This window comes from Salmo trutta, chromosome 29 (assembly GCF_901001165.1).
Source record: "Salmo trutta chromosome 29, fSalTru1.1, whole genome shotgun sequence".
Classification (NCBI taxonomy): Eukaryota; Metazoa; Chordata; class Actinopteri; order Salmoniformes; family Salmonidae; genus Salmo; species Salmo trutta.
In genome coordinates, this window is record NC_042985.1 from 21,902,062 (window position 1) to 21,974,150 (window position 72,089).

General features: G+C 42.4%; 3 protein-coding genes across 5 annotated transcripts; all 3 read left to right on the forward strand.

The window, feature by feature from the left end:
* The first annotated feature begins 4,195 nt into the window (after positions 1-4,195).
* On the forward strand, positions 4,196-6,125 carry LOC115167582 (intestinal mucin-like protein). The gene is made up of 7 exons (XM_029722155.1): positions 4,196-4,334; positions 4,524-4,707; positions 4,795-4,984; positions 5,176-5,354; positions 5,448-5,517; positions 5,608-5,738; positions 6,094-6,125. Exons 1-7 carry the CDS (start codon positions 4,296-4,298, stop codon positions 6,123-6,125), a joined length of 825 nt encoding a protein of 274 aa, XP_029578015.1. The 5' UTR covers positions 4,196-4,295.
* A 19,830-nt stretch (positions 6,126-25,955) lies between these two features.
* Positions 25,956-41,102, forward strand: LOC115167584 (mucin-5AC). The gene is made up of 32 exons (XM_029722156.1): positions 25,956-26,081; positions 29,013-29,075; positions 29,168-29,429; positions 29,570-29,684; positions 30,156-30,246; positions 30,336-30,442; positions 30,569-30,782; positions 30,884-31,009; positions 32,159-32,276; positions 32,440-32,578; positions 32,780-32,890; positions 33,148-33,217; positions 33,341-33,478; positions 33,578-33,742; positions 35,256-35,350; positions 35,449-35,575; positions 35,782-36,034; positions 36,199-36,248; positions 36,359-36,397; positions 36,519-36,619; positions 36,819-36,970; positions 37,074-37,212; positions 37,299-37,409; positions 37,550-37,729; positions 37,849-38,088; positions 38,213-38,369; positions 38,607-38,735; positions 38,941-39,088; positions 39,436-39,479; positions 39,574-39,834; positions 40,523-40,892; positions 41,099-41,102. Exons 1-32 carry the CDS (start codon positions 26,009-26,011, stop codon positions 41,100-41,102), a joined length of 4,392 nt encoding a protein of 1,463 aa, XP_029578016.1. The 5' UTR covers positions 25,956-26,008.
* Positions 41,073-57,688, forward strand: LOC115167138 (intestinal mucin-like protein). 3 transcript variants are annotated; one of them, XM_029721257.1, is made up of 20 exons: positions 41,073-41,230; positions 51,422-51,685; positions 51,796-52,001; positions 52,434-52,605; positions 52,725-52,972; positions 53,180-53,363; positions 53,522-53,723; positions 53,934-54,106; positions 54,236-54,305; positions 54,407-54,528; positions 54,736-54,767; positions 55,080-55,248; positions 55,402-55,506; positions 55,649-55,689; positions 55,886-56,008; positions 56,149-56,247; positions 56,341-56,469; positions 56,678-56,717; positions 56,918-57,041; positions 57,230-57,688. In XM_029721257.1, exons 5-20 carry the CDS (start codon positions 52,757-52,759, stop codon positions 57,441-57,443), a joined length of 2,043 nt encoding a protein of 680 aa, XP_029577117.1. In that variant the 5' UTR covers positions 41,073-41,230; positions 51,422-51,685; positions 51,796-52,001; positions 52,434-52,605; positions 52,725-52,756; the 3' UTR covers positions 57,444-57,688. The 3 variants fall into 3 exon arrangements, with proteins under 3 accessions (XP_029577117.1, XP_029577115.1, XP_029577114.1); XM_029721255.1 differs by lacking the exon at positions 41,073-41,230 and adding an exon at positions 45,525-45,592; XM_029721254.1 differs by lacking the exon at positions 41,073-41,230 and having other exon boundaries at positions 51,201-51,685.
* Positions 57,689-72,089: the final 14,401 nt, after the last annotated feature.

Below are 72,089 nucleotides of genomic sequence, written 5' to 3' on the forward strand. Positions count from 1 at the left end.
CCCTGACTCCCACAATGCTCCAGGGGTGGGGGCGGGATCTGTCTGTCGGTCGGACGGTCTACCCATCTGTCTATTTGTTGCAACCTAGGTACATGTTATTCTTTTTAAGCAAATGTTAGACTGTAATTTTGGCAATGTGGTTGTATGCTATTAGTGTGAGAGATTAGATTTTTTGGGGGGTTCATCAAGTGTAATTCATATGTAACTTAGAGGGTATCAATGAGCTACAAATATTTGCAGAAGAGAAGGGCTGATATTGAATTATTTACACCCAGCAGGGACTGTGAGTCACAGCTTCCTTAAGCTCCCTGCGGGCAGCCGCTCCACCTGTGTATCTAGAGGTGGGTAGGGCTTTTGAACCAGTACCTTGTCATTGGTGATAGAACCCAAAGTACGAACTGATAAACGAACATTCCACAATTTATCAAACACTTTTTTGAGGTTTCTGAATTCTTTATAGCTACACGTATGTATAGAAAATCTCTTCACATTTTTTAAAAGGATATTGTTATGTCTTGGGAGATTAACAAAGCCTTGCATAGTATTATTATTTAATTTGCTCAGAACTAATATAGGCAACGGCATTAACATCTAAAGTGGGAATGAAAAGCTCTCACTTGTAAATTTAAGATATGCAAGCAAACATTTGAGTTGCTTTTTTTTCAGTTGTCAACATCATAACGTCACACCAAATGTACAGTATGTAGCTACCACACTTTGCTTAGTTATGGTTACATATTGCTTTGTCTGCTCGGTTACAAAAAAGACTAACGCCAGGTTTGTCTCAGTGACACGCAATGCACATTGACAATCTCCTCCCAGAAAGAAATCCCTACTCCACCCATGGAGTTTTAACCACAGACCTGTGGGTTCCAACTGTAAAATGAAAAGCTCTGTGTGTAAAATATCGACACGGTGTGGAGAGAGGGAAACATTACTGATCAGGGTTTTCACTGAGCAAGTGTTGTATTAGGCTAAATTTATACTCCCCTAGACATACCCAGTAGAGGCTTTGTGACTTCTCACTACACAGAGGGCAAAGTACAGAGATTTTGTTGCATGCTGTAAGTTAAATCATAAAGTATTGGTGTCTTGCTACGGTGAATGTTTGGTGGAGTATAAACCCAGCCTCAGTTAGATGTTTGTTCAAATACTTATGAAACCTTCAAATGGGAGGACTAGATACATAAAGTGCTGTCATTTCTAAACTGTAAAACAGATATGTATGAAAATACCCTCAAATAACGTTGACATTCTGTACTGTTGCCTCATATACAACATTTGATCTCAAATCCAAAGTTCTGGAGTATAGAGCCAAATTAAACATTTTAGCTTCATGGTACAAATAAATACCAAGGGGAGTGTATGTATATATATATATATATATATATATATATATATATATATATATATATATATATATATATATTGTTTTACAGCTGGATTGATTGAGTCTCTGTAAGAATGCCAAAGTGATTCTCCTTTGCACTGCTATTGAGAAATTGTTGTTCTGATATAACTCATTGCTAAATATAAGGCCGACTGACCTACATATCAGGGAAGTCCCCCATCAAATGATTACTTTCAAATTATAATTCTATCACAACAATGACATTAAACAGAGCTTTATTACTTCATGAGTGCCAGGATACAGATCCTGTTCTTGGAAACGTAATGCTTACACATTTTGGCAGTGCAACCATTGCTATGACCAGCCTACATATTTACCCTGGTGAGTCTAAGGAGTGGCAGCGAATGAAGTGGGAATGACCATTTAATGGCCATTTTTTCAAGTGATTAATGAACTATGGGATGATTAGATCGCTACACCATTAAATTAAGAGGTTAGGGCATCAGTGAGGAGTCCAATTTCTCTGGTCTTATATGGCTATGACATGTCTTCCTGTTGATTAAAGTAAAATGTTGACATAATTTCAAGATGAATTGAAAGCTGTAATACAGTACATACAGCAAGACATAAAGCAATACAGGCTTTATTAAAGGGGAAATTCAGGATATTACAACTTGTTGTTAGATGGTTCCTCATCCTAATAGTAGCCTGTGGGCCAGGAGAAACTGTAATCCATTCTCTAAACAGCCACTATAAAAAACAGCTAACTTTAGCTAAAATGTATGGAAGGGATGGGGGCATGTGTGCAATTGTCAAAATGTCACGGTCAAATAACTGAAATAATCGTCATAAACTCAGTAAAAAAAGAAACGTCCTCTCACTGTCAACTGCCTTTATTTTCAGCAAACTTAACATGTTTAAATATTTGTATGAACATAACAAAATTCAACAATTGGGACATAAACTGAACAGGTTCCACCAACATCTGACAAACAGAAATTGAATAATGTGTCTCTGAACAAAGGGGGGGTCAAAATCAAAAGTAACAGTCAGTATCTGGTGTGGCCACCAACTTCATTAAGTACTGCGGTGCATCTCCTCATGGACTGCATCAGATTTGCCAGTTCTTATTCCACCAAGGCACCTGCAAGTTCCCGGACATTTCTGGAGGGGAATGGCCCTAGCCCTCACCCTCCGATCCAACAGGTCCCAGACGTGCTCAATGGGATTGAGGTCCGGGCTCTTCACTGCCATGGCAGAACACTGACATTGTAACGGTCGGCGTATATAGTAGACCAAGTCACAGCGGGTTGAGTGCTCATTTTTTACTTTTATTTGAACACTTAAACAACAAAACAAACGCACAGTAATGCAGGCTAAACACAGCAGTGCAAAAACAACTTCCCACAAAGGACAGGTGAAAACAGGGCTACCTAAGTATGACTCCCAATCAGCAACAACGATGTACAGCTGTTCCTGATTGAGAGCCATACCAGGCCAACACAAAGAAATACACAACATAGACAAAGCATAGAAATACAAAACATAGAACATAACCAAAAACCCCGGAATACTCTAAACAAACACCCCTCTACATAAACACATATCCCAACAAACCCCGAACCACATAAAACAAACACCCCCCTGCCACGTCCTGACCAAACTACAATAACAAATAACCCCTTTACTGGTCAGGACGTGACAGACATTCCTGTCCTGCAGGAAATCACGCACAGAACTAGCAGTATGGCTGGTGGCATTTCCTGTAATATCTGGTGGAACAAGAGAACCAATGATTCCATCCACAGAACACGTTCATTGTTCTTCTTGCCATTTCAATCATAGTGATTTCCCCATTGGTAAGTTTTTTTTATTTTCCAACTTTCCAAGTTTTAACATGTTTGTTGTATATTACCATCAATTCAGCCATTGGTTATGTTAAATTTGTATGGAATTATACAAGTTCAATTGGAAAACTTGTAATACTCTTTGAAATACTTTCAGGCTCAATTGTTTACAATGTCTCTGACCATGATGGATGGTGTTACATTGGTCTCTGCAACAAGACTTGCCAATTAGATGTCCATTCTATCAGTTGTCATACTACAACAACCACTACACACTTTCCAACTAAAATAACAACAATAGCACATACAACAGAAACACCATCCACCCCCCAAAATATCCAGCTGAGAAAAACTGTGACCATGACCATCCTCCAAGACAGGTATTAACTCTGCTATTGAAAATACATTTTGTGGAACCATTCCATAGGAATTACTTCATAGACATTCCCTGGAAGCCAAATATTTTTCAGTGTTTGTAGAACGGTGAAAGCTGGATACATAACCAGTGCACCAACGGAACATGCGCCTACGGGAAAGTTATCTATGAGCATGTACATTGTGAGACTCCGAAGCCTATAGCATGTGAAAATAACTATCCTCCAATCAAAGTGTATGACGAATCTGGATGCTGTTTCCACTATGAGTGTCAATGTAAGTTCACAACAAATTAAAACAAGTGTTTATTCTTTGTGTCACAAAATCCACTTTTACTATTGATTTTAGTTCAAAATCTGAAAAAGAATCCTTACTCTTGGCTGGTTTAGAGTTATCTAATACTGTAGTTACCAGCAGTAAATGTATATAAAAAAAAAGATTTGAAACATTTCAGCACAGCACTAATTCCACATCTGTCTTTTTAAATGCTAATTGTTCTCCCGTCTTTCTAAGGTATCTGCTATGGTTGGGGAGACCCTCACTATGTCACCTTTGATGGAACATACTATGGCTTCCAAGGAAATTGTTCTTACGTCTTGGTCAAAGAAATCCTGCCAAAGTACAACTTCAGTGTGGTAATCGACAATTACTATTGTGATGCCCCAGATGGACTTTCCTGCCCTCAGTCTCTGACAATTTATTACCAATCTTACAAGATATTCATGACCAAGAAGGACGTTGATGGAGTTTTCACATGTCTGGTAATTAAAATGTCTTGAACATACAGTATCTGAGATATTTTAATTCGTTTTTCGTTTAAGGATTCACTTTTTGAATAGCTTAGCTTCCTCTATGTATTAGATATAGGAGACAGTTCTAGAATACTAATAGGTATACAAATATTGAATTATTGTAACCATTTTGTCTATCTCTTAATATTTTTGACTTAGATTTATGTAAACCAGCAACGCATCATCCCAGCATATGAGACCAAGGACTTCCGCATCACAGACAACGGAATTGAAACCCTTTTAGTCATACCAGCAATTAATGCCAAGGTGTCTTTCACTGGTCTTATGTTTAGCATATACCTGCCCTGGGACAAGTTCAGTGGCAACACTGAGGGACAGTGTGGTGGGTACAGGTGTTTTATGGTCACTCTGTTACCATGATTACCCCATGATGTCTCATTGTCTAACGATGGTTTTCAATCTTATTCAGGTACATGTGACAACAACCGGACAGATGACTGCCGCTTGCCAAATGGGACTATTGATTCATCTTGTCCAGACATGGCACACCAATGGCATGTTGCTGACCACAATAACAGTCAGTGCACACCACCACCAGAGCTGACACCAACACAACCACCAGGCTGCGATCCACCCATTTGTCATCTCATTCAAAGCAAGTAAGTAGCAATTAGTATTCACAATAAATCTCCTCTGTAGTATCGATAACCTCTCAATCAGAATAATCTCAGTGCGAACAATAACTTGACATACTAAAACACGGCAATCATTTGACAAAGCCTGATGACAAAACAAAGTGAATTAACATATTTAAGTATCTACTCTAACTGAAGCGTGACGTCTTTTCAAGGGTCTTTGAGAGTTGCCATAAGATAATCCCCTACGAGCCATTCATTGTGGCATGTATCTTTGATGCGTGTTATATGGATGATGTTACCATTGGCTGCACCAGCTTGCAGACCTATGCTGATGCATGTGCACAAGCAGGAGTCTGTGTTGAGTGGAGAAATTATACAAATGGACAATGTGGTAAGTAGGTGACTCCGCAAGACCATAAAGCTCAGACAGCCTCTCTATGATGTAGCTTATTGGTTATTAACCTTTTTATTTCACCCGCTACAGACTTCACATGTGAGAAACCCAAGGTTTATAATGCCTGCGGTCCACAAGTTGAACCAACCTGTAATGCCTGGTATGTATAATGCTGTTGTTGTTCAGTGGGTGGGTATAACGATTAGGAAAAGTCTCTCAGCTATTGAAACTTTTTTGAATATCTCTGCATGTACAATTTCAAATTCATCCAGACTCAAAATGAGTTCAGCGTCATGGGAGATATACAATTGGAGGGATGCTATTGCCCTCCTGGTACCACTTTGATGAGTTCCAGCTCAAACTACTGTATCCCCAGCTGTGGTAAGAATGGTCAAATAACAGCATTGTATATTGAGGGTGTGGTGACATACAGTATGGTGTTGTGATAGTAGCTACATCCTGCTGACCTTCACTTTGGGAAGCACAAAGTGTTAATTGTTCATTGCCACTGTAGTTGTCTTTTGAACGCTGGTTCAGCTTTTTGTAAAACAACAAAAAAACTGTTTTACCACAGCATTTTTCACAGATACTTCAATGGTGTGGGTTTTGGTTTATATTGATTTATATAGATTTTATCAAGTGCTTCCGGTCCGTACAGTACATTATCAAAACTAAGTAGTGGAATGTACTTCAATGACTTCGTTTTTAATGAATTTTTTTCTCTTTGGTTCATCAGATATTTGCCCGTTGCCGAATGGAAACAGGTAACATTGATATAATTTCTCTCACAGGTTTTAGCAGGGAAGAGAAACTATTAGTTAATGACATACACATATTGTGGGTAGTCACATCATGTGGGTAGTTCACTTTTGACAATCATGTATAATAAGGTGTGCAATCGTAAAAATAATTATAATATTAATTTATTACATTTCTATAGCGCTTTTCTTAGAACCTCAAAACGCTTCAGCAATTTATGATTCCACACACTGAATGATTGAACTTTGTACTGGTAGTGTCCATACAAACCTTGATGTGCTTAAATTGTTCCTCATTGCAGGCTAATGAGACCTGGGTGAGCAGCTGCCAGGATTGTGTGTGTGACCCGTACAGTCTGGAAATCCAGTGCCAGCCTGTGGCATGCCAACACCAGCCTCCTCTCATCTGTGATCAGGAGGGCCAAGTTAAGGTCGTAGAAACCATTGACTGTTGTCAAAAGGACACATGCGGTGAGTGACTTCTTTGGATAATATGCTCTTTATGGGGGCTTTGGAACAACTCTGTAAAAACATTTACATTTTTGGTGATTACCTAATATATGCAACCAATGTGGCCATTTGCATGTTTGTTTAAACAATAGTTGCTTCTTTCCGAACAGAGTGTGATGTCACACGATGCTCTGCTTCCAAGATAACTTGTCCAGTCAGATTTGAGACAGAGGCAACTATGGGAGTCTGCTGCCCAACTTATCAATGCGGTGAGTATGCATCTGCATGTGCTTGAGTGTGCGTGTACAGTATTTGTGCATACCATAGAAATCCCAACATGTTAGTTGCAGTATTGAATGATTATCCATGTTCTTTGCCCCACAGTGCCAATGGATGTCTGTGTGTTTAACACTGAATATCAGATGAGAATGCATTCTATGCGATGCTCATTTTGGCCAGTCCCACCACTTCTACAATTTTGAACTAAACTTGTGAAAAGAGGACAATGTTATTTTACTTGCATACATGAATAAAAAATGAAGTCAAACTAAATGTATTAAAACTCTCCTGTCACGGTTGTCGTAGGGTTGAGACCAAAACGCTGTGGGTATATGTACACTCATCATCTTTTATTAGGATAAAGAAGGTAAACCAAAAACAAAACACGTATACAAAAACACGACGATAGACAGTCCTGTAAGGCATAACGCTAAACACGGAGATAACCTCCCACAAAGTGACAGGTGAAAACAGGCTCCCTAAGTATGACTCTCAATCAGCAACAACGATGTACAGCTGTTCCTGATTGAGAGTCATACCAGGCCAACACAGAAATACAAAACTAGAACAGCCCCTTAGAAATACAAACACAAGAACATACTCAACACCCCGGAACACATAAATCAAATACCCCTCTACAATACACACACCCCGAACCACCTAAATCAACTACCCCCTCTACATCGACACTTACACCAATAAACCACAGAAACACTCTACACAAAATATCCCTCTAACATATACACAAAACCATGAAAACAAATACCCTCTGCCACGTCCTGACCAAACTACAATAACAAATAGACCCCTTTACTGGTCAGGACGTGACACCTCCATTAAGCAATTATAGGCATCTGTCTGGGTGCTAACAATATTTTTTTTGCAATCCTTTTATGAGATTAGACATATTAGATTAGATATTGCATTTTCTCATTCCAGCCTGGTGCCAATGTTCCCGAGAACAACTGTAAGAATTGTGTGTGTGTGGTGACAACCTTACTTTGCTACCTGACAACTTTACGGTTTTTACTTTTTAATTACCGTTTATATTTTTAGTTTTTCCCTCACTCAACTTTTTTTCATTCAACTTTTTCACTCCGGATGTTTTATCTGGACATGGTTCGTCAGGACTTCCAACAGCCTAAGCTAAGTAACATTATGCCTTCTAATTGCAGTCGCTGTACTCATAATATTCAGGAGAACGATCGCCTTATGGCGAGGATAGCTGTGCTGCAAGCCCAGCTTCAGACGCAATCGTTAGGCAAGGGTAATTTCAGTGTAGGAAAGGATGAAACAGCGTCTCTGCCACCAGTAAGTACAGATAGTAACGTTAGTATAAATCCCCTCGCACGGTCCCCGAAGCCGGACAACTTTCTCATGGCTTCTGGAGGGAAATGCAGAAGGAATGTTCAACCGGTGTCGCTCATTCAACCGACAAACTTTCAACCAGTTCTCCCCATTAAGCAGCGTGTCGGAGTCAGAGGCCGAGCCTTCTCTGGTCTCTACTCCTCCCGTTCCGGGGTCTGAGACGCCGAAGCTTCCCACCGTTAGCTCTGACAAATTGAAAACCCTAGTCATTGGCGACTCCATTACCCGCAGTATTAGACTTAAAACGTATCATCCAGCGATCATACACTGTTTACCAGGGGGCAGGGCTACCGACGTTAAGGCTAATCTGAAGATGGTGCTGGCTAAAGCTAAAACTGGCGAGTATAGAGATATTGTTATCCACGTCGGCACCAACGATGTTAGGATGAAACAGTCAGAGGTCACCAAGCGCAACATAGCTTCAGCGTGTAAATCAGCTAGAAAGATGTGTCGGCATCAAGTAATTGTCTCTGGCCCCCTCCCAGTTAGGGGGAGTGATGAGCTCTACAGCAGTGTCTCACAACTCAATCACTGGTTGAAAACTGTTTTCTGCCCCTCCCAAAAGATATAATTTGTAGATAATTGGCCCTCTTTCTGGGACTCACCCACAAACAGGACCAAGCCTGGCCTGTTGAGGAGTGACGGACTCCATCCTAGCTGGAGGGGTGCTCTCAATTTATCTACGAACATAGACAGGGCTCTAACTCCCCTAGCTCCACAATGAAATGGGGTGCAGGCCAGGCAGCAGGCTGTTAGCCAGCCTGCCAGCTTAGTGGAGTCTGCCACTACCACAGTCAGTGTAGTCAGCTCAGCTATCCTCATTGAGACCGTGTCTGTGCCTCGACCTAGGTTGGGCAAAACTAAACATGGCGGTGTTCGCCTTAGCAATCTCACTAGAATAAAGACCTCCTCCATTCCTGCCATTATTGAAAGAGATCGTGATACCTCACATCTCAAAATAGGGCTACTTAACGTTAGATCCCTCACTTCAAAGCCAGTTATAGTCAATGAACTAATCACTGATCATAATCTTGATGTGATTGGCCTGACTGAAACATGGCTTAAGCCTGATGAATTTACTGTGTTAAATGAGGCCTCACCTCCTGGTTACACTAGTGACCATATCCCCCGTGCATCCTGCAAAGGCGGAGGTGTTGCTAACATTTATGATACCAAATTTCAATTTACAAAAAAAAAACGACGACGTTTTCGTCTTTTGAGCTTCTAGTCATGAAATCTATGCAACCTACTTAATCACTTTTTATAGCTGCTGTTTACAGGCCTCCTGGGCCATATACAGCGTTCCTCACTGAGTTCCCTGAATTCCTATCGGACATTGTAGTCACAGCAGATAATATTCAAATTTTTGGTGACTTTAATATTCACATGGAAAAGTCCACAGACCCACTCCAAAAGGTTTTCGGAGCCGTCATCGACTCAGTGGGTTTTGTCCAATATGTCTCTGGACCTACTCACTGCCACAGTCATACTCTGGACCTAGTTTTGTCTTGTGGAATAAATGTTGTGGATCTTAATGTTTTTCCTCATAATCCTGGACTATCGGACCACCATTTTATTACGTTTGCAATCGCAACAAATAATCTGCTAAGACCCCAACCAAGGAGCATCAAAAGTCGTGCTATAAATTCTCAGACAACCCAAAGATTACTTGATGCCCTTCCAGACTCCCTCTGCCTACCCAAGGACATTTGAGGACAAAAATCAGTTAACCACCTAACTGAGGAACTCAATTTAGCTTTGCGCAATACCCTAGATGCAGTTGCACCCCTAAAAACTAAAAACATTTGTCATAAGAAACTAGCTCCCTGATATACAGAAAATACACGAGCTCTGAAGCAAGCTTCCAGAAAATTGGAACGGAAATGGCGCCACACCAAACTGGAAGTCTTCCGACTAGCTTGGAAAGACAGTACCGTGCAGTAACGAAGAGCCCTCACTGCTGCTCGATCATCCTGTTTTTCCAACTTAATTGAGGAAAATAAGAACAATCCGAAATTTCTTTTTGATACTGACGCAAAGCTAACTAAAAAGCAGCTGTCACGACTTCTGCCAAAGTCGGCCCCTCTCCTTGTTCGGGCGGCGTTCGGCGGTCGACGACACCGGCTTACTAGTCACCACCGATCCATGTTTCCCTATTCGTTTTGTTTTGTCTTAATTATACACACCTGTTTTCAATTCCCTTATTATGTTCCTTATTTAACCCTATGGCTTCCCTTTCTGTTTTGTCCGTGATTGTTTTGTGTCAGTGGTTGTTGGAGGTGTTTCTCCTAACCCTGTTGTTTTGCTGTTGGAGATTTTTGATTGTGTTTTTTGAGTAAACAAGACTGTTTGCACTCATACCTGTGTCCTGCGCCTGACTCTGCTACGTCTCCAAACAAAATCGTTACAGCAGCATTCCCCAAGAGAGGATGGCTTTCACTTCAGCAGAAATAAATTCATGAACTTCTTTGAGGAAAAGATCATGATCATTAGAAAGCAAATTACAGACTCCTCTTTAAATCTGCGTATTCCTCCAAAGCTCCATTGTCCTGAGTCTGCACAACTCTGCCAGGACCTAGGATCAAGGGAGACACTAAAGTGTTTTAGTACTATATCTCTTGACACAATGATGAAAATAATCATGGCCTCTAAACCTTCAAGCTGCATACTGGACCCTATTCCAACTAAACTACTGAAAGAGCTGCTTCCTGTGCTTGGCCCTCCTATGTTGAACATAATAAACGGCTCTCTATCCACCGGTGTTTCCAAATTCACTAAAAGTGGCAGTAATAAAGCCTCTCTTGAAAAAAACTATCGACCTATATCGAATCTCCCATTCCTCTCAAATATTTTAGTAAAAGCTGTTGCGCAGCAACTCAGTGCCTTCCTGAAGACAAACAATGTATACGAAACGCTTCAGTCTGGTTTTAGACCCCATCATAGCACTGTGAAGGTGGTAAATTACCTTTTAATGACCGAGGCTCTGCATCTGTCCTCATCTGTCCTCATGCTCCTAGATCTTAGTGCTGCTTTTGATACCATCAATCACCACATTCTTTTGGAGAGATTGGAAACCCAGATTGGTCTACACGGACAAGTTCTGGCCTGGTTTAGATCTTATCTGTCGGAAAGCTATCAGTTTGTCTCTTTGAATGGTTTGTCCTCTGACAAATCAACTGTAAATTTTGGTGTTCCTCAAGGTTCCGTTTTAGGACCACTATTGTTTTCACTATATATTTTATCTCTTGGGGATGTCATTCGAAAACATAATGTTAAATTTCACTGCTATGCGGATGACACACAGCTGTACATTTCAGTGAAACTTGGTGAAGCCCCAAAATTGCCCTCGCTGGAAGCCTGTGTTTCAGACATAAGGAAGTGGATGGCTGCAAACTTTCTACTTTTAAACTCGGACAAAACAGAGATGCTTGTTCTAGGTCCCAAGAAACAAAGAGGTCTTCTGTTGAATCTGACAATTAATCTTGATGGTTGTACAGTCGTCTTAAATAAAACTGTGAATGACCTCGGCGTTACTCTGGACCCTGATCTCTCTTTTGAAGAACATATCAAGACTGTTTCAAGGGCAGCTTTTTTCCATCTACGTAACATTGCAAAAATCAGAAACTTTCTGTCCACAAATGATGCAGAAAAATTCATCCATGCTATTGTTATTTCTAGGTTTGACTACTGCAATGCTCTACTTTCTGGCTACCCGGATAAAGCACTAAATAAACTTCAGTTAGTGCTAAATACGGCTGCTAGAATCCTGACTAGAACCAAAGAATTTGATCATATTACTCCAGTGCTAGCCTCCCTACACTGGCTTTCTGTTAAGGCAAGGGCTGATTTCAAGGTTTTACTGCTAACCTACAAAGCATTACATGGACTTGCTCCTACCTATCTTTCTGATTTGGTCCTGCCGTTCTTACATACATGTACGCTACGGTCACAAGACGCAGGCCTCTTAATTGTCCCTAGAATTTCTAAGCAAACAGCTGGAGGCAGGGCTTTCTCCTATAGAGCTCCATTTTTATGGAATGGTCTGCCTACCCACTCATCTCTTCAGTGGGTCCTATGATTGAGTGTAGTCTGGCCCAGGAGTGTGAAGGTGAACGGAAAGGCTCTGGAGCAATGAACCGCCCTTGCTGTCTCTGCCTGGCCGGTTCCCCTCTCTCCACTAGGATTCTCTGCCTCTAACCCTATTACAGGGGCTGAGTCACTGGCTTATTGGTGTTCTTCCATGCCGTCCCTAGGAGGGGTGCGTCACTTGAGTGGGTTGAGTCACTGACGGGGTCTTCCTGTCTGGGTTGGCACCCCCCCTTGGGTTGTGCCGTGGCGGAGATCTTTGTGGGCTATACTCGGCCTTGTCTCAGGATGGTAAGTTGGTGTTTGAAGATATCCCTCTAGTGGTGTGGTGGCTGTGCTTTGGCAAAGTGGGTGAGGTTATATCCTTCCTGTTTGGCCCTGTCCGGGGGTATCGTCGGATGGGGCCACAGTGTCTCCTGACCTCTGCTGTCTCAGCCTCCAGTATTTATGCTGCAGTAGTTTGTGTCGCGGGTGCTAGGGTCAGTCTGTTATATCTGGAGTATTTCTCCTGTCTTATCCGGTGTCCTGTGTGAATTTAAGTATGCTCTCTCTAATTCTCTCTTTCTCTCTCTCTCTCTCGGAGGACCTGAGCCCTAGGACCATATATCAAGACTACCTGACATGATGACTCCTTGCTGTCTCCAGTCCACCTGGCCGTGCTGCTGCTCCAGTTTCAACTGTTCTGCCTGTGGATATGGAACCCTGACCTGTTCACCGGATGTGCTACTTGTCCCAGACCTACTGTTTTCAACTCTCTAGAGACAGCAGGAGCGGTAGAGATACTCTCAATGATCGGCTATGAAAAGCCAACTGACATTTACTCTTGAGGTGCTGACTTGTTGCACCCTCGACAACTGTGATTATTATTATTTTATCATGCTGGTCATTTATGAACATTTGAACATCTTGGCCATGTTCTGTTATAATCTCCACCTGGCACAGCCAGAAGAGGACTGGCCACCCCTCATAGCCTGGTTCCTCTCTAGGTTTCTTCCTAGGTTTTGGCCTTTCTAGGGAGTTTTTCCTAGCCACCATGCTTTGACACCTGCATTGCTTGCTGTTTGGGTTTTTTGGCTGGGTTTCTGTACAGCACTTTGAGATATCAGCTGATGTAAGAAGTGCTATATAAATAGATTTGATTTGGATGCCCAAACCCATCTACATATCATTGAGTGTCAACCTACTGAATGTGATACTCACTGCCAGCAGGTATGTGATCTTTATTGACACATCTACACACTTTGGCCTCATATGTAATTCAACCAACTTAGTCTAATATTTGATGAGTTCTTAGCAATTTCTAAATATTATAATAACCCTGATTCCTATGTGTCCACTATTGAGCTACTTCTGGATAAGTGTAATTTACTAGTAAGTTACCAGGATCACACATTGGTATAAGAGAGATCATGTGCACATCATAAAGGGTTTCTCTCTCTGGTCTGTCTTCTTCCTTTCAGGGCTATGATCATCAAGCTGTTCCTGGGCAGTGTTGTGGGAAGTGTGTACAGACAAGCTGTGTGGTTATGCTGCCAGATAATACCACACACACTATTCAGGTAAAATAGCATCAGGCAGCATTATTTATCTCCCACAGATTCGCAAATTGTATATACCTTTTTTTACAATTCGTAAAACATATCAGTCCTATTTCACTTGATTATTTAAAAACACCAACATGTAATTTTACTGTAGTAATAAGGTGTTATGCAAAATAACTATCTTAGCAATGATATAGTATATCTTATCTTACATCATTTGAAGAATCTCCTGTTGATATCTTTCATATTCTTACCTCTACAGCCTGGTTCTGTCTGGGTACCATCTGGAGACAAGTGTCAAGTTAGAGTGCGTAAAAATTATGGGCCAACTCATCCCAATCGAGGCTAAGACGGTGTGCCCTGACTTCTACCCAGAAGACTGCATACCCGTAAGTTACAATAACCATCAGGCAAATGATCTTGGTCCGGGAAACTGCCCCATTTAAAAACAACTGGACAATGTGCAAAATCATACTTGTGATGTACAGTTAAAACATGCCCAGTCACTCAGACCAAGGCCTGTTGCTTAATATAGTATACCTACTGTGTATTTATGTGAGGTTATTGACACCTACTGCTTAAAGTGAACAAAGCAAGAACACTGCACTGAAAAACATGTGGAGACAGTTTGGTAAACGCTACATCAGTGACTTATAAATGTTCTTGTTTTTTCTTCCATTTTCTTGTTTTTAAGGGAACTGAAGTTATTGCTCCAGATGGTTGCTGCCATGTCTGTGAGTGTCTTTTTAACACCATCCTTTTTGATAGACATTTGTAAATCATTCTTGCCCCTTATCATGCACTGGAAAAAGTGTTTTAGCTATTGCCATGGTCCTCAGGATGATTAACGGTAATTCATTTGAAAATGTCACTTTTGTGTGCAGGTATTTCAAAAACCATGCAATGTGACAAGCCATGCAAGCCATGCAACGTGACAAAGGGCAAAGTGTACCTGGACAGCAATGTCTGCAAACGAGGTGGAAGTGACAACATGCGGTGGATCCTGTGGCACCTACGCCATGTGAGTATTTTGATCATTCCTGAAATATTTTAGTAACACTAACACATTAATCCTCCCATAAAACAGAATTGGGCTGCCTGTCTAAATGCAAACTACAAATTATATTTTCAGTAATATGTTATGTTACAATGGCTGTGTTTACGAAGGCAGCCCAATTCTGATATTCTTTCCAATTATTGTCAAAAGAGCTCATCTGATTGGTCAAAAGATCGGCATTAGGCTGCCTGTGTAAACGCAGCCAATGTTATCTAATGCTACCATCATTACTTCCACATAATGACATCGCCTCTCCTTTCTATTTTCAGGTATTCTCTTGAGGCCAACATGATGGAGCGCTCTTGTACCTGCTGTTGGGAAGTATCCACCACCCTTTTTTAAATTTGTATTTATTTATTTACTTAACCAGGTAGGCAAGTTGAGAACAAGTTCTCATTTACAATTGCGACCTGGCCAAGATAAAGCAAAGCAGTTCGACACATACAACAACACAGAGTTACACATGGAATAAAACAAACATGCAGTCAATAATACAGTAGAAAAATAAGTCTATATACAATGTGAGCAAATGAGGTGATATAAGGGAGGTAAAGGCAAAAAAGGCCATGGTGGCAAAGTAAATACAATATAGCAAGTGAAACACTTGAATGGTAAATTTGTAGTGGAAGAAAGTGTAAAGTAGAAATAATGGGGTGCAAAGGAGCTAAATAAATACAGTAGGGGAAGCGGTAGTTGTTTGGGCTAAATTATAGATGGGCTATGTGCAGTGATCTGTGAGCTGCTCTGACAACTGGTGCTTAAAGCTAGTGAGGGAGATAAGTGTTTCAGAGATTTTTGTAGTTCGTTCCAGTCATTGGCAGCAGAGAACTGGAAGGAGAGATGGCCAAAGGAGGAATTGGCTTTGGGGGTGACCAGAGAGATATACCTGCTGGAGCGTGTGCTACAGGTGGGTGCTGCTATGGTGACCAGTGAGCTGAGATAAGGGGGGACTTTACCTAGCAGGGTCTTGTAGATGACCTGGAGCCAGTGGGTTTGGCGACGAGTATGAAGCAAGGGCCAGCCAACGAGAGCGTACAGGTCGCAGTGGTGGGTAGTATATGGGGCTTTGGTGACAAAACGGATGGCACTGTGATAGACTGCATCCAGTTTATTGAGTAGGGTATTGGAGGCTATTTTGTAAATGACATTGTCGAGGATCGGTAGGATGGTCAGTTTTACGAGGGTATGTTTAGCAGCATGAGTGAAGGATGCTTTGTTGCGAAATAGGAAGCCAATTCTAGATTTAACTTTGGATTGGAGATGTTTGATGTGAGTCTGGAAGGAGAGTTTACAGTCTAACCAGACACCTAGGTATTTGTAGTTGTCCACATATTCTAAGTCAGAACCGTCCAGAGTAGTGATGGCGGGCAGGTGCGGGCAGCGATCGGTTGAAGAGCATGCATTTAGTTTTACTTGTATTTAAGAGCAGTTAGAGGCCACGGAAGGAGAGTTGTATGGCATTGAAGCTCGTCTGGAGGGTTGTTAACAGTGTCCAAAGAAGGGCCAAAAGTATACAGAATGGTGTTGTCTGCGTAGAGGTGGATCAGAGACTCACCAGCAGCAAGAGCGACATCATTGATGTATACGGAGAAAAGACTTGGCCCAAGAATTGAACCCTGTGGCACCCCCATAGAGACTACCAGAGGCCCGGACAATGATTGCCTCGCCAGGTGAACCAGGCGAGGCAATCATTTGAGAAACCAAGGCTATTGAGTCTGCCGATGAGGATGTGGTGATTGACAAAGTCGAAGCCTTGGTCAGGTCAATGAATACGGCAGCACAGTATTGTTTCTTATTGATGGCGGTTACAATATCATTTAGGACCTTGAGCGTGGCTGAGGTGCACCCATGACCAGCTCTGAAACCAGATTGCATAGCGGTGCGGTGGGATTCGAAATGGTCGGTGATCTGTTTGTTGACTTGGCTTTCGAAGACCTTAGAAAGGCAGGGTAGGATAGATATAGGTCTGTAGCAGTTTGGGTCAAGAGTGTCCCCTCCTTTGAAGAGAGGGATGACAGCAGCTGCTTTCCAATCTTTTGGAATCTCAGACGACACGAAAGAGGTTGAACAGGCTAGTAATATGGGTTGCAACAATTTCGGCAGATACTTTTAGAAAGAAAGGGTCCAGATTTTCTAGCCCGGCTGATTTGTAGGGGTCCAGATTTTGCAGCTCTTTCAGAACATCAGCTGACTGGATTTGGGAGAAGGAGAAATGGGGAAGGCTTGGGCAAGTAGCTGTGGGGGGTGCAGTGCTGTTGACCGCGGTAGGGGTAGCCAGGTGGAAAGCATGGCCAGCCGTAGAAAAATGCTTATTGAAATTCTCAATTATAGTGGATTTATCAGAGGTGACAGAGTTTCCTATCCTCAGTGCAGTGGGCAGCTGGGAGGAGGTGTTCTTTTTCTCCATGGACTTTACAGTGTCCCAGAACTATTTCTCCTAAATGTAGGAGAAATAGTTTCAGCTTCTTATTCAATTTTTATTTTATTTTAGCCATTCAAAACACATAAATAAAGTTGGCAACAGGCTATTCATATATACCACGTTCTTGTTTTCATTCCTTTTGAAATTAAGTTGGGAAATATTTGATTGCAGACACCCAGTTCAACAATGGCTTATCCTCTTCCAGATAAACAACCACAATTCAAAGTGTCAAACACTTATTTCAATTTGAGTTGGTGTTAGGTTAGAGAAACGGATCAGTAATCTAAAGGTTTCTGGTTTCAGATCCCTGGCGCCACTTCCTACTGTGGTCCTTGAGCAACGCACTTAGCTAACCTCTACATATCTCCAGGGACAGGTCTGTGCTCCACCCTATACAGTACTAAAGACACATTTTCCTCTTTGATGGACTAATAAAGTATTTGTCCTAACTCATCTCTCATATTAAATAAATTATACAAAATAGAAACTATATTGTCTGGGCAATAATAGTCCTTTGGTTTCACCGAAAATAAAAACCAGATAATTTCATTTTGACTGTACCAAGTGTACAAAAGGGAAATACACGGGGCATGTGTGATTATATAAAAGAAATGGAAATACATGGGGTATGCATGATTACATAAAACAAACACAGTATTATTATGCACTTAAACTATTTCTTTCAAATGTTTTTGATTGTGTTTGTCAAACTGCGTGAACAGAAATGGGAAGGTTTCCACCTTAGTTGGAGGGAATTATAGAAGTATTTTGCTATTATAACCAGTCCACTGTTACTTATCTTACTGATGTTGTTGCCTTTCAACAATCAGACAAAAACTGGATAGACATTCAAATCAAAACTAATATTGCAGAAAATAGCACTCTGCCTGCTTTATAACATGATCATGTTATACTGACTTGTCTACAACTGGCATAACAAGTGTTGGTGTCCAAAGGATCATTTTGCTGACAGCTTTTGGTTAGTTGAGGCTCTTTAAAATGATAAATACTCTCTACAGTTTCTTGAAACCCCTTACCTGAAACAGAATGATGAATTATGGAATAATGGGCCCTTCAATTGTCAAGGCATTTGACAAACATACCATTGATTTCAATCAAAGTCATGGACAGGACATGACAGATTTAGAAGATTATACCTTGAGGTGCCATAGGGTCACGGTGGTTTGGATATACATTTAATTTTTAATTAGATCAATAATTGTATTCATGCTGGCTCAACATTGAAAGTCCCACCTATGTAGGCAAACATTCCTGTGAGATAAAAAGTATGCAGTAGAACAGGAAGGGTCAACTTAATAGGGACCCCATTGCCCAAAGGCCATAATACTAGGACTGTTTATTAGTTTTACCCAGCTCCAGGCACTGTATACTTGCTGCCAAGTCATCAAAAGGAACTCTGAGCTCACAGAAAGTGGGTCATATGTATAACATAATTAGAACAGGCACAGTAAAATACCCATTAAATAATATAAGGGTCAAATAAATAAGCTAATGTATTTTTTTCTTAAACATACAGTAGTGTTGTTAGGGAACTTCTCTTTACTAGCATATATAGCCAATAAAACAGTAAACATATGTTGCTCTACTGTGTGCTCCACCCTGGAAAGTTAATCCTGAGTCATTTCTCCCACTCTATTCAACATGTTTTAATATTACACTTACTTTTTCATAAAGGTTCCTGTATCAACCTACAACAATCTAACCTTTAGTTACACTTAACATTAAGCTGTCACCCATAAGTCATCACAGTTTGTTTGAGTTATTCAGAGTTCTCATCAACTTGCGCTGTATAATATTACTTCTGTGTGCTGAATTGAGGTTGAGAGTAAACTCAATCTATTTACCCAGAGCTTGTGTAATAATGGTCCTATACAAAAACCAAGTATAGCTATGATGGTAGAAAATCCAAATACGTAACCCAGAGCTGCTGAAATCATCAAACATTGTTGAAGCCTTTGTAAGGTTGAACAGCACACAGCCTCTGGCAAGACCTAGGTGGGGATGGGTGGGGAAGGATGGATAGGCTATTCAGTCAGTGAAGGCTTTGTTAGGAAAGAAACCACCTGGGGTGTAGACACAAGGGCATATGCTATAGCCTAGGCAGTGTGAAAGACATTTAAAGGCTGGGCCAATTATCAGTCATAAATCAGTACATTGTAATACAATTTGGTTTAATGAGGTTTGAGGTCTGTCTGAATTCCTGATTGACCACTATGAATATCCCATTGTCCAATGTAAAGATGGGTCAAATACGTAAAGTATTAACCTGCAAACATGCAACAGATTCAACCCTATAGCAGATTAATGCAGACAATCATATGCAGATATGATCATTTTACACATAGGTCGACTCTGTCAGCAATGGATAATAAAATCCCTATTAGGCAAGTTAGATGATTGACTTAATAAAAAAAAGGCAATTCTTCAACAGATGTTGATCAACTGACGGTACAATATTTCATGTCATGTGTTACATTCATCACAGGAAAACCAAGCAGTATTTTGCTTGGTTTGAACACAGAACTGCTAAAGTGAAGGAAACACCAACATAGTGTCTTAATAGGGCATTCGGCCACCATGAGCTGCCAGAACCGGTTCAATGCACCTTGGCATAGATTATACAAGTGTCTGGAACTTTATTGGAGGGATGCAACAACATTTCTATCATGCCAAATTCCATAATTTGGTGTTTTGTTGATGGTGGTGGAAAGCACTGTCTCAGGCTCCACTCTAGAATCTCCCACAAGTGTTCAATTGGGTTGAGACTGACACACACACACACACACACACATACATACAGTATGGTGGAATGTTAATTGCTTAATTAACTTAGGAATCACACCTGTTTGGAAGCACCTTCTTTCAATATACTTTGTGTTCCTCAATTACTCAAGTGTTTCCCTTATTTTGTCAGTTACCTGTACAATGTTGGTAAAAGAAATTAGTGTCAATGAAATATGGAAAGGCATTGTCACGCCTTCTCCCACTCCGGCGCTCGATGTCGCCGGGTTTACTAACCACCGGTCTTGGCAACCCATCATGACGCACACCTGGCAACCATCATTATGCACACCTGGACTTCATCACTATCTTGACTACTTCTCCTTTATCTAGCACTCTGTAGCCTCACTCATCAGGCAGTATTGGTTCTGTTTTCTTGTCCAGACGCTGCTTTTGGTTTATATCGCGCCTTGTTCGTTTTTATTAAACACACCAACTGCACCTGCTTCCAGACTCCCTGCATCTCCGTTACAGAATACTACCTCAGCAAATGGAAGCAGCAGGTAATCAAGACATCTCCCAGATGGTCGATGAACAGGGACACCTACTTCGCCAACACCACGACCAGATGGTGCCACTGGGGACGGCTATGGATGAGGTCCTCCGCATTCTTCAACGCCTTGGCATTACCCGAGGGGCGTCACCTCCAACTAGCGTAGGATTCTCTACCACGAGTCGACCCATCGAGCCAGTACCCCAGCCTATCCAGTGCCCCCACCCAGGTCAGTGACGCCTGATTCTCCCTCCCGGACAAATATGACAGGATTATCTAAATCCTGTGGCTTTCTATTCCAGTGCTCCCTCTATATTGTCCATCAAATGGGAGCCCCCACTGCCGAGAGGTCCAAGGTTGCCATGGTTATTTCCCTGCTGACCGGACGGGCATTGGAGTGGGCTACGGCCGTCTGGGAGAGGAGGAGCTGGGTTCCTACGAGAGGTTCATGGCTCTGTTCAGGAGTTTCTTCGATCATCCACCGGAGGGTGGGGGGGGGGCATGCCAAGACAACACCCTCTCCGCGGCTGAGTGACGGTGTCGGAGACAGCTTTGGCTCTGTCCCTATTGTGGTCAGGAGGGGCACCAGCTTCAATTGTGTCTGATATGTTCCAACCCAGGGTTCACGAGAGCAGAGACCATGATCATCCATCTCCTGGGTTAGGCGTGAGTATTCCATCACTTTCTGCCAAACCCTTTCTAGTATCGATTTCACTGGCTGCCTGTCCCTCGTGTGTTGTTTCTACAGCTCTATTGGACTCCGGTGCCACAGGGAATTTTATGGACCAGGCCCTTGCCTCCTCCATGAACATCACCTTTCCTCTCCTTTTCTGATTCAAGTGCTGGATAGTGGACCACTGGGATCTGGGACTATCACACACATCACAGCACCACTCACCCTCACCGTGGAGTCCATACATCAAGAAAACCTTTCCTTTCTTATCATCAGTGCACCCGTACACAAGGTCGTCCTCAGCCTCCAATGTCATGACCCCACCATATCATGGTCGAGGATGACAATCACAGACTGGGCACCTGAATGCCGGATGACCTGCTTTCCCTTCCCCTGTGGTTCCACGTCGGTCGAGAGTCCTGTGGTTGCCCTTCAGCCCAACATCCCGTAGGTATATCAAGACCTGCTGGAGTTTTCTCCAAGACCCGTGCCATCTGTCTCCCTCCTCATCGCCCCTGGGACTGTGCCATCGATCTGCATGTAGGCTCTGCACCACTGGAGTGACATAGTGTGGGGCTTAAAGACACACAGAGCCTACAATGGCATCACCATAGTCTCTTGGCTATGGTTCAACGAGATGCCCCACTTGACCATAGCTCGCTCGGATTGACTGCAGCGACCGTGCAAAAAAGTAGGCCCAAAATGAAGCCTGGCCTAATTTTGAGGTGCTTTTGGGTGACAGTGGCAGAACCGTTAAGTTTAGAAACACAATTCAACCACAGGAATGTTCCTAAGGTCCTCCCAATCTGTGCAAACCTTGACCGTGTGGAATTAACCCTTAACAGTGAAAACAGGGTGTTTTCATCTAACAGTTAACAGTGACATCTCTCCCCATAGGAATACATTGCCTGCTCTCTTAACTTCAAGCTGAAGCCTATGTGGGTTATGATTGCCATATCAAACTGTCTTCGATGACAATACATCAGGCCACTATAAGGATTACCTGTGTTGATTCTAAGCTTCCTGGAGCAACCCGGAAGTGGTTAAATTCACCCTGATTTTTTTTTTCTTCACAATCTGCAGTTAGAGAAAAACACTGCATTCAACCCTCTATAAACCAGTCAGTTCTTAACGTAAAGACTTGAAATTCAGGATTTTATAAAAGCCTACCCCAATGAGGATATGTGTTTACTTCCTGTGCCAACCGGCAGTGCCTTAAATTGGGGTCATAGGGGCTGTTTCGAAGGGTTAAAAGGTCACATCTTTCCAAAATGTCATATGTGTGATTAGATGAACTGTAAATGATGAACTGTAAATCAGTTATTTCTCCCATCAGATGTCCAAGAAACACACACACACACACACACACACACACACACACACACACACACACACACACACACACACACACACACACACACACACACACACAGCCAGGATGGAGTAACACAGTGTGGGGCTTACAGACACACTGAGCATGCAATAGATACCAGCGTACGCACCATCAAATATCTGTCAAACCAAGAGCTCTGAAACTTTAGAAACCTGTTCTAGAGCTTAAATCGGTAGTGCACGGCGAGTTATGTGGCTCTAGAAGGTTCTCAAAACGAGAAACCGCCTCGTCCATTTGCAATAACTTCAATTCATTTTGAACGTCGTGAAAATGACAACATTTAGAAAAGTCCTAGAATCACAAGACTGGTCCCTTGAAACCGCCTCGGCCCACAGGATGACACTTGGCATTTGCCATGTTCCGCTTGCAATTCGGTTTTGATGAACTGCCGTCCATTTGAGTAGTATTTGCGATTGTGTATATGGTTCGACCAATGCCAATAAGTTGCCATTCATTTTTGTCCCTTTCATGGGGGTCTTCCCTTACCTTCGTGGTGGAAGTGGACGCTTCAGAAGTGGATGTGGGGGCTGTCCTGTCCCAACGACGAGGTAATCCACAGAAATTGTATCCATGTGCATTTTACTCAAAGAAACTGCCTCTTGCAAAGAGAAACTATGATGTTGGAGATCGGGACCACATGGCGGTGAAGTTGGCAGTAGAGGAGTGGAGACACTGGCTGGAGGGCACCAAGGATTTCTCATCCTCACTGACCATCAGAACCTGGAGTACATACGGACAGCGAGGCGGCTGAACCCGTGCCAAGCAAGGTAGGCCCTTCACTAGAGTCAACTTCACTCTGACATATTGCCCAGCTTCAAAGAACATCAATGCCCTGTCCCATCTCTTTGATTCGGGAGAGGTTCCTGTCCTGACTGCACCCATAATTCCACCCACTTGAGTCGTAGGGTCCATGCTCTGGGACATAGATGTGGACATTCGCCAGGCCCTGGAAAGGGAACCCGCACCTGCTACCTATCCTCCTGAGCACACCTATGTTCCCACGGGGATAATGGAATGGCTGTGGACCTGGGCATGCACAGCTGTCGTCGCTGGACATCTAGGTATCACCTGCACAATTCAATCTCTGGAAACTACTGGTGGCCCACCTTGGCGCCGGACATCACTCGCTATGTCAACTCCTGTTCCGTATGTGCCCAAACTAAATCTCCTTGGCACGCTCCAGCAGGGAAACTCCTTCCCGTGCCTCAACGTACCTGGTCTCATCTGTCTATTGATTTTTGTCACTGATATCCCCTCTGATTGTTTCACCACCATTTTGGTGGTTGTGGACAGATTCTCTAAATCCTGCTGTTTTAACCCTCTCTCTGGTCTCCCTGCCGCTCTCCAGGTTGCTGAGGCACTGTTCCAGGAGGTCTTCTAGCACCGATCTTCCAGAGAAGCAGGGGGTCATCGTCAGTCTCAGTTCTTAGTCTAACAGGCAGGTGGAGAGGATGAACAAAGAGCTGGGGAGGTTCCTGAGGAGTCACTGCCAGGACCGGCAGGGGGAGTGGGCCCAATTCCTTTCCTGGGCAGAGTACGCCCACAATTCATTGCGTCACTCCTCCACCGGGCTGACTGCCTTCCAATGTGTTCTGTGTTCCCTGGACATCGAGGGGAGCCCTGCCTATGCCATCAGATCCCTCCTGGATTCCTGATGTCATGTGGGCCGGCTCCAGTACCTGGTGGACTGGGAGGAGTACGGTCCAGAGGAGCAGTGTTGGGTCCTGGTGGACGATATTCTAGATCCCGAGATTTCCACCTTCGCTGTCCGGACCGGCCTGCTCCTTGCCCTCGGGGCCGTCCCCCTGGCCGGCATCCCCCTGGACCACCGGTCCTGGCAACCATCATTACACACACCTGCGCCTCATCATTATGCACACCTGAACTTCATCACTATCTTGACTACTTCCCCTTTATCTAGCACTCTGTAGCCTCACTCATCAAGCAGTATTGGTTCTGTTTTCTTGTCCAGACACTTCTGTTGTTTTGTATCTCTCCATGTTTATTATTATTAAACTCACCAACTGCACCTGCTTCCAGACTCCCTGCATCTCCGTTACAGGCATGCAGGTAGAGCAAACTTCTTTAATGGGTTTTTAGTAAAATGTTAACTTTTTGGTCGTTTAGTGTGATTTATGTTTAGTAAAAGAAAATTGAGCATATTTCCAGTATGTTGAGACTTAAATGTGTGCTTAATAACCATAAGCCTTAAAATGACAACCACCAATTGAACAGGGATGGTTTGACCAAAAAATGAATGTTACATTTTCAAACATAAATTTGGAAAACGTAGATATGCTACTAAACACATGTTACTAAAGTTAATTTTGCAACAGCATAGGGGGTATGTAGCACATATTCCCATCTAGTCAGTCCTGTTGAATTATCATTTTTAAACCAAAAAGAGTAGGTTGATACTATTGAGAGACTAAGAAATCTGAAGTGATTAACATTATAATACTTGTGAATTTCTTCACATCAGTGTGTCAATTATTTCAAACAATGGATCATTTATTTTTTTTATCAGGATGCAGTTCCTGGATCAGCTTGGTGAGTCACACTAGACTATGAATACAATTAGTAGGATTACTCCTTTGAGCAACAGCAGAGAGACAAATGTTTGCATTTGGACAATGTGTGCTCAAGATACTGAGCCAATAAAGTGGATTAATGTATTATTAATCTGTTATACATTGCCAGAGTTTGGGATGGCCATGGAGATGCACCTTTTTGTTCTATCAAATCTCACTACTTATAATGAATGTATCTGTAATTATACATTAAAATATACATTACATAAAGAAAAAGCATATATTGAATTGTGGACCCCAGGAGGAGTATCTGCTGCTTTCGGGATAATGGGGATCCTAATACAATACCAAATGCTTAAACCACTGGAGTGGAGATGCTGCCTGAGATAGATACTGAATGAGGAAGGAAGACACCTCTCCCTGTAAAAAAGGAAATCACAGACTATTAAGTAACTTCTCTTGCGCAATATAGATGTGTAGGTCTATAATAAAGGACATTATGAACCCCCTGAGTTTATAATAACAATAGGGGTACACAACTAATCCCAATAATAGAATACTTAATAAAAATAGCTAAATCTGTATGTAAATGCTCATGCTTAATGTACTAAAAAACCTCATAAGACAGAACATTCAAGTCTTAAAGTCGTCATTGAGTCATGTTTAACCTGTGGCCCCACCTTTGTGTTAACCTTTAAGGTCCCTCCTCAAATACAGGTTGTTATAAAAACCAGATCCATCCTAAGCACCTCTCTCATATCACCTGTGTAGGACCTGTTCACGACCCACAGGATCACCATGGGGACAACCAAGAATACACCGATATGGAGGCTGATATGCCTGGCATTACTGATCAAATCAACACAAACAGGTTGGTAGAATATTCATTCATTAGCCTAAATCAGAAGGAAAGGTAACTTTCAGATTTGATAATATCTCTCTCTCTATATATATATATATTTAATGTAAAATCTCATTATCAAAAATATTTGTGTGTTAGTACATTTCTGAATAGCTAACACATAAATATTTTTGATAATGAGAATTACACAGGGAAAAAACAAACATACAGTCAATAATACAATAGAGAAAGTCTATATACAGTGTGTGCAAATGAGGTAGGATAAGGGGGTGAGGCAAATAATAGGCCATAGTGCCGAAATTATTACAGTATGGCAAATTAAACACTGGGGTGATAGATGTGCAGAAGATGAGTGTGCAAGTAGCAGTACTGGGGTGCAAAGGAGCAAAATATATAAAATAAATAACAATATGGTGATGAGGTAGTTGGATGGGCTATTTACAGATTGGTACAGGTGCAGTGATCTGTGAGCTGCTCTGACAGCTGGTGCTTAAAGCTAGTGAGGGAGATATGAGTCTCCAGCTTCAGTGATTTTTGCAGTTTGTTCCAGTCATTGGCAGCAGAGAACTGGAGGGAAAGGCGGCCGAAGGAGGAATTGGTTTTGGGGGTGACCAGTAAAATATACCTGCTGGAGCACGTGCTGCGGGTGGGTGCTGCTATGGTGACTAGGAAGCTGAGGTAAGGCGGGACTTTACCTAGCAACGACTTATAGATGACCTGGAGCCAGTGAGTTTGGCAACGGATATGAAGCGAGGGCCAGTCAACAAGAGCATATAGGTCGCAGTGGTGGGTAGTATATGGGGCTTAGGTGACAAAATGGATGGCACTATGATAGACTGCATCCAATTTGCTGAGTAGAGTGTTGGAGGCTATTTTGCAAATGACATCGCCGAAGTCAAGGATTGGTAGGATAGTCAGTTTTACTAGGGTATGTTTGGCAGCATAAGTGAAGGATGCTTTGTTGCGAAATAGGAAGCCGTTTCTAGATTTGGATTGGAGATGCTTAATGTGAGTCTGGAAGGAGAGTTTACAGTCTAACCAGACACCCAGGTATTTGTAGTTATCCACATATTCTAAGTCAGAACCGTCCAGAGTAGTGATGCTGGACGGGAGGGTAGGTGTGGGCAGCGATCGGTTGAAAAGCATGCATTTAGTTTTGCTTACATTTAAGAGCAGTTGGAGGCCACGGAAGGAGAGTGGTATGGCATTGAAGCTCGTCTGGAGGTTAGTTAACACAGTGTCCAATGAAGGGCCAGAAGTATACAGAATGGTGTCGTCTGCGTAGTGGTGGATCAGAGAATCACCAGCCGAAAGAGCGACATCATTGATGTATACAGAGAAAAGAGTCGGCCCGAGGATTGAACCCTGTGACACCCCCATAGAGACTGCCTGAGGTCCGGACAACAGGCCCTCCGATTTGACACACTGAACTCTGTCAGAAAAGTAGTTGGTGAACCAGGCGAGACAGTCATTTGAGAAATCAAGGCTGTTGAGTCTGCTGATAAGAATGGGATGATTGACAGAGTTGAAAGCCTTGGCCAGGTCGATGAATAAAGCTGCAAAGTATTGTCTCTTATCGATGGCGGTTATGATGTCGTTTAGGACCTTGAGCGTGGCTGAGGTGCACCCATGACCAGCTCGGAAACTAGATTGCCTAGCGGAGAAGGTACAATGGGATTCGAAATGGTCGGTGATCTGTTTGTTAACTTGACTTTCGAAGACCTTAGGGTAGGATAGATATAGGTCTAGCAGTTTGGGTCTAGAGTGTCTCCCCCTTTGAAGAGGGGATGACCGCGGCAGCTGTCCAATCTTTGGGAATCTCAGATGACACGAAAGAGAGGTTGAACAGGCTAGTAATAGGGGTTGCAACAATTTTGGCTGATAATTTTAGGAAGAGAGGGTCCAGATTGTCTAGCCCGGCTGATTTGTAGGGGTCCAGATTTTGCAGCTCTTTCAGAACATCAGCAATCTTGATATGGGTGAAGGAGAAATGGGGAAGGCTTGGGCAAGTTGCAGTGAGGGGTGCAGGGCTGTTGACCGGGGTAGTGGTAGCCAGGTGGAAAGCATGGCCAGCCATAGAAAAATGCTTGATGAAATTCTCAATTATCGCGGCTTTATTGGTGGTGACAGTGTTTCCTAGCCTCAGTGCATGAGCTTGTTTATGAGATTGTTTCCATCTAAATTTGAAAATGTTACACATTTGTGGTGAAAAATCTATAACCTTTTAGAAATCTTTATAATTAGTGATTGTTATCAAGAGTGGTTGTAGCATAGTTTATAGTGTTATAAATACATAAAGCACTCCCCCCACTGAGTGTGTGTTGGTACTTTAGATTTTGTTTGTTGATCAGGAACAAAAACAAGAACAGAATACAGACCAAACTCAAGTGTATATCTTTAAAATAACAGTTGTGGTAAGTATGTCAAATGTCTGATATTACTCAAATAATACTGAAAGGAAACATCTGATGCCTAAATATGTAAAATAGGAACTGAACAGTTGTCGGAATTCAATGTGTTTAGTTTACAAAGCAGATGACACTTGATTAAGGAATCTTCAGGTTTGTTTTATTTGTCAGATGACCTGTTAGCCAGGGCTGAGCTTTCCAAAAGCTTTGATCACACCTATGCAATTCATAGAGCATCAAAGTACTGTGGTTCAGGCACAGAAGACTCTGCAAACGCAGGAACATTCCCTTTAAAATTAAATTGCACGATAGCACTGAACTTCGGCGATACGGATTGAATGGAGCCTTAGGTTCGCTGTCAATATTGAATGGGTCACATCATGCCTCAAATGTCCCTTTGTCTGGACATACTGCTGTGCAAATCAAATACACTTCTAAAAGCGCAGTGCAACAATCTATATCTGCAATGATTAAATTCCATCCGGAATGTTCATATAACACTGTAAAATACTCATGAATTGCTTTTTTTCAGTGAACCCCACAACAAGTGTAACAATCATCCCGACAATGATCACAACGATACCCACACTTTCAGGTAAATCTCTGACAGAATGCACACTGAATAAATGACTGGGTATCCATCAATACGCTAAGAAGGAACTGACGTTTGTATTCCTTGTCCCTCAGGATTGAATGCCTCACACAATGACCAGGTCTGCAGCACATGGGGTAACTACCATTTTAAGACTTTTGACGGGGACTTTTTGCAGCTCCCCTCCACCTGCAACCATGTTGTGACCTCACTGTGTAAGAGCAGCTATGAGGCTTTCAACATCCAGATGAGGCGGCAGGTGGTGGACAACCAGCCCACCATTAGCAAGATCACCATGAAGCTGGATGGTGTAGTGGTGGAGCTATCCAAGGGTGTTGTTGTGGTCAATGGGCAGACGTGAGTTTCCCTGTCATTTGACTGATTCGCCATTCTGCAAGCACCTCTCTTGAGGATTTTATGTGCTACATTATGGAATTTAATAAAAATTACAATCATAATGTATTGGATGACCTTTAAACATCTTCTTCCTCCTGAAGGGTGACCCTGCCGTTCAGCTTGTCTGGAGTCAGCATCGTGAAGACTACATCCAATGTGAAGGTCGTAGCCAAACTGGGGCTGGTTGCTGTTTGGAACAAGGATGACTCCCTAATGGTAAAATACCTGCATTTCTAATTTCCCTCTTCAATGGTTGATTAGTTAATAATGTTACATTTTTCTTTAGATTAAAAGCATAAAATCTTTGTAATCATTGGCAATGATCAGCAGTTGATCGTGAGTGAGAAACACCTATTTTTGGCTGCACCTTGTTGGTTGAAGCACTGTCTACTCCCCTCCTAAAATATTAATATTGAAAGGCAGAATTAGCTGAAGAACAAGGATGAATTAAACAGGATATGTGAAGATATATAGGCTATACACACACAGGCTAATGTTCCAATGTTTATTTGATGAAGTGTTTGCAAATATTTGTTGATTTGAATTACATTTTCTGTCACTCCCTAATATAAGACAAACAAAAAGATAGGTTATAGACATGGAGGATAGCCAAGACTGAACACGTGAATGGTGCTGAACAGGATGAGATTTTGTGGACAAAACACATTGTATCTGGTCATTCTACAGATTGAAATGAATGAGAAGTACAGAAACCAGACCTGCGGACTGTGTGGTGACTTCAATGAAGTCCAAACATATAACGAGTTCATCATCAATGGTAAAATAATTTCTGAAATTTCCAAAACTGAAATTTACATTATATACTGTAGGTGGAAAAGCAAATGTTCAATGTCTGTGTTGTTGCAGGTGGGAAACTCTCTAGCTCTGACTATGGAAACCTCTGGAAACTGGATGGCCCTCTGGAAGTCTGTGAGGAGCCTACGCTAACTTCTGTGGAGAGTTGTGGAGATGAGGTATTCAAATTCAAACCACAGAACAAGAGTACAAAACAATGTTAATAGAAGTTGGAAATAGCAATTCATCCATGTGATTCAACAAATGTTTTCTATATGGTAACCTTTTGTGGTTTGTCTCTGTAGGAATTTTGTCGGCAGCTGTTCTCCAGTGCAGCTTTCAGTAGCTGTGCTAATTATTTGGACATGGACGCCTTTGTCGAGACCTGCCTTGCAGACCTGTGCCACTGTGATAACAGCACCAACTCCTTCTGCCTGTGCAACACCATCTCAGAGTACTCCCGTCAGTGTGTTCATGCAGGGGGGAAGCCCCAGCAATGGAGGACTAAACAGTTCTGCTGTAAGCATGCAGATACTCTTCAACATGCCCACCAAACACTAAATGATCACGTTCACAATCTATTTTAAGAAAATAGTTAATCACAATGTTTATTTTCTCAGATAAGACATGTCCCTACAACATGGAGTACCAGGAATGTGGAAGCCCCTGTGTTGACACCTGCTCCAACCCAGAAGCCAGTCAGATGTGTGAAGACCACTGTACAGACGGCTGCTTCTGTCCTCTAGGTACCACACAGGTTCAACTCAAATCAAATCAAATTTATTTATAAAGCCCGTTTTACATCAGCTGATATCTCAAAGTGCTGTACAGAAACCCAGCCTAAAACCCCAAACAGCAAGCAATGCAGGTGTAGAAGCACGGTGGCTAGGAAAAACTCCCTAGAAAGGCCAGAACATAGGAAGAAACCTAGAGAGGAAGCAGGCTATGAGGGGCGGCCTGTCCTCTTCTGGCTGTGCCGGGTGGAGATTATAACAGAACATGGCCAAGATGTTCAAATGTTCATAGATGACCAGCAGGGTCAAATAATAATAATCACAGTGGTTGTCGAGGGTGCAACAGGTCAGCACCTCAGGAGTAAATGTCAGTTGGCTTTTCATAGCCGATCATTCAGAGTATCTCTACTGCTCCTGCTGTCTCTAGAGAGTTGAAAACAGCAGGTCTGGGACAGGTAGCACGTCCGGTGAACAGGTCAGTGTTCCATAGCCACAGGCAGAACAGTTGAAACTGGATCAGCAGCATGGCCAGGTTTACTGGGGGCAGCAAGGAGTCATCAGGCCAGGTAGTCCTGAGGCATGGTCCTAGGGCTCAGGTCCTCTGAGATAGAGACAGAAAGAAAGAGAGAATTGGAGAGCATACTTAAATTCACACAGGACACCGGATAAGACAGGAGAAATGCTCCAGATATAACAGACTGACCCTAGCCCCCCGACACATAAACTACTACAGGATAAATACTGGAGGCTGAGACAGGTGGGGTCGGGAGACACTGTGGCCCCACCTGACGATACCTCCGGACAGGGCCAAACAGGCAGGATATAACCCACTTTGCCAAAGCACAGCCCCCACACCACTACAACTCTGTTGTACAAGTTAACCTAAAGCACATCATGAAAACACCACACCTTTACCCATTATGCCTTTTATGTCAATGTGTGCAAAGTATCTGAATAAGGTGACAAAGGAAGGAGTAAATAATGGATGTTTTTCTCAGTTACTTCCTGGAGTCAGTGCAGTTCTCTGTGTAAAGTAAACATTAGAATAACACTCCTTACTGAATGCAGTTTTAGCAATCTCTTAAAGGAATACTTTTCTGGCAGGAACTAAACTCTTTCTGAATGTTGTCTTAAAATTATGCCTGATCTCTCTCCAAATAGGTACTGTTTTTGATGATGTCAGCAACAGTGGCTGTATTCCATTGAGCGAATGCCTCTGTGTCCACAATGGACAAGTATCCAAATCTGGAGAATCTTACACCAGCAACTGTAAAGAATGGTAGGCCAAGTACATCATCTGATTTAAACATCACATATCCCATGCCTCATTTTCATGAATCATGCCAAACTACAGTGTGATTATTAAAACTGTATGCATGTAAATATTTCTAAAATACTATATGAATGCAGTTGTGAGATGAGCCTGTAAATGTTCCCTTTAGCACCTGTGCTGGTGGTCAGTGGGCCTGTACAGACAAGGACTGTCCTGGGACCTGCTCTGTGGAGGGAGGATCCCACATCAACACCTACGATGGGAAAGCCTACACCTTCCATGGGGACTGCTCTTACATTCTGACCAAGGTCAGTTCATGTGGTGCAGTATAGCAAAGCAAGTAGAAACTAGTAGAAAACATTCAATATAACTTTTCAGTGCAAAGGTGAGGTAAAATAGCTTTTCCTCAAGCCATACGTTGACGTAGACGTGTCCAAAGGGGTCAATCTTTAAGTGAGTCATTCTCATTTCATGTTTTTGCCTTCAAACTCATGCTGGTTTTCTTTCAGCAATGCAATGGAACTGAATTCACCGTGCTGGGAGACATTGTGAAGTGTGGGTTGACTGACACTGAGACGTGTATGAGGGCTGTTACCCTAGCCCTCTCCAGCAGATCCACTGTAAGGCAACTCTCCAAATACTTTTCAGACCAAATAATACAAGGACCTGTCAACTCATTTCCAAACAAAACCGCTTCTTTAAGATAATTATACTAGTTAGCAAATAAATGTCCCTCAGACTTTTTGTCTAAACACACAATAACCTTATTTAAAATTGCCCTGACTTGGCAAATATTGCTGGGATATTTGCAATCTCATAAAATGCTTATCTATGGAAACAAATGAGAATTTAATAAAATATATTATCTAATTCACAGGTGATCCGAGTCCTGTCAAGTGGAAGTGTTTTTGTAAATCAGATTCTTTCTCAGCTCCCGCTCTATACAGGTGAGATAATCCATTGTAATGCCAAATTAAATTGTAGTGTGGATCAGTGCATGAACTCCATGTCATTTATATTCACAAGATGAAGCCTTAATGGTGTCCCTCTATTTATTTAATGTATTGCAGCTGAAGTGACCGTCTTCAAGCCCTCCTCATTCTACATTGTTATCCAGACAACTCTTGGAGTTCAACTTCAGATCCAGCTTTCACCAGTTATGCAGATTTACATAACTGCCATCTCATCCTACAAAGGAACAACCTGTGGTATGCTTCAGATTCATCCACCAGTTTCATACCTTTTTCTTCAGTATCTCTATTCATAAAAATCTAATAACATCATATGGCTTCAATTATTTTCCACAGGCCTTTGCGGAAACTACAATGACGTTCAGGCAGATGAGTTCAGAGTCATCAGTGGATTGGTGGAGGGCACAGCTGTAGCTTTTGCCAACACATGGAAGACCATGTCCAGCTGCCCTGATGTCAAGACTAGCTTTGAAAACCCCTGCAGTTTGAGCATCGAAAATGGTACGTATTTAATAAGCCTACAGATGAATCACTTGTTGAATGATTATAACAAAGTTATATAAGATAGTGTCGTGTCTTTGGCTATGCCGGATTAAGTGATATGACATGCTAACTTATAAAATGATTTCTCTGTAATTAATATTACCTGATTAAGCTAATCATGTAAATGTAATTAACTAGAAAGCCGGGGCACCACGGAAGAACGTTTATAGAGCCGTTATCTTCCGAATAAACTCTTAAAATACTTAGTAATATTTTACATCGATAGCAGTCAATATTAACCCTTATCTTATTTTCAGTCTCATAATGAAAGTTGTAAATTCTTGGTTATCTTCACGAACCCTGGCTAACAAGTTGAATCAGCAATACAAAATTGGGTTTAATTATTTATTTACTAAATACCTAAACTAATCACACAGAATTACATATACACAGAATACCAATGATGTCATACAGAAAACGTCCCGGTGGACGGAACCTGGTTACACAAAGGAAAGGGGGTTGGGCTTGAATGAAAGAGCGGGAAGATTTAGGAACCACAAACAGCAGCTATGCTATCGTAAATACATTATCTTATGCATTCTAAATTACCGCCCATTTGGAAAAGGAAAATGCAATAAATATTTACTCTGAGCTGCGCTTCGGTAGATTGGTCGTAGATGCTGGCCGGGTTGGCCAACAGATCTTCCTGTACTCAGAACAATGTCTCTGGTGGTAAATTGGATACGTGGTGGTATCTTCGTCCGTCTGTTAGACTGGATCCGTCGTCCGTCCTTTCCTAGCCCCCGTTTAAAGCGGCCGCTGCTAACTCAACGGCTAGGAAGTATCACTTCTGTAGTGAATAAGCTCAAAGTTCATACCAGTTCATACCATAGCTCACGCCGAGGTTGGCTTAGTTCTGTCCTTGACATGTGTGTCCTTCTAACGTAGAGGCTGCAGACCTCCCGTACTGGAACTACCTGGTTATCTTTTCGTCAAAGGCTTATATAGTGGAGAGGGGGAAGGAGGTGTTTCATCGTTTATAACCCCTGTCTCTTCACAGGGTTGGGCCACTGATCAAGCAGGGCACTTTCCTTATGAAAACCCAAATCTCTCATTTGGAAGCTAAAATTACATTTAATCTCCTAACAAACAATTTCAATATCAAACATTTCAATTGCATAACAATTCCATGTTACTCTGATAACTAGAGGATGTATACTTTCTCAGGTACAGTTTATGTCGTCCTGTCATCAGTCATAATGTCTCAGATAACAATGAACTGACCTCCATACTCATTACGTTATCAAGCATATTTCCAACTGGTTTTATTACCAAAATATGGTTCCTTTCCCCATTTGTTTGATGTTCCCAGACTCTCTATATTTAACAGGACAGCAGTCCTTCAGTAGGGTCAGTAAGAGAAGGGAAGGGAGAAAGGTTTTTATGGGGGGGGGTCATAAACCTTACCCACAGGCCAACGTCATGACAATAGTATATGCTTATGTTGAAATGATGACTGTCTTTTTCACAGAGAAATATGCCCAGCACTGGTGTTCCATGTTATCAGATCCTAAAGGAGTGTTCTCCCCTTGCCATTCTGAAATAAGACCTGACACCTACAAAACCGTAAGTTAGTTAAGAAGGATACGATCGCAAAGTAAAACCATTAAACCCTTATGTGATGAGGTTATAGTCTTGACACACTTTGACTCTTTTTCCAACAGAACTGTATGTATGACAGCTGTAACTGTGAGAAGAGTGAGGACTGCATGTGTGCTGCCGTCTCCTCTTATGTCCATGCTTGTGCTGCCAAGGGTATCCAGCTCAACGGCTGGAGAGACACTATCTGCAGTGAGTAGGCCGCACGGAGCCATGGAGACCTCTCGCAATGTGTCATTATAATGAGTGCTGAAAATTGATTAGAATAGAATGATTTTACTGAAACAACAACAGTAGTTACTAAGTACAAATAACCTGAAGAAATAACTGCACAAATACAAAGATATAAGGATACCAATATCTTGCTAATACTACTCATATCTAATGACTTTTCTCAGATAAATTCGCCACCTGTCCCAGTCAAACAGTTTATACCTACAACATGACCAGTTGTGGACGCACCTGCCGCTCCCTGAGCATGACAGACCAATCTTGCCAGGTGGAGTTTGTTCCGGTGGACGGCTGTGGCTGTGCAGAGGGCATCTACATGGACGAGGCTGGCCAGTGTGTTGCCCCCACCAACTGTCCCTGCTATGACAAGGGCTCGGTGGTCCCTGCAGGAGAGACTATCAGCAGAGACGGTGCCACCTGGTAAGCACCTCCCTCATACATATAAAGCTAGGAGACCAAAATAAATACAAATGAAAATTCATGGATATATTCAAAACTGTGTATTAAATTATGTCATAATGATATTTGCTGTTCATTTGATTATCTTACTAACTATAACTATTAATACTGTAACTATTTTATAGTACTTGCAGACAAGGGACACTGAGTTGCACTGGGGGAGCAAGACTATTTAGTAAGTTTTATGATCTTTTATTACAATTTATTAATTTAATTTATTAATGTATTAATAAAATATATGGCTCAATATGATTTAACCCTTTACATGCATCCTTCACAAAACAGGTACATTTGAAATGAACCAAGAGGATTCAAGCAATTCATGTAAGACAATGTGATTAATTATGATGATGAATGTGGATATTTCTGGATATATGATAATTATATTCTGCTTGTTTGAGAATTGAAAATAGTTTTTTCTACTTGTATTCTCATATATCCCCAGTATGCACACTGCCAATGGTTTTCTTCAACTGCTCAACTGCACCTCCAGGAGCTTCAGGTTCTGAGTGTCAGAAGAGCTGCAAAACTCTGGATATGACCTGTGTGAGTCCCTCATTCACTCTAAATGGGATTGTCACGTATTGTCACTATTATACTGAGTTTTGTGTTGACTGAACAAAAACTTTTGAGAATCTTAATTACGTCAAATACCCACCCCCCTCCTCCCCGGGTATACAAAAACATAGTCCATATCTCTTTAATTTGCCATGACTTATGTATGCATTTTGTTAAATCCGTTTAGATCAGCACAGAGTGCACATCAGGTTGTATGTGCCCCACCGGACTGGTGTCTGATGGGAACGGAGACTGCATCAAGGAGGAACTTTGTCCTTGTTCTCACAATGGAGCTACTTACCAAGCTGGAGAGACTCTTAAGGTTGACTGCAATACATGGTATGCCTGTTTTGTGTCTTACACCTCAGGGGGGAGAAAACATAAAGAACACAGAAAAAAATGTCAGGCAATTTTTGTGACATTATGTGTGTGTTGTTCACAGTACTTGCAAGGACAGACAATGGCAGTGTACCACACATCTTTGTGATGGAGTTTGTGCAATCTACGGAGAGGGTCACTATATCACCTTTGATGAGAAAAGGTTCAACTTTAATGGAAACTGTGAATACACTCTCATTCAGGTTTGTGTCTCTTTATTTGGTAGAATTGTATCAGCATTGAAAAGTGTGAATTTTAAACATATTAAGAATATTTTCCTTTCGCACAGGACTACTGTGGCAATACTAATGGCAGTGGCAGCTTCAGAGTTCTCACTGAGAACGTTCCTTGTGGAACTAAAGGCACCACCTGCTCCAAGACCATCAAGCTCTTCCTGGGGGTAATGAGCAACTTGACTTCACACAATACTATACATTCCATCCCTCGTGTAAAGAACAATCAACAAATCATCAACCAAACATCAACTTGAGATCCGATTTCAGACCAAGTTATGTATGAAAACATATTTTCCTTCTTCAGACCAGTGAGCTCATATTGGCAGATGGGACCGCTCAAGTTGTCAGGAGTACTCCAGAAGAGCAGTTTCCTAAACAGATCAGCCTTCTGGGGAATTATCTGGTTATTGAAGTCAAAAGTGGTCTAATCCTCATGTGGGACAAGAAGACCAGTCTCTTTATCAAGCTGAGCCCACAATACCAGGTACATTAAGATACTCTGATGAAGAAATGAATTCAGGATTCAGTCAAAACTGATATTACCGAGACTTTTGTATAACCCTGCCAAGTCAATCATTTTAATTCATGATCTCTTTTCTTCAGGGGCAAGTGTGTGGTCTGTGTGGAAACTATGATGGCAACGCAAACAATGACTTCACCACTAGAGCCCAGGCGACAGTTGTTGATCCGGTGGAATTTGGAAACAGCTGGAAAGTTTCATCAAGCTGCCCAAGTGTATCCGCTGTAGTGCACCCATGTACCTCCAACCCGTACAGAGCGTCTTGGGCCCAGAAACAATGCAGCATCATTAAGAGCGATGTCTTCACAGCCTGCCAGAACCAGGTATGGATATGTTCAACTAGGATATACTACTAGTAAGATATGTGGATTTGTCTTTTGAGGACAAAGAAATGTACTTCACCGTGCAACTTCTGTATGTCTTACAACACATTGCTGTGCTTTTAAGGTGGACCCCTCTCCTTACTACGATGCTTGTGTGAGAGACTCATGTGCTTGTGACAGTGGTGGAGACTGTGAGTGCTTCTGTACAGCAGTGGCAGCTTATGCAAAGGCCTGCAATGAAGCTGGAGCATGCGTACCCTGGAGAACCCCTCGAATTTGCCGTAAGTTTCTTCACAATCAACAGTGAAGTCTGAGCTGAGTAAAATCAAAGTTGAATTGAAAAATGTTTAATTCTGGTCTGGAACGTGATTTTCAACTACATTAAGGCGCTTGTCAATTCAATTCTGGACCAGGTTGACACATTATCATATAGGACAGTTTATCATGGAAAGGGATCATTATTCTAGTTCAAATAATGAAAACGCTTTTGTCCACCATATTTTGTCCACCACATACAGCACTGTTCTGTGATTACTACAACCCCACTGGAGAATGTGAGTGGCACTACAAGGCATGTGGAGCTCAGTGTATGAAGACCTGCAGAAACCCTTCCGGAGACTGTTCTAGTTTAATTCCAGCATTGGAAGGTAGGGATATGACCGTTTAACTCATATTTTGTCTCATTTTGTATATTATTTCTGAATAACAATTGCAATTGGAACTGACTCCGACAATGGTTATAAATATACATGCTGTGTGTCTGAGCAGCCTCAGGCTACATTTACACTGACTACTGTTATCCTTAACAAGACTTGACCTTTTGTAACCTCTTGGCTATTATGCTTATTTCAGGCTGCTATCCTAACTGTCCTGCGGCACAACCTTACTTCAATGAGGAGACAATGAAGTGTGTGGTGAGGGAACAATGTGGCTGCTTTGACTATGAAGGAAACCAATACACCAATGGACAGAATGTTCCGGCACCAAATTGTGAAAGATGGTATGTTAAAATCATTAAATTCACAGTACCTGTGCTATTTCAGAGCATTTTCTGAATGTTCTAACTGTGAAAGTATCAGGTATTCTGTGTTATATTAATTCTGGGGAAGAGGTTAGGGGTTTGGCAAAGATTGGAAGGGTCATGCTAGTTTTTCCATAGTGATGCCAATTATGGTTGTATGACAATCTGAAAACGTGCCCTGCTCCCCATGGATTTCACAACTTACTTTATTACCAAGTCCTGACTAGTTGTACCTCTTTACTAGTATTTTGAACAAAACATTTATATCTATTTAATTTGAACCTGTGAATAATTTCAATGTTTAACTAATTGTTCTTCTTTTTAAGCACCTGCACAATGACTGGAGTGAGCTGCAGTTATGATGTAAATGGTAAGGATGACATCATCAAATTAAAGTAACATATTTAGCAATGACCAAAGCAACATTGATTGAATCTAATTGTAAAATACTTTCCCCCCTGTAGTTTGTACATGCTTGCATAATGGTAAACAACACCCATATGGAGCAACCCTCTACAATACAACAGATGGGATTGGTAACTGCATTGTTGCTGTTTGCGCCGCGAACGGAACCATTACCAGGAACATTTCCCCTTGTCAAGTGACCACAACTCCAGTACCAACTACAACTTCCCCTCTGACCACAACAACTGTCCATGCAACTACAACACAGGCCTCTACGACAACACTAAAGCCCACAACTGTCTTCCACTTTTCAACACCTGGTAAGCAGAGAAACTCTTCAATGAATGATTAAAGTCCAGCCACATGTTTTCTAAATACCATAGTTATAAATGGCAATCTTGATGGCAATTAATATCAATTGGTATGTAAGGTGTTAGTAAATGTATTCCCGAAGTCCAAAAAGTTGGCCCCGGACCCGAATGGACCCGAGGACAATCAAACTCGGACACGAACGGATACAAGAACAATTATACACAAACCCAACGACAACCAGACCTGGGTCTCGGTCAAACCCGATTAGACCCGAGTGTCAGACAAATTACGTTTATCAGCCAAGTTTCTACACTGTTTAACAATAAGGACTATATGTTGCCTTCTATAAGTATGAAAATGTACCTTATTAGCGTAAATTAAATATGCTATAGGCTATGCAGAGCTTTGATTGGGTCCACTCAGGTTTATCAGCTGTACTTACAAAGACCCGAGAGCTAATGACAATAAAACAGGAATCGACCCAAACCAGGGTAAACGAGACCCCAGCAGCTAGGGTCACGGGTGGGGTCTTGAGTATTTGGGTTTGGATGGACCCGTGAAGACCTTAAGGTGGTAATGATTAGTTCAGTTTAATTCAAATGTTAAACTTAAGAATTGTAAATGTAAGCTATTTGGTAAATTAAAATGTAATTTTTCAGGCCAAGTAAACTAAAGATGTATCTTTTTCAAAAACAGAACCAACATCTACTTCAACTTGGTCTTCCACAACAATGGAGTTGACACCTAAAATCACCACAAGTTCATCATTAAATCCTTCAACTACATCATCAGGATCAAGTACAGTCACAATTCCCAACCCGACAACTGTAACTACAACAACTATGGTACCCTCAACAAGTGGAGAAGTAGCTACATCGACCACAGCTGAGACTTCAACAAAGAAAGAAACCACAAATGAGACCATCACATCCACAATGCCTCCTAAAGAAGTCACCACCGGCCCAACAACCACTTCCACCACTGTAATTGTTGAAACCTCTACCTCAACAACTCAGCCCATAACAACAGGTGAAGAAACAACAGGTCCAGTAGTGATCACATCCAATCCCACGACTTTAACAACAACTACAATTGTACCCACAACAACTACACCTATAACAGGTGGAACTACAACAGTTGAAGAAACCACAATTGAGACAAGTCCATCTACATCCACAAAGCCACCAAAAGAAGTCACCACCGGCCCAACAACCACTTCCACCACTGTAATTGTTGAAACCTCTACCTCAACATCACAACCCAAAACAACAGGTGAAGAAACAACAGGGCCAGTTAACATAACTTCCAGTCCCTCCACTTTAACAACAACTACACTTGCACCCACAACAACTACACCTACCACAGGTGGAACTACAACAGTTGAAGAAACCACAATTGAGACAAGTCCATCTACATCCACAAAGCCACCCAAAGAAGTCACCACCGGCCCAACAACCACTTCCACCACTGTAATTGTTGAAACCTCTACCTCAACATCACAACCCAAAACAACAGGTGAAGAAAAAACAGGTCCAGTAGTGATCACATCCAATCCCACTACTTTAACAACAACTACAATTGTTCCCACAACAACTACAACTACCACAGGTGGAACTACAACAGTTGAAGAATCCACAATTGAGACAAGTCCATCTACATCCACAAAGCCACCTAAAGAAGTCACCACCGGCCCAACAACCACTTCCACCACTGTAATTGTTGAAGCCTCTACCTCAACATCTCAGCCCATAACAAACGGTGAAGAAACAACAGGTCCAGGAGTGATCACATCCAATCCCACTACTTTAACAACAACTACAATTGTACCCACAACAACTACACCTATAACAGGTGGAACTACAACAGTTGAAGAAACCACAATTGAGACAAGTCCATCTACATCCACAAAGCCACCCAAAGAAGTCACCACTGGCCCAACAACCACTTCCACCACTGTAATTGTTGAAACCTCTACCTCAACATCTCAGCCCATAACAACAGGTGAAGAAACAACAGGTCCAGTAGTGATCACATCCAATCCCACTACTTTAACAACAACAACAATTGTATCCACAACAACTACACCTACCACAGGTGGAACTACAACAGTTGAAGAAACCACAATTGAGACAAGTCCATCTACATCCACAAAGCCACCTAAAGAAGTCACCACCGGCCCAACAACCACTTCCACCACTGTAATTGTTGAAACCTCTACCTCAACATCACAACCCAAAACAACAGGTGAAGAAACAACAGGGCCAGTTGTCATAACTTCCAATCCCTCTACTTCAACAACAACTACACTTGCACCCACAACAACTACACCTATAACAGGTGGAACTACAACAGTTGAAGAAACCACAATTGAGACAAGTCCATCTACATCCACAAAGCCACCCAAAGAAGTCACCACTGGCCCAACAACCACTTCCACCACTGTAATTGTTGAAACCTCTACCTCAACATCTCAGCCCATAACAACAGGTGAAGAAACAACAGGTCCAGTAGTGATCACATCCAATCCCACTACTTTAACAACAACAACAATTGTATCCACAACAACTACACCTACCACAGGTGGAACTACAACAGTTGAAGAAACCACAATTGAGACAAGTCCATCTACATCCACAAAGCCACCTAAAGAAGTCACCACCGGCCCAACAACCACTTCCACCACTGTAATTGTTGAAACCTCTACCTCAACATCACAACCCAAAACAACAGGTGAAGAAACAACAGGGCCAGTTGTCATAACTTCCAATCCCTCTACTTCAACAACAACTACACTTGCACCCACAACAACTACACCTATAACAGGTGGAACTACAACAGTTGAAGAAACCACAATTGAGACAAGTCCATCTACATCCACAAAGCCACCCAAAGAAGTCACCACCGGCCCAACAACCACTTCCACAACTGTAATTGTTGAAACCTCTACCTCAACATCACAACCCAAAACAACAGGTGAAGAAACAACAGGTCCAGTAGTGATCACATCCAATCCCACTACTTTAACAACAACTACAATTAAACCCACAACAACTACACCTACCACAGGTGGACCTACAATTGAAGAAACCACAACTGAGAGTATTCCATCTACATCCACAAAGCCACCTAAAGAAGTCACCACAGGCCAAACAACCACTTCCACCACTGTAATTGTTGAAACCTCTACCTCAACATCACAACCCAAAACAACAGGTGAAGAAACAACAGGTCCAGTAGTGATCACATCCAATCCCACTACTTTAACAACAACTACAATTGTACCCACAACAACTACACCTACTACAGGTGGAACTACAACAGTTGAAGAAACCACAATTGAGACAAGTCCATCTACATCCACAAAGCCACCTAAAGAAGTCACCACCGGCCCAACAACCACTTCCACCACTGTAATTGTTGAAACCTCTACCTCAACATCACAACCCAAAACAACAGGTGAAGAAACAACAGGTCCAGTTGTCATAACTTCCAGTCCCTCTACTTTAACAACAATAACAATTGTACCCACAACAACTACACCTACCACAGCTGGAACTACAACAGTTGAAGAAACCACAATTGAGACAAGTCCATCTACATCCACAAAGCCACCCAAAGAAGTCACCACCGGCCCAACAACCACTTCCACCACTGTAATTGTTGAAACCTCTACCTCAACATCTCAGCCCATAACAACAGGTGAAGAAACAACAGGTACAGTAGTGATCACATCCAATCCCACTACTTTAACAACAACAACAATTGTACCCACAACAACTACACCTACCACAGCTGGAACTACAACAGTTGAAGAAACCACAATTGAGACAGGTCCATCTACATCCACAAAGCCACCCAAAGAAGTCACCACCGGCCCAACAACCACTTCCACCACTGTAATTGTTGAAACCTCTACCTCAACATCTCAGCCCATAACAACAGGTGAAGAAACAACAGGGCCAGTTGTCATAACTTCCAGTCCCTCTACTTTAACAACAACTACACTTGCACCCACAACAACTACACCTACCACAGGTGGAACTACAACAGTTGAAGAAACCACAATTGAGACAAGTCCATCTACATCCACAAAGCCACCTAAAGAAGTCACCACCGGCCCAAGAACCACTTCCACCACTGTAATTGTTGAAACCTCTACCTCAACATCTCAGCCCATAACAACAGGTGAAGAAACAACAGGTCCAGTAGTGATCACATCCAATCCCACTACTTTAACAACAACTACAATTGTACCCACAACAACTACACCTAGAACAGGTGGAACTACAACAGTTGAAGAAACCACAATTGAGACAAGTCCATCTACATCCACAAAGCCACCTAAAGAAGTCACCACCGGCCCAACAACCACTTCCACCACTGTAATTGTTGAAACCTCTTCCTCAACATCACAACCCAAAACAACAGGTGAAGAAACAACAGGGCCAGTTGTCATAACATCCAATCCCACTACTTTAACAACAACTACAATTGCACCCACAACAACTACACCTACCACAGGTGGACCTACAATTGAGGAAACCACAACTGAGAGTATTCCATCTACATCCACAAAGCCACCTAAAGAAGTCACCACAGGCCAAACAACCACTTCCACCACTGTAATTGTTGAAACCTCTTCCTCAACATCTCAGCCCATAACAACAGGTGAAGAAACAACAGGGCCAGTTGTCATAACTTCCAGTCCCTCTACTTTAACAACAACTACACTTGCACCCACAACAACTACACCTACCACAGGTGGAACTACAACAGTTGAAGAAACCACAATTGAGACAAGTCCATCTACATCCACAAAGCCACCTAAAGAAGTCACCACCGGCCCAACAACCACTTCCACCACTGTAATTGTTGAAACCTCTTCCTCAACATCACAACCCAAAACAACAGGTGAAGAAACAACAGGGCCAGTTGTCATAACATCCAATCCCACTACTTTAACAACAACTACAATTGCACCCACAACAACTACACCTACCACAGGTGGACCTACAATTGAAGAAACCACAACTGAGAGTATTCCATCTACATCCACAAAGCCACCTAAAGTAGTCACCACCGGCCCAACAACCACTTCCACCACTGTAATTGTTGAAACCTCTACCTCAACATCTCAGCCCATAACAACAGGTGAAGAAACAACAGGTCCAGTAGTGATCACATCCAATCCCACTACTTTAACAACAACTACAATTGTACCCACAACAACTACACCTATAACAGGTGGAACTACAACAGTTGAAGAAACCACAATTGAGACAAGTCCATCTACATCCACAAAGCCACCTAAAGAAGTCACCACCGGCCCAACAACCACTTCCACCACTGTAATTGTTGAAACCTCTACCTCAACATCTCAGCCCATAACAACAGGTGAAGAAACAACAGGTCCAGTAGTGATCACATCCAATCCCACTACTTTAACAACAACTACAATTGTACCCACAACAACTACACCTACCAAAGGTGGACCTACAATTGAGGAAACCACAACTGAGAGTATTCCTTCTACATCCACAAAGCCACCTAAAGAAGTCACCACAGGCCAAACAACCACTTCCACCACTGTAATTGTTGAAACCTCTACCTCAACATCACAACCCAAAACAACAGGTGAAGAAACAACAGGTCCAGTAGTGATCACATCCAATCCCACTACTTTAACAACAACTACAATTGTACCCACAACAACTACACCTACCACAGGTGGAACTACAACAGTTGAAGAAACCACAATTGAGACAAGTCCATCTACATCCACAAAGCCACCTAAAGAAGTCACCACCGGCCCAACAACCACTTCCACCACTGTAATTGTTGAAACCTCTACCTCAACATCTCAGCCCATAACAACAGGTGAAGAAACAACAGGGCCAGTTGTCATAACTTCCAGTCCCTCTACTTTAACAACAACTACACTTGCACCCACAACAACTACACCTACCACAGGTGGAACTACAACAGTTGAAGAAACCACAATTGAGACAAGTCCATCTACATCCACAAAGCCACCTAAAGAAGTCACCACCGGCCCAACAACCACTTCCACCACTGTAATTGTTGAAACCTCTACCTCAACATCACAACCCAAAACAACAGGTGAAGAAACAACAGGGCCAGTTGTCATAACATCCAATCCCACTACTTTAACAACAACTACAATTGCACCCACAACAACTACACCTACCACAGGTGGACCTACAATTGAAGAAACCACAACTGAGAGTATTCCATCTACATCCACAAAGCCACCTAAAGTAGTCACCACCGGCCCAACAACCACTTCCACCACTGTAATTGTTGAAACCTCTACCTCAACATCTCAGCCCATAACAACAGGTGAAGAAACAACAGGTCCAGTAGTGATCACATCCAATCCCACTACTTTAACAACAACTACAATTGTACCCACAACAACTACACCTATAACAGGTGGAACTACAACAGTTGAAGAAACCACAATTGAGACAAGTCCATCTACATCCACAAAGCCACCTAAAGAAGTCACCAACGGCCCAACAACCACTTCCACCACTGTAATTGTTGAAACCTCTACCTCAACATCACAACCCAAAACAACAGGTGAAGAAACAACAGGGCCAGTTGTCATAACTTCCAATCCCTCTACTTCAACAACAACTACACTTGCACCCACAACAACTACACCTACCACAGGTGGAACTACAACAGTTGAAGAAACCACAATTGAGACAAGTCCATCTACATCGACAAAGCCACCTAAAGAAGCCACCGCCGGCCAAACAACCACTTCCACCACTGTAATTGTTGAAACCTCTACCTCAACATCTCAGCCCATAACAACAGGTGAAGAAACAACAGGGCCAGTTGTCATAACTTCCAGTCCCTCTACTTTAACAACAACTACACTTGCACCCACAACAACTACACCTACCACAGGTGGACCTACAATTGAAGAAACCACAACTGAGAGTATTCCATCTACATCCACAAAGCCACCTAAAGAAGTCACCACCGGCCCAACAACCACTTCCACCACTGTAATTGTTGAAACCTCTACCTCAACATCTCAGCCCATAACAACAGGTGAAGAAACAACAGGTCCAGTAGTGATCACATCCAATCCCACTACTTTAACAACAACTACAATTGTACCCACAATAACTACACCTATAACAGGTGGAACAACAACAGTTGAAGAAACCACAATTGAGACAAGTCCATCTACATCCACAAAGCCACCTAAAGAAGTCACCACCGGCCCAACAACCACTTCCACCACTGTAATTGTTGAAACCTCTACCTCAACATCACAACCCAAAACAACAGGTGAAGAAACAACAGGGCCAGTTGTCATATCTTCCAGTCCCTCTACTTTAACAACAACAACAATTGTACCCACAACAACTACACCTACCACAGCTGGAACTACAACAGTTGAAGAAACCACAATTGAGACAAGTCCATCATCAACAAAGCCACCCAAAGAAGTCACCACCGGCCCAACAACCACTTCCACCACTGTAATTGTTGAAACCTCTACCTCAACATCACAACCCAAAACAACAGGTGAAGAAACAACAGGGCCAGTTGTCATAACTTCCAATCCCACTACTTTAACAACAACTACAATTGTACCCACAACAACTACACCTATAACAGGTGGAACTACAACAGTTGAAGAAACCACAATAGAGACAAGTCCATCTACATCCACAAAGCCACCCAAAGAAGTCACCACCGGCCCAACAACCACTTCCACCACTGTAATTGTTGAAACCTCTACCTCAACATCTCAGCCCATAACAACAGGTGAAGAAACAACAGGTCCAGTAGTGATCACATCCAATCCCACTACTTTAACAACAACTACAATTGTACCCACAACAACTACACCTATAACAGGTGGAACTACAACAGTTGAAGAAACCACAATTGAGACAAGTCCATCTACATCCACAAAGCCACCCAAAGAAGTCACCACCGGCCCAACAAACACTTCCACCACTGTAATTGTTGAAACCTCTACCTCAACATCTCAGCCCATAACAACAGGTGAAGAAACAACAGGGCCAGTTGTCATAACTTCCAGTCCCTCTACTTTAACAACAACTACACTTGCACCCACAACAACTACACCTACCACAGGTGGAACTACAACAGTTGAAGAAACCACAATTGAGACAAGTCCATCTACATCCACAAAGCCACCTAAAGAAGTCACCACCGGCCCAACAACCACTTCCACCACTGTAATTGTTGAAACCTCTACCTCAACATCTCAGCCCATAACAACAGGTGAAGAAACAACAGGTCCAGTAGTGATCACATCCAATCCCACTACTTTAACAACAACTACAATTGTACCCACAACAACTACACCTATAACAGGTGGAACTACAACAGTTGAAGAAACCACAATTGAGACAAGTCCATCTACATCCACAAAGCCACCCAAAGAAGTCACCACCGGCCCAACAACCACTTCCACCACTGTAATTGTTGAAACCTCTACCTCAACATCTCAGCCCATAACAACAGGTGAAGAAACAACAGGGCCAGTTGTCATAACTTCCAGTCAATCTACTTTAACAACAACTACACTTGCACCCACAACAACTACACCTACCACAGGTGGAACTACAACAGTTGAAGAAACCACAATTGAGACAAGTCCATCTACATCCACAAAGCCACCTAAAGAAGTCACCACCGGCCCAACAACCACTTCCACCACTGTAATTGTTGAAACCTCTACCTCAACATCTCAGCCCATAACAACAGGTGAAGAAACAACAGGTCCAGTAGTGATCACATCCAATTCCACTACTTTAACAACAACTACAATTGTACCCACAACAACTACACCTAGAACAGGTGGAACTACAACAGTTGAAGAAACCACAATTGAGACAAGTCCATCTACATCCACAAAGCCACCTAAAGAAGTCACCACCGGCCCAACAACCACTTCCACCACTGTAATTGTTGAAACCTCTACCTCAACATCTCAGCCCATAACAACAGGTGAAGAAACAACAGGGCCAGTTGTCATAACTTCCAGTCCCTCTACTTTAACAACAACTACACTTGCACCCACAACAACTACACCTACCACAGGTGGAACTACAACAGTTGAAGAAACCACAATTGAGACAAGTCCATCTACATCCACAAAGCCACCTAAAGAAGTCACCACCGGCCCAAGAACCACTTCCACCACTGTAATTGTTGAAACCTCTACCTCAACATCTCAGCCCATAACAACAGGTGAAGAAACAACAGGTCCAGTAGTGATCACATCCAATCCCACTACTTTAACAACAACTACAATTGTACCCACAACAACTACACCTAGAACAGGTGGAACTACAACAGTTGAAGAAACCACAATTGAGACAAGTCCATCTACATCCACAAAGCCACCTAAAGTTGTCACCACCGGCCCAACAACCACTTCCATCACTGTAATTGTTGAAACCTCTACCTCAACATCACAACCCAAAACAACAGGTGAAGAAACAACAGGGCCAGTTATCATAACATCCAGTCCCACTACTTTAACATCAACTACAATTGTACCCACAACAACTACACCTACCACAGGTGGACCTACAATTGAGGAAACCACAACTGAGAGTATTCCATCTACATCCACAAAGCCACCTAAAGAAGTCACCACAGGCCAAACAACCACTTCCACCACTGTAATTGTTGAAACCTCTACCTCAACATCACAACCCAAAACAACAGGTGAAGAAACAACAGGTCCAGTAGTGATCACATCCAATCCCACTACTTTAACAACAACTACAATTGTACCCACAACAACTACACCTACCACAGGTGGAACTACAACAGTTGAAGGAACCACAATTGAGACAAGTCCATCTACATCCACAAAGCCACCCAAAGAAGTCACCACCGTCCCAACAACCACTTCCACCACTGTAATTGTTGAAACCTCTACCTCAACATCTCAGCCCATAACAACAGGTGAAGAAACAACAGGGCCAGTTGTCATAACTTCCAGTCCCTCTACTTTAACAACAACTACACTTGCACCCACAACAACTACACCTACCACAGGTGTAACTACAACAGTTGAAGGAACCACAATTGAGACAAGTCCATCTACATCCACAAAGCCACCCAAAGAAGTCACCACCGTCCCAACAACCACTTCTACCACTGTAATTGTTGAAACCTCTACCTCAACATCTCAGCCCAAAACAACAGGTGAAGAAACAACAGGGCCAGTTGTCATAACATCCAATCCCACTACTTTAACAACAACTACAATTAAACCCACAACAACTACACCTACCACAGCTGGAACTACAACAGTTGAAGAAACCACAACTGAGAGTATTCCATCTACATCCACAAAGCCACCTAAAGTAGTCACCACCGGCCCAACAACCACTTCCACCACTGTAATTGTTGAAACCTCTACCTCAACATCTCAGCCCATAACAACAGGTGAAGAAACAACAGGTCCAGTAGTGATCACATCCAATCCCACTACTTTAACAACAACTACAATTGTACCCACAACAACTACACCTATAACAGGTGGAACTACAACAGTTGAAGAAACCACAATTGAGACAAGTCCATCTACATCCACAAAGCCACCTAAAGAAGTCACCACCGGCCAAACAACCACTTCCACCATTGTAATTGTTGAAACCTCTACCTCAACATCTCAGCCCATAACAACAGGTGAAGAAACAACAGGGCCAGTTGTCATAACTTCCAGTCCCTCTACTTTAACAACAACTACACTCACACCCACAACAACTACACCTACCACAGGTGGAACTACAACAGTTGAAGAAACCACAATTGAGACAAGTCCATCTACATCCACAAAGCCACCCAAAGAAGTCACCACCGGCCCAACAACCACTTCCACCACTGTAATTGTTGAAACCTCTACCTCAACATCTCAGCCCATAACAACAGGTGAAGAAACAACAGGTCCAGTAGTGATCACATCCAATCCCACTACTTTAACTACAACTACAATTGCACCCACAACAACTACACCTATAACAGGTGGAACTACAACAGTTGAAGAAACCACAATTGAGACAAGTCCATCTACATCCTCAAAGCCACCTAAAGTTGTCACCACTGGCCCAACAACCACTTCCACCACTGTAATTGTTGAAACCTCTACCTCAACATCTCAGCCCATAACAACAGGTAAAGAAACAACAGGTCCAGTAGTGATCACATCCAATCCCACTACTTTAACAACAACTACAATTAAACCCACAACAACTACACCTACCTCAGGTGGACCTACAATTGAAGAAACCACAACTGAGAGTATTCCATCTACATCCACAAAGCCACCTAAAGAAGTCACCACCAGCCCAACAACCACTTCCACCACTGTAATTGTTGAAACCTCTACCTCAACATCACAGTCCACAACAACAGGTGAAGAAACAACAGAGCCAGTTGTCATTACTTCCAATCCTACGACTTCAACAACAACAACAATGGCACCCACAACAACTACAGAGGTAATTAACCCTACCACAGGTGGAACTACAAGGGTTGAAGAAACCACAACTGAGACAAGTCCATCTACATCCACAAAGCCACCTAAAGAAGTCACCACTGGCCCAACTACATCTTCTACAACTTATATAATTGTAACTTCAACTTCAACATCACAACCTTCAACAACAAGTACAGAAACAACAGAGCCAGTTGTCATCACAGGCCCATTTGAAACAACAAGAACTCCTTCAGCATCGCCACAAGTGATTATTACACCTACATCACAAGCAGTCACCATCAGCCACTGCATTTGCAATGTTAATGGGACACAGTATCTACCAGGTAACATGTTATAAATGTCATTCAGATAATCAAAATAAAGGACATTTCACTCATCTTTTATGAACTTTGCAAAATGAAATGTTCTAACACTTGCCTTTTTTAACAATCAGGGAACCTAGTGTATAATGTGACCGATGGTTCAGGGTGGTGCTTCACCGCTTACTGCAAAGCAACGTGTCAAGTTGAAGTGGAGTCAAATCCATGTCCTTCCTCTACACCACCCACTGTATCACCCACAACGTCAGAGGAGACCACGACCACACCACCAACAACTCAATCCTCGCCAGACTGCACTAGCGTTCAGCCACCAAGAAAGGTCATTTTTTCCCTAAAAATCTGTTTTTTGGGTGGGTAAAAATAAATGGGTGAAATGGTATTTTAATGCTTGAGACATGGATCGTGTATGTGTGCCATTCAGAGGTTGAATGGGCAAGACAAAAGATTGAAGTGCCTTTGAACGGAGTATGGTAGTAGGTGCCAGGCACACTGGTTTGTGTCAAGATCTGCAACACTGCTGAGTTTTTCATGCTAAACCGTTTCCTTTATGCACCAAGAATGGTCCACCACCCAAAGGACATCCAGCCAACTTGACACAATAGTGGGAAGCACTGGAGTCGACATGGGCCAGCATCCCTGTGGAAAGCTTTCGACACCTTGTAGAGTCCATGCCCCGACGTACACTTAGAGTATGTTTAACCCACCTTGTGCATGTTTGAGTAATTGCTTTCCCTTATCAAATCAATGGCAGAATGGAGAATCTTGGCAGCTGAATAGCTGTACCACAGCAATTTGCCAGGACGGCATTGTTGTCCAGCTACCAGTAAAATGCAAGCCAGTGGAGCCACTACAGTGTGAGAATGGCCGTCCACCTGTCAAGGTCTATGATTCAACTGGATGCTGCTTTACGTATGAATGTGAATGTAAGTGACAACATAAACCCAACAATCTGAATGAAAATAAGACATTATTGCTCATTAGTTTTCAATGTCCTCTGTCAATAGCTTTCATTATTATCAACTCATATTTTAACATGTTGCAGGTGTCTGCAGTGGATGGGGTGGATCTCACTACATGACATTTGATGGAGTATATTACAATTTCCAGGAGAACTGCTCATACACCTTAGTGAAAGAAATCAACTTCAAATACAACCTTACTATTATTGTTGATAATCACTACTGTGGAAACGCTGACAGTGGATTCTGTCCTCAGTCCCTTATCATTCATTACAAATCCGATGAAGTGATTCTAACCCAGCAGAGATCTGGTGAAACAACAGAAAATGTGGTAACTATTTAAAAAATATCATTCTCATTGCTTTTTTTTTTAAATATCCATAATTGTTTTATGTATGTTGCTGCGTTATCATGCTTTACTTAAATCCCATAACTTTAAATGAAAACCAATTATGGGGTTAACATTGTCATGTTACTACTTTCAAGATAACACGTGACTCAACCATCTAAATGTGTATTCATTTCTACACAAATGCAGGTATATGTCAACAGTAAACGAATCTACCCAGCTTACAGAATGGGTGACATTGCTCTAACAAGTACTGGTGTGGAGGTTGTGCTGGAGATCACTGATCTTAAGGTTCAGGTGTCTTACAAGGGGTCATCATTTAGCATCAACCTTCCTTACTCCCTCTTCCAAAGCAGCACAGAGGGCCAGTGTGGTGAGTATTATTAAAGAGGGTCAATATACATTTCACAGTTTCAAACTTTCAGTATATTCTCCTATCTACACCACCCTATAGAAATTGCAAACGACAAGACAACTATGACTTGTCCTTGCTAACTAGGTTTTACCCTACTTAATATCCGTATTTTCAAGGTACCTGTGATAATTCCCAGAAGAATGACTGCCAGTCACCTAATGGTCAGATACAGAGCTGCTCAGTCGCAGCTAGCCAGTGGCTGATTCCAAACCAGGACTGTCCAACTCCTCCAACAGCACCACCCACTACCACCACAGCAACCCCAATTACATCCCCTACCCCCTGCAAGACAGTCATTTGTGAAATCATGAACAGCAAGTAAGGAACATATCAAGGGAACGAAAAAGGGAACAAGAACACAATAAGAATTCATTTCCTAATTGTAATGTACATTTTCTGTCATGTTCATTTTCTTGTATTTGCACCTGTTTTTATCATAATACAGGTACCGTTCCATTGGCATTTCTAGTTAAAGGTTGCACTCCATGCATCTCTTTAAATCACTCTCTATGTTATTTTATTTCAAAGGGTCTTTGAGGAATGCCATAAAGCGATTTCTCCTGATGCCTTCATCCAGGCCTGTAGATCAGATGTCTGCAACAATGCTAATTCTAGCTGCTCTAGTCTGGAGGCGTATGCATCTGAATGTGCAAATAAAGGGATCTGCGTTGACTGGAGGAAGTCCACCGATGGAGAATGTGGTGAGCTATGAATCCAAGCATAGTAGTCATGCCACAAATTCATAGGAAGCTACTTTTGTCTTTGGCAGCTACTTAAAAAAATTTTTTTGATGGTGTTTAGCATAACTGTGACCTATTTTTGTCCTGCAGAGCATACATGCCCAGCCACTAAGGTGTACATGCCATGTGGTCCAGCAGTTGAACCAACATGTAATACCAGGTAATCTTTAGTCTGATTTGATGTCATATGAATTTCCTTCATATGAGCCTTCTTTTAAATAAACGATCTCCTGCATAATCCCAAACCTCTTTTGTATGCAGATATAATGAGAAGTATTTGAACAACCAAACCCAAATGACCAATAAGACGAAGGAGGGTTGCTTCTGTCCATCTAAAACCGTCTTGTTCAGCACCTACTCTGATACTTGTGTGATCTCCTGTGGTAAGAATGGGTTATGGGTCATTTGCAGGTAGCTATCAATATGACAATTAGCCCTTTCTGTACTTTGAAACCTTAAATTAATCATGAATCATGGTTTACAGGTTTTATTGTAATGGAACAGTTAACAAAATGTGTTGATGTGGAGGTGTGAAGAATTTGACGCCAACCATGTGAGACAAAACTTTGAAACACACCCTTATTTTTCAGGCTGCACCGGACCTGATGGCAACCCCAAAATGGTAAGAATTTCCTCCATATTCTCCAGATATTCATTCTCACATAGACATATTGTGAGATACATTTCACATGAGTCAGGGAAACTTACATACTTTTCATTGACATAGTATAGGTCTTGGCCTCTTTATTCCTTCCAATGAACTGACCAGAAGAAAACTTTAAATCTCTGAATAACTACCTCCAAACCATTTCTTATCAGCTAATGATGGTTCATATTAACTGCCATGGTTAAATCCAGTTCATTGCAGAACAAAAACAGTTGAGTTACTCTTTTCTGTTTCTGTATTGACCTGACATTGCCCTGTTTTTTTAAGCCTGGTGATACATGGGAGAGTGGTTGCCAGCAATGCACCTGTGACATGGACTCCATGATTGTCCAGTGCCAGCCTATCACTTGCCCCACACCAGCCATACCCATCTGCAATGAGACTGGATACAGATTGGTGAACAAGACAGAAGGCTGCTGCCAGAAATATACATGTGGTGAGTGATGGAGCAGACCCTTCAGTAAATCATTAGAAAGCCAACTCTTATTCATACAGTACTAGACCAAGATTATCTGTAGGGTCATAGAGGTTATTTGACCCTCTATCGGCTTGTCTTTTAATCACTTCTCATTGGTTACCTCTGTAACAGAGTGCGATGCACTGCTTTGCCCCAAAGTCATGATGGACTGCCAGCCAGGGTGGGAGGCAATTATAAGCACGTCCATCTCAAGCTGCTGTCCAGAGTATACCTGTGGTAAGTCCCCTTGATTTACTTCATCAGTGGATTAGTTAGTTCATTGACTTTGTAATTCCCAGGTATCACTGGTTACATTTGTGTTAACTCTGACATGAGTCACTGGTATCACTGACTGATTTCTTAATGTGTGTCTGTTCAGTTCCTAAGGGTGTATGTGTCTACAATAACATTGAGTACCAGGTAAGAATAAGTAATTTCAAAGAAATTAAATGAAATTCAACAAGCTTCTGAAAGATTCACACACACATAGCTTGTTTGCTGCCCTCATAATTGGTCACATTCTGCTATAGAACTGCTCCCTTTGCACTCTGACCCTCCTCCATTCAAACAGTCTGTTATAGTGGATGATAACTTTTGTCTCTCTCTTTCACTCCAGCCTGGTGCTGAAATTCCTAAAGGAACATGTGAGAATTGCACCTGCAGCTCGATCATGGATCCTAGCACCAAGCTCAACAACATTGTGTGCACAAATATCTCCTGCGACACTACATGTTCACAGGTAGATATGTCTCTCTTACAAAGATGATCAATTCATTTACATATTTATAAGAAACGTGCAGTAGCCTACTCTGGAGGCTACTGCATGCTTATACAATAAGTGAACAATGATTCAATGATGGCTCTCCATCCTCGTCTTAGGGCTTCCAGTATCAGGCCATACCTGGTCAGTGTTGTGGGAAGTGTGTACAGACAAGCTGTGTGGTTACTATGCCAGATAAGACCAAACGCACTATTCAGGTGAGTACAACAAGAGTGTATGAGGATGCATAATCTGTCTGCATGATCTGAAACTCCATCATAATTCTTCATCATCTTGTCCTTGTGCGATAGGTGAACGAAACATGGTCACCACCTGGTGACAAATGTGTGAAGTACACATGTGAGAAACCTGGTGGCCAATATATACCAGTGGAGGTGAAGACTGTGTGCCCTGCATTCAGCCCAGAGAACTGTGTCCCAGTGAGTTTCTGTCCTATCTCACCTCCATCGTGGGGACAATCAACACTGCAGTTACACTGTTTTCCATTCTCTCTCAGAATGTTACTATCAATCCTAGCACTCTTGGGTCATAGCGATAGATGTTTCAGTAACATTTAGAATGGAAGGGAGCTCACATAATGTATACAATCTGCCACTTATAAATCATCTCTCCTATTTTTCCCCCCAGGGCACAGAAAAGACAGACGCAAATGGATGCTGCAAGACCTGTAAGTAACACGTCCAGCCAAAGCATTCATAATAACCACCTATCTACTGGTTAATAATAGCATGCTATGTCACCTAAACAATACCAACCGGAAACATTGTGTGACTACATACTGGCCAAAAATGTATATGTTGGCTGTTTCTGCTTCATCTGTGTCATACCAAACAATAGCCTAACTCTTGATGCATCTTCCCTGACCAGGCACAGAACGCAGCAATGTCTGTGAGATGAAGTACACCACCACTAGCATTGTCATCAGTGGCTGTGCGACTGCTGAGCCTGTGGAGATCAATTCCTGCTCAGGAAACTGTGGAACCTCTTCTATGTAAGTACTACAGATGCAGAATGCAGCACTAGTCAATGTCATGCAGGCCCCAGTCAGTGATCACCTATTCACTGTCTAGTGTGCCCTTTATGAACAAGGAAACAATTTGACTTATTTATTCTTGTCAAGACAACCCAGGGAATTCAAGCCCTCTTTTCAACTTATCTTGTGTGTATGTGAATGTGCAGGTACTCAGCAGAGGCGAACACCATGATGCACTACTGCTCCTGCTGCCAAGAGGCGACCACTAGCCAGAAAGAGGTGGAGCTGATGTGCCCTGATGGGTCAAAGGTCAAGCACTCCTACATCCACGTTGAGTCGTGCGGATGCCATGTCACAGACTGTGATGCAGGCACGACCGCCGCCCCGGGGACGACGAAACCGCGCAGGAGGAGGCGCTAAACGTCTAGGGAGACAACATGCACACTGATATCGCAATTGTCCTCATGACATCGAATGTTTTAGTCCAAATTTGTTTTCTTGTTACGATTTAATTAAATCTGTCATGCCAGTGTATTTCTACAATCAGCAACACTTAGTGTTATGTTCTTTTACCTTCATTGTGGAATTAATGTATTTTCTACGATAAATGTAGTGGAGAATCTCTTTTCTCATTTGTAGTGATTAATAAACAACAGCAACTTCAACATGTGCTTCTGCATGTTCCTTTTGCTCTTTGAGCAATTCTCAAATGGGGCTGGAGAAATGTAACCACTCTCAAATTCACAAACAGAGCTATGGATGGAAGGACCTACCATCCATGAGCTCAAAATGATCGTTTAAGGGCCAGATTCAATCCGATCACTTTTTTGCCCACTATATTCATGTTTTAAAGGCAATGTTCCAGCGATTGCAGAGACCACATTAACAGTAAATGCAGCATATGTCGGCTCAATCGAAAATTACCTTGATATATTAATATCTCTGTAACACAGATCTTCCACAGTACGGATTGAATCTAGGCCTTAATCATGTTGAGTCTATACAGTGTTAATTTACAATTACATCATTTACAAACAAAGAAGTAAAACAAGCTTATATTTAGGTTTCTGATGGGGTACGACAGTCGAACTAAGCTCATGAGTCATTTTTAAGTTATATTCTTCAAAAATCAATGGGTATATTTCAACCATTTTAAGTCCAAAAATGGCATGGCAAACAAACCAGTAGGTGGAAAAATATACTTCAAGACCAAACAAAATGCAGATAAAACATTTATTTCCATAATATGTCTTGAATAAAGGAAACATGTCAAATTGTAAATATAATTTAATGCCCATTCAAACCAGATAACCAATTAAACTGCTGTAGCACGTAGCCTTGCCATTCCATTGTGACAGAATCAGAACAACCTTCGAACATAATTGCACACCTTGATCTAAAAGGACTGTAAAAGTGAAATAAATGATATGCTCTCTTTAGCTTAGGAAGGTACATTTAAGAACCAATAAGTAGAATGGCTAAATGTGTAAGAGTTAAATGGACATGTCTGGCTAACCATGACTCAATCATGTTCAACATCTGTCTATGAGAATGGGATAAGTATGGGGAAAACAGAGAATTATATATTTTTTAATGTAAGTGCTTGCATTTGTTAAATCAAGAGCAGATAGTTCAACCAATCAAACATAAGTGCCCAGAATTGGGATCACTAAACAGCAATGAAGTCTTTAAACAATAAGTATTTTTACATATTGTATGACACTCATGGAGTATGGCCTAAGCATAAAGGAAATGGACTATATACATTTTTTTATTAATCACAATTGAAGATTAAGCAAATACAAATATAAAATGAAAACCCCATGTTAAAATCAGACCTTTGGGGGGACGGCAACATTCAATACCTCATGTCGATGGATCTTTACAAGTCTCCACTTTATGTGTGGGCCTATATAAGGTGGTGGGAGGACATTACATTTTATCTGTATGATAATCATACCAACGTATATCAATTTTCTGAATATCATGTTACTTGGTTCTGCACACCATTTTATTTATTAATCCAGCAGGGATTTTCACAGCCTATAACAATTTGCAATAAAGCCGGTGAATTCAGATAGGGTGAAGGGAAAGGATGATATCAGTAATATGTTTATTTCTTCACTGATTTCAATAATACCATGTAATTATCTGGTATTGCATTGCCTCAATATAGGGAAAGTGGGATACCTAGAACTGACTACATTCAACTAAAATGTATCTTGCGCATTTAACGCAAACCCTCTGAATCAGAGGGGGGCTGCCTTAATCCACATCCAAGTCATCAGCACACAGGGAGCTGTCAAGGTTGAAAGATCTGCTGTTCTCCCCTTTAACTGCCTTGCTCAAGGGTAGAACAGCAGATCTTTCAACCTTGACATCTCAGGGATTAGGACGAGCGACCTTCCGGTTAATGGCCCAACGCTCTTACCGCTAGGCTATCTGTCACCCTTAAATTCTTACACCAACAGTGAACAACTTATGGGAGGATTTGCACATCTGTTTGTTACATTTTGATAAGTCCTATATCTCTTGTCTTCATAATAATGCATAATCTTCTGAATATATAGAACTATATTTATTCAGATATACACTTAGTATACAAAACATTAAGAACACCTGCTCTTTCCATGACATAGATTGACCAGGTGAAAGCTATGATCTGTTATTGATGTGACTTGTTAAATCTACTTCAATCAGTGTAGAAGAAGGAGGTTAAATAATGATTTTTAATCCTTGAGACAGTTGAGACATGGATTGTGTATGTGTGCCAATCAGAGGGTGAATAGGCAAGACAAAATATTTAAGTGCCTTTAAATGGGGTATGGTAGTAGGTGTCAGGCGCACTGGTTTGTGTCAAAACTACAGCGCTGCTGGGTTTTTCACGTTCAACAGTTTCCCGTTTGTATCAAGAATGGTCCATCACCCAAAGGACATCCAGCCAACTTTCCACATTGTAGGAAGCAGTGGAGTCAACACGGGCCAGCATCCCTGTGGAATGCTTTTGACACCTTGAGTCCATGCCATACGAATTGAGGCTGTTCTGAGGGCAAAAGGGGGAGGTGCAACTCAATATTAGGAAGTTCTTCTAAATGTTTGGTATGCTCAGTGTATATACCAAACACAGATAGGCTCAATACAGTACTGGTCAATACACACATACAGAGAAGACTAAAATGTTGCAAAATGTTATCTTATACTCAAGACATGTTATCGCCACACTTATTTTAGATGCTTTTCACTGACAGCCGCAACTCAGCAAATCGCTCATTAAACCAAATATTTGACCTAACAAACCTTCCCCATAGGCTGTTCATACAGAAACAACAATATATTAATCAGCAACTTTCTTCTTCGAGAAGAACATACAGCAAGACTTTGCCACTGACAGCTCAAATCAAATGTATTTATAAAGCCCTTCTTACATCAGCTGATATGTCACGCCCTGACCTGAGAGAGACGGTTTATTTCTCTATTTTGTTAGGTCAGGGTGTGGGGTGGGTATTCTATGTTTTGTATTTCTTTGTGTTGGGCCGAGTATGGTTCCTAATCAGAGGCAGCTGTCTATCGTTGTCTCTGATTAGGAATCATACTTAGGCAGCCTTTTCCCACCTGTGTTTTGTGGGTAGTTTTTTTCTGTTTTGTATTCGTTACCTGATGGAACTGTTTGGCTTTTCGTTTTGTATCTTTGTTATAGTGTTTCATTGTTTTAATAAATAATATGAACACTTACCAAGCTGCGCTTTGGTCCCATGGCCCGGAGCCTGTAGGGATAATCCATGGCAAGAAACCTGTAGGGGTGATCCATGGCCCGGAGCCTGTAAAGATGATCCATGGCACGAAGCCTCCAGTGATAATCCATGGCCCGGAGCCTCCAGTGATGATCCATGGCACAAAGCCTCCAGTGATGATCCATGGCGCGGAACCTGTAGTGATGATCCATGGCGCGGAGCCTGCAGCGACGGTCCCTAGTCCGGAACCTACAGCGACGCTCCCCAGTCCGGAGCCTCCAGCGACGCTCCCCAGTCCGGAGCCTCCAGCGACGCTCCCCAGTCCGGAGCCTCCAGCGACGCTCCCCAGTCCGCTCCCCAGTCCGGAGCCTCCAGCGGCGCTCCCCAGTCCGGAGCCTCCAGCGACGCTCCCCAGTCCGGAGCGTCCAGCGACGTTCCCCAGTCCTGAGCGTCCAGTGACGTTCACCAGTCCGGAGCGTCTTGCGACGTTCCCCAGTCCTGAGCGTCCAGCTACGTTCCCCAGTCCGGAGCGTACAGCGACGTTCCCCAGTCCGGAGCCTCCAGCGACGTTCACCAGTCCGGAGTCTTCAGCGGCGCTCCCCAGTCCGGAGCCTCCAGCGACGCTCCCCAGTCCGGAGCCTCCAGCGACGTTCACCAGTCCGGAGTCTTCAGCGACGCACCCCGCAGTCCGGAGTCTTCAGCGGCGTACCCCGCAGCCCGGAGTCTTCAGCGGCGGTCGGTAGTTCAGAGCCTCCGGTGATGATCCACGGTCTGGTTCCTCCGGCAACACAGAAGCGGGGGGATCAGCGGGCGGTGTGGGGGCTACGCCCCGAACCAGAGCCGCCGCCAAATATAGATGCCCACCCGGACCCTCCCCTATAGGTTCAGGTTTGCGGCCGGGAGTCCGCACCTTTGGGGGGGGGGGGGGGGTACTGTCACGCCCTGACCTGAGAGAGACGGTTTATTTCTCTATTTTGTTAGGTCAGGGTGTGGGGTGGGCATTCTATGTTTTGTATTTCTTTGTGTTGGGTCAAGTATGGTTCCTAATCAGAGGCAGCTGTCTATCGTTGTCTCTGATTAGGAATCATACTTAGGCAGCCTTTTCCCACCTGTGTTTTGTGGGTAGTTTTTTTCTGTTTTGTATTCGTTACCTGACGGAACGGTTTGGCTTTTCGTTTTGTTTCTTTGTTATAGTGTTTCATTGTTTTAATAAATAATATGAACACTTACTACGCTGCGCTTTGGTCCCCATCCTCCAACGACGGTCGTAACATGATATCTTAAAGTGCTGTACAGAAACCCAGCCTAAAACCCCAAACAGCAAGCAATGCAGGTGTGGAAGCATGGTGGCTAGGAAAAATTCCCTAGAAAGGCCGAAACCTAGAGAGGAACCAGGCTATGAGGGGTGGCCGGTCCTCTTCTGGCTGTGCCGGGTGGAGATTATAACAGAACATGGCCAAGATGTTCAAATATTCATAGATGATAATAATAATCACAGTGGTTGTCGAGGGTGCAACAGGTCAGCACCTCAGGAGTAAATGTCAGTTGGCTTTTCATAGCGGATCATTCAGAGTATCTCTACCACGCCTGCTGTCTCCAAACAGGCAGCATATAACCCCACCAAGTTTGCCAAAGCACAGCCCCCACACTACTAGAGGGATATCTTTCAACCACCAACTTACCATCCTGAGACAAGGACGAGTATAGCCCACAAAGATCTCCGCCACGGCACAACCCAAGGGGGGCGCCAACCCAGACAGGAAGATCACGTCAGTGACTCAACCCACTCAAGTGACGCACCCCTCCTAGGGAGGACCGACTGAAGAGATGAGTCTTCAATAAAGACTTAAAGGTTGACACCGAGTCTGGATCTCTCACATGGGTAGGCAGACCATTCCATAAAAATGGAGCTCTATAGGAGAAAGCCCTGCCTCCAGCTGTTTGCTTAGAAATTCCAGGGACAGTTAGGAAGCCTGCGTCTTGTGACCGTAGCGTACATGTAGGTATGTACGGCAGGACCAAATTGGAAAGATAGGTAGGACCAAGCACATGTAATGCTTTTTACGTTAGCAGTAAATTCTGAAATCAGCCGTTGCCTTAACAGAAAGCCAGTGTAGAGAGGCTAGCACTGGAGTAATATGATCAAATTTTGATTCTAGTCAAGATTCTAGCAGCTGTGTTTAGTACTAACTGAAGTTTATTTAGTGCTTTATCCAGGTAGCCGGAAAGTAGAGCATTGCAGTAGTCTAACCTAGAAGTGACAAAAGCATGGATTAATTCTTCTGCATCATTTTTGGACAGATTTTTTTTTAGCAATGCTACATAGATGGAAAAAAGCTGTCCTTGAAACAGCCTTGATATGTTCGTCAAAAGAGAGATCGGGGTCCAGGTCCTTCACAGTTTTATTTGAGACGACTGCACAACCATCAAGACTAATTGTCAGATTCAACAGAAGACCTCTTTGTTTCTTGGGACCTAGAACAAGCATCTCTGTTTTGTCCGAGTTTAAAAGTAGAACATTTGCAGCCATCCACTTCCTTATGTCTGAAACACAGGCTTCCAGCGAGGGCAATTTTGGGGCTTCGCCATGTTTCATTGAAATGTACAGCTGTGTGTCATCCGCATAGCAGTGAAAGTTAACATTATGTTTCCGAATGACATCACCAAGAGGTAAAATATATAGTGAAAACAATAGTGGTCCTAAAACAGAACCTTGAGAAACACCGAAATTTACAGTTGATTTGTCAGAGGACAAACCGTCCACAGAGACAAACTGATATCTTTCCGACAGATAAGATCTAAACCAGGCCAGAACTTGTCCATGTAGACCAATTTGGGTTTCCAATCTCTCCAAAAGAATGTGGTGATCGATGGTATCAAAAGCAGCACTAAGGTCTAGGAGCACGAGGACAGATGCAGAGCCTCGGTCAAACGCCATTAAAAGGTAATATACCACCTTTACAAGTGCAATCTCAGTGCTATGATGGGGTCTAAAACCAGACTAAAGTGTTTTGTATACATTGTTTGTCTTCAGGAAGGCAGTGGGTTGCTGCGCAACAGCTTTTTCTAAAATATTTGAGAGGAATGGGAGATTCGATATAGGCCGATAGTTATTTATATTTTCTGGGTCAAGGTTTGGCTTTTTCAAGAGAGGCTTTATTACTGCCACTTTTAGTGAGTTTGGTATGCATCCATGGATAGAGAGCCGTTTATTATGTACAACATAGGAGGGCCAAGCACCGGAAGCAGCTATTTCAGTAGTTTAGTTGGAATAGGGTCCAGTATGCAGCTTGAAGGTTTAGAGGCCATGATTATTTTCATCATTGTGTCAAGAGATATAGTACTAAAACGCTTGAGTGTCTCCCTTGATCCTAGGTCCTGGCAGAGTTGTGCAGACTCAGGACAACTGAGCTTTGGAGGAATACGCAGATTTAAAGAGGAGTCCGTTATTTGCTTTCTAATGATCATGATCTTTTCCTCAAAGAAGTTCATGATTTTATCACTGCTGAAGTGAAAGCCCTATCTTGGGGAATGATGCTTTTTAGTTAGCTTTGCGACAGTATAAAAAATAAATGTTCCATTGTTCTTCCTCAATTAAGTTGAAAAAATAGGATGATCGAGCAGCAGTAAGGGCTCTTCGATACTGCACGGTACTGTCTTTCCAAGTTTGATGTGACGCCATTTCCGTTCCAATTTTCTGGAAGCTTGCTTCAGAGCTCAGGTATTTTCTTTATACCAGGGAGCTAGTTTCTGATTACTAATGTTTTTGGTTTTTAGGGGTGCGACTGCATCTAGGGTATTGCGCAAGGTTAAATTGAGTTCCTCAGTTAGGTGGTTAACTGATTTTTGTACTCTGACGTCCTTGGGTAGGCGGAGGGTGTCTGGAAGGGCATCTAGGAATCTTTGGGCTGTCCGAGAATTTATAGCACGACTTTTGATGATCCTTGGTTGGGGTCAGAACAGATTATTTGTTGCGATTGCAAACATAATAAAATGGTGGTCCGATAGACCAGGATTATGAGGAAAAACATTAAGATCCACAGCATTTATTCCACAAGACAAAACTAGGTCCAGAGTATAACTGTGGCAGTGAGTAGGTCCGGAGACATGTTGGACAGTGATGAGTCGATGATGGCTCAGAAAGCCTTTTGGAGTGGGTCTGTGGACTTTTCCATGTGAATATTAAAGTCAGCAAAAATTGGAATATTATCTGCCATGACTACAAGGTCCGATAGGAATTCAGGGAACTCAGTGAGGAACACTGTATATGGCCCAGGAGGCCTGTAAACAGTAGCTATAAAAAGTGATTGAGTAGGTTGCATAGATTTCATGACTAGAAGCTCAAAAGACGAAAACGTCGGTTTTTGTTTTTTGTAAATTGAAATTTGCTATCATAAATGTTAGCAACACCTCCGCCTTTGCGGGATGCACGGGGGATATGGTTACTTGTGTAACCAGGAGGTGAGGCCTCATTTAACAAAGTCAATTTATCAGGCTTAAGCCATTTTTCAGTCAGGCCAATCACACCAAAATTATGATCAGTGATTAGTTAATTGACTATATCTGCCTTGGAAGTGAGGGATCTAACATTAAGTAACCCTATTTTGAGATGTGAGGAATCACAATCTCTTTCAATTATGGCACAGACACAGTCTCAATGGGGATAGCTGAGCTGACTACACTGACTGTGCTAGTGGCAGACTCCACTAAGCTGGCAGGCTGGCTAACTGCCTGCTGCCTGGCCTGCACCCTATCTCATTGTGGAGCAATTAAAACAATTAAAACCTCCAGTCAATTGACCATCCTTCAACATCCATTGTAGATTGTTGAATAGATTTCCTTACCTGCTACCAAATAGCTCCATCATCAGCTTATAGGGAAGCCCCAATGCCCCTACCCACATTCGAAAACATAACATTGAACAAAATATGACTGATAGCACTACCTTGAGGAATACCATTGCCAACTCCATAGGCATCAGATAAAATGGATCCTATTTTAACTAGAAAAGAGTGATTAAAGAAGAAGGCCAAAAGCCGGTTATATTATATCCCACCAATATCAAATCTTTCCAGGAGGCCTTCTCGTCATATACTGTAGTGTCAAATGCCTTTTCAATGTAAAAAAAGACAGTAGATATTACTTATTTCATGACCAGAGTTTTTTCAACTTCATTGCTCACCTTTACTAATGCATCCGGGGTGGCAGGGGCAGCAGGTAGCGGCAGGTAGCCTAGTGGTTAGAGCGTTGGACAAGTAACCGAAAGTTTGCAAGATCGAATCCCTGAGCTGACAAGGTAAAAATCTGTTGTTCTGCCCTTGAACAAGGCAGTTAACCCACTGTTCCTAGGCTGTCATTGAAAATAAGAATTTGTTCTTAACTGACTTGTCTAGTTAAATAAAGATAAAATAAATCCAATATAGAGCTACCTTTACGGAAGCCACATTGACTCAATAAACCTCTATGTTCCAGGAAATAGGAGAGTCTGTTGACTATCATCAGTTTACACAAGTTAGAGGTCATTGCTATTGGTCTGTAAGTATCAGCACATGATGGATCTTTACCAGGTATTATTTTAAAAAAAAGGTAATATTACTGCACTTTTCAATACAGAAGGTATAACCCCCTCACTCCAAACTTTATTAAATAATCCCAGGAGAACATATATGATCTCATCAGGTAGATGCTTAAACATTACATAGCACAACTGATCATGACCTGGGGCTGTATATCCACATCTCATGTATGGTAAAATCAGCATCCAAAGAAGAGTCAACAGTGTCTCTTTTCTTATACACATTAAATCTCACACCTGCGTTGCTTACAGTTGAAGTCGGGAGGTTGACATACACTTAGGTTGGAGTCATTAAAACTAGTTTTCAATCACTACACAAATTTCTTGTTAATAAACTATAGTTTTGGCAAGTCGTTTAGGACATCTACTTTGTGCATGACACAAGTCATTTTTCCAACAATTGTTTACAGACAGATTATTTCACTTATAATTCACTGTATCACAATTCCAGTGGGTCAGAAGTTTACATACACTAATGAACGTACTTTGGTGCGAAAAGTGCAAATCAATCCCAGAACAACAGCAAAGGACCTTGTGAAGATGCTGGAGGAAACAGGTTCAAAAGTATCTATATCCACAGTAAAACGAGTCCTATATCGACATCACCTGAAAGGCCGCTCAGCAAGTAAGAAGCCACTGCTCCAAAACCGCCATAAAAAAGCCAGACTACGGTTTGCAACTGCACCTGGGGACAAAGATCGTACTTTTTGGAGAAATGTCCTCTGATCTGATGAAACAAAAATGTAACTGTTTGGTCATAATGACCCTCCTTATGTTTGGAGAAAAAAGGGTGAGGCTTGCAAGCTGAAGAACATATTGTGGGGGTGCAGCGTCATGTTGTGGGGGTGCTTTGCTGCAGGAGGGACTGGTGCACTTCACAAAATAGATGGCATCATGAGGCAGGAAATTATGTGAATGTGTTGAAGCAACATCTCAAGACATCAGTCAGGAAGTTAAAGCTTGGTCGTAAATAGGTCTTCCAAACGAACAAGGACCCCAAGCATACTTCCAAAGTTGTGGCAAAATGGCTTAAGGACAACAAAGTCAAGGTATTGGAGTGGCCATCACAAAGGCCTGACCTCAATCCCATTGAACATTTGTGGGCAGAACTGAAAAAGTGTGTGCGAGCAAGGAGGCCGTCAAACCTGACTCAGTTACACCAGCTCTGTCAAGAGGAATGGGCCAAAATTCACCCAACTTATTGTGGAAAGCTTGTGGAAGACTATCCAAAACATTTGACTCAAGTTAAACACCACCTGAGTCAATCACCACCTTCCGGAGACACCTGAAACCCCACCTCTTTAAGGAATACCTGGGATAGGATAAAGTAATCCTTCTAACCCCCCCCCCCCTAAAAGATTTAGATGCACTATTGTAAAGTGGTTGTTCCACTGGATATCATAAGGTGAATGCACCAATTTGTAAGTCGCTCTGGATAAGAGCGTCTGCTAAATGACTTAAATGTAATGTTAAATGTAAACAATTTAAATGCAATGCTACCAAATACTAATTGAGTGTATTTGAACTTCTTATCCACCGGGAATGTGATGAAAGAAATTAAGGCTTAAATAAATTGTTCTCTCTACTATTATTCTGACATTTCACATTCTTAAAATAATGTGGTGATCCTAACTGACCTAAGACAGGGAATTTTTACTGGGATTAAATGTCAGGAATTGTGAAAAACTGAGTTTAAATGTATTTGGCTAAGGTGTATGTAAACTTCAGACTTCAACTATATATACTTTGCCCAAAGTAACCCCACTATGTACCCTAGCAAATTTCTTCTCCAACAAGTCAACTTTTTCTTTATCAGTTATGGTCGTTTTTTTTTAACCTACAACCAAAACTGGAATTCAAATGGACATGCTTCTTCCAGTCATCTTCTTCAACATAGACCATACATCCCCCAGCTCAGTACCCCTACCTACTGTAGAGCAGAACAGTCTCCATGTATTTCTCTTCACAGACTTAATGACCCTACGTGCTAAACCACGTGTTTGATGTTATTGATACCTTTTCAATGATTCCGCTCCAGCCATTACCACGTGCCTTTATCGTCCTCCCCAATTAAAGTGACACTAACCTCCTGTGCATCACACATTCATATACAGTTAGGACAGGTACATTACAATATACAAGACCTTCTCTTATGAACGTAGCACAACCACCATGCTGTCCACTTGATCTATTGGACAATAACAAGGAATAACAAAATCAGGATGTGGTCTAAACCATGTTTCTTGAACACATATCACATCAGATTTGATCCCTCCATTAATTACATATTTCTTAAACTCCTGTCTGTTAGCAATAAGGCTTCTGTCATTCCAATGAAGGATGACAAAAACCATAACTATAATTGTCATCATACTGAGACATTAGTATTATTAGGAATCATTAGTATTAGTATTAATCATCATCATCATTATTATTAGGAATTGTGGGCTATACTCGGCCTTGTCTCAGGATGGTAAGTTGGTGGTTGAAGATATCCCACTGGTGGTGTGGGGGCTGTGCTTTGGCAAAGTGGGTGGGGTTATATCCTGCCTGTTTGGCCCTGTCCAGGGGTATCATCGGATGAGCCCGCAGTGTCTCCTGACCCCTCCTGTCTCAGCCTCCAGTATTTATGCTGCAGTAGTTTATGTGTCGGGGGGCTAGGGTCCCCTGGAGTATTTCTCCAGTGTCCTGTGTGAATTTATGTATGCTCTCTCTAATTCTTTCTTTCTTTCGGGGGACCTGAGCCCTAGGACCAAGCCTCAGGACTACCTGTCCTGATGACTCCTTGCTGTCCACCTGGCCATGCTGCTGCTCCAGTTTCAACTGTTCTGCCTGTGGCTATGGAACCCTGACCTGTTCACTGGACGTGCTACCTGTCCCAGACCTGCTGTTTTCAACTCTCTAGAGACAGCAGGAGCGGTAGAGATACTCTGAATGATCGGCTATGAAAAGCCAACTGACATTTACTCCTGAGGTGCTGACCTTTTGCACCCTCGACAACCACTGTGATTATTATTATTTGACCATGCTGGTCATTTATGAACATTTGAACATCTTGGCCATGTTCTGTTATAATCTCCACCTGGCACAGCCAGAAGAGGACAGGCCACCCCTCATAGCCTGGTTCCTCTCTAGGTTTCTTCCTAGGTTTTGGCCTTTCTAGGGAGTTTTTCCTAGCCACCGTGCTTCTACACCTGCATTGCTTGCTGTTTGGGGTTTTAGGCTGGGTTTCTGTACAGCACTTTGAGATATCAGCTGATGTAAGAAGGGCTATATAAATACATTTGATTTCATTTCATTTGAATCACCATATCAACAATCATGGCGACAGTAACATCTGTTACTCTTAAATCTCTGGTGCTGCTTCCACAATGATCTTCAACTTGGCAGTTCTTCTTTCCACAAACGCCGTCAGGTTGATAACCTTTCCAATGAAGGCTATGAAGTCAATTTGTTTAACTATCAAGGTGTCCTTTGACATGACACATTTGTAAGAGCAAGACTTCTGAACAGGTCTTGTAACCGTGTCAGGACTAGTTTAAGCAACATTTCGTACAGTAGGTCCACTTATTCCAGGAGTAACCCTATTATCTCCAACATTCTGCCAACATTCTCCCTCACGACGCCAGGACAGCGGAGTCAATCACCACCTTCCGTAGACACCTGAAACCCCACCTCTTTAAGGAATACCTGGGATAGGATAAAGTAATCCTTCTACCCCCCCCCCCCAAAAAAAGCTATAGATGTACTATTGTAAAGTGGTTGTTCCACTGGATATCATAAGGTGAATGCACCAATTTGTAAGTCACTCTGGATAAGAGCGTCTGCTAAATGACGTAAATGTAAATGTAATAGTTTTACCAATTTGCCTTGCAGCCTCTGCATAAGACACATTATGAGTGATTTTATATCTTTCGGCCTCTCTAGCCTCTTTCTGCACCTGGCATCCACCAAATGCTGCACTATGCCCTGACATTGCTAACACAGTCACCATAATCATGTTCCCCTCTACACTTCGCACATATTTTCTATCCTTTGCACTGAGCAGCTACATGTCCCATTCTTTGGCATTTGAAAAACCTTATTGGAGGTGGAACAAACTCTAGCACTGAACACCAGGAAGCTCATCTGTACTTTCTTAGGCAAAACCTTCTCAAACACTAATAGTACTTACAGGCTTTCACTTCTCTTCCCCTCTTTCTTACTGCAGCCTTTTGGCTTTAACCACTATGCCCCTCTGTACATTTTATTTTATATAATCTATGGACATAGATATTGGAACCCCAGAAATGACAAGGCCAGTATCCCAAGTGCATTGCTGGACAGTTCTCCCTGCAATAACTATAACCATAATACAAAAATAAACATAGTTTAAGATTGCTGAAAACAGGGAAAGAAAACACAAGCCTGGTCTACCCCATTCTTGATGGTTTTGGTCTTAATATGAGTAATGGTTCTGGTCACCTCTCTTGGCAAGGGCATCAAAGTCTAGTGTCATTTTTGACGTAGAGATCCTCAGAACAGCAGACAAGTAGTTGTTGTGACGAGGGCCCACGAGGGGGTCATGCCCAACAGGGGGTGATTTCCAATTCCAACTTAACACAGGAACCAGGGTGACCCTTCCTGTCTTTGAGGGGTTTACCAGAGCTGGAATGCCGGTCCATAATATGGTGGAGCCATAAAGGCCACCAAGGACAATAGCTCATCTGTAACCCCCCCTTCAAATCATCAGATTACCCTGTGATCTGCCTGGGTTGCTACACAAGAGGGGCGGGGATGGGGTTATGTGAACACTTATGGGGAAATCTCAGGTTCATCTCATATGAACATTAAATGTGGTGCGTTCTTAGGACCAACAGGATGGTCCTATGTCACACTGTCTGGCCAGTAGAGCCCTGCTAGAGCTGCCCCGGTCAACTGTAAGTGCTGTTATTGTGAGGTGGAAACGTCTAGGAGCAACAACGGCTCAGCCGCAAACTGGTAGGCTACACAAGCTCACAGAACGGGACCACCGAGTGCTGAAGTGCGTAAAAATCTTAATTCCTCGGTTGCAACACTCACTACCGAGTTCCAAACTGCCTCTGGAAGCAACTTCAGCACAAGAAGTGTTCATCGGGAGCTTGAGTAGGCTAAGAAGATGGACTGGAGTAAATTGGCTTATAATGCCCGGAGGGAAAAAGCAGCAAAGAGGGTGAATCTTCTGTCAGCTCAGAGAGAGGTCCTGGAAGGTGCTCCGGAAGTTGATGGCGCAGGTCAAGACCCTAGCGTGGAAGATATGTACATGTCTGATGTAGAAGTGGCAGATTGGGAGGTGTCAGGTGTTAACAGTTTGTCAGACAGTGAGAGAAGTGAGACAGACAGTTCTACTGGTGATGAGAGTGAAGGCTTGATGGACCGCCTGGCAGACTGGGCTGTAGAGTTTAGGATCCTGTTGATTGCTTTGTCTGCCTTGTTGCTAATTCTTCGAATATACCATACTTTTCTTGCCGAAATTTGTTCAAAATTGAGACACAGGTTGGTGGCTCATTTCACTACTTTAGAATAGTCAATGCGCTTAACAAACTATTGCAAAGACTATTGTCACATGTTCTAGAAAAGCATGCTTTTAAGTTGCAGCTTAATTTTGATGGCCTTACTCTTTTTAAGAGCTCTGCCATTCAGTTTTGGCCAATACTCTGAATAATCCAAGGAAAAGTCAAAAAGTCTGTGATTATTGCTTTGTTTTGTGGGTCCACAAAACCAACTTCTTTGAATGAGTAC

Coding starts and splice junctions, on each gene's coding strand:
- LOC115167138 (XM_029721254.1), top strand. CDS start 51,340: ATGGCACCCACAACAACTACAGAGGTAATTAACCCTACCACAGGTGGA. Junction 52,973..53,179: donor GTGAAACAACAGAAAATGTG/GTAACTATTTAA, acceptor ACACAAATGCAG/GTATATGTCAACAGTAAACG. Junction 56,009..56,148: donor GCGACACTACATGTTCACAG/GTAGATATGTCT, acceptor TCCTCGTCTTAG/GGCTTCCAGTATCAGGCCAT.
- LOC115167584 (XM_029722156.1), top strand. CDS start 26,009: ATGGGGACAACCAAGAATACACCGATATGGAGGCTGATATGCCTGGCA. Junction 29,430..29,569: donor GTTGTGGTCAATGGGCAGAC/GTGAGTTTCCCT, acceptor TTCCTCCTGAAG/GGTGACCCTGCCGTTCAGCT. Junction 37,410..37,549: donor CCATCAAGCTCTTCCTGGGG/GTAATGAGCAAC, acceptor TTCCTTCTTCAG/ACCAGTGAGCTCATATTGGC.
- LOC115167582 (XM_029722155.1), top strand. CDS start 4,296: ATGACCAAGAAGGACGTTGATGGAGTTTTCACATGTCTG. Junction 4,708..4,794: donor CAACACTGAGGGACAGTGTG/GTGGGTACAGGT, acceptor AATCTTATTCAG/GTACATGTGACAACAACCGG. Junction 5,518..5,607: donor GAACCAACCTGTAATGCCTG/GTATGTATAATG, acceptor ATATCTCTGCAT/GTACAATTTCAAATTCATCC.